The 60,948-nt window shown below is 59.4% G+C and overlaps 4 protein-coding genes across 9 annotated transcripts; 2 read left to right on the plus strand and 2 right to left on the minus strand.

Moving 5' to 3' along the window:
- Nucleotides 1-6,822: 6,822 nt before the first annotated feature.
- On the minus strand, nucleotides 6,823-16,276 carry LOC104051461 (chloride intracellular channel protein 2-like). The gene is made up of 6 exons (XM_064463544.1): nucleotides 16,048-16,276; nucleotides 10,982-11,091; nucleotides 10,417-10,542; nucleotides 9,236-9,342; nucleotides 8,630-8,811; nucleotides 6,823-8,453 (listed from the first exon to the last, which is right to left on the minus strand). Exons 1-6 carry the CDS (start codon nucleotides 16,102-16,104, stop codon nucleotides 8,292-8,294), a joined length of 744 nt encoding a protein of 247 aa, XP_064319614.1. The 5' UTR covers nucleotides 16,105-16,276; the 3' UTR covers nucleotides 6,823-8,291.
- Nucleotides 16,277-18,224: 1,948 nt separating this feature from the next.
- LOC104046973 (protein eva-1 homolog C-like) lies at nucleotides 18,225-28,191 on the plus strand. Of its 2 annotated transcripts, XM_064463546.1 has the most exons (8): nucleotides 18,225-18,660; nucleotides 21,699-21,898; nucleotides 24,688-24,811; nucleotides 25,028-25,180; nucleotides 25,347-25,490; nucleotides 25,651-25,722; nucleotides 26,077-26,166; nucleotides 26,880-28,191. In XM_064463546.1, the coding sequence occupies exons 1-8, from the start codon at nucleotides 18,339-18,341 to the stop codon at nucleotides 27,263-27,265; spliced, it is 1,491 nt and encodes a 496-aa protein (XP_064319616.1). In that variant the 5' UTR covers nucleotides 18,225-18,338; the 3' UTR covers nucleotides 27,266-28,191. The 2 variants fall into 2 exon arrangements, with proteins under 2 accessions (XP_064319616.1, XP_064319615.1); XM_064463545.1 differs by lacking the exon at nucleotides 26,077-26,166 and having other exon boundaries at nucleotides 18,227-18,660; nucleotides 26,880-28,190.
- Nucleotides 28,192-31,864: 3,673 nt separating this feature from the next.
- Nucleotides 31,865-37,451, plus strand: CCNB3 (cyclin B3). Of its 2 annotated transcripts, none has more exons than XM_064463556.1 (12): nucleotides 31,865-31,965; nucleotides 32,613-32,731; nucleotides 32,801-32,896; nucleotides 33,089-33,207; nucleotides 33,732-33,813; nucleotides 34,969-35,067; nucleotides 35,249-35,341; nucleotides 35,615-35,752; nucleotides 36,210-36,365; nucleotides 36,655-36,804; nucleotides 36,967-37,097; nucleotides 37,250-37,451. In XM_064463556.1, exons 2-12 carry the CDS (start codon nucleotides 32,639-32,641, stop codon nucleotides 37,320-37,322), a joined length of 1,230 nt encoding a protein of 409 aa, XP_064319626.1. In that variant the 5' UTR covers nucleotides 31,865-31,965; nucleotides 32,613-32,638; the 3' UTR covers nucleotides 37,323-37,451. The 2 variants fall into 2 exon arrangements, with proteins under 2 accessions (XP_064319626.1, XP_064319627.1); XM_064463557.1 differs by having other exon boundaries at nucleotides 32,813-32,896; nucleotides 37,250-37,449.
- A 220-nt stretch (nucleotides 37,452-37,671) lies between these two features.
- LOC135315421 (diacylglycerol kinase delta-like) lies at nucleotides 37,672-60,379 on the minus strand. Of its 4 annotated transcripts, none has more exons than XM_064463553.1 (30): nucleotides 60,328-60,379; nucleotides 59,087-59,331; nucleotides 49,300-49,410; nucleotides 49,104-49,184; nucleotides 48,763-48,867; nucleotides 48,427-48,559; nucleotides 48,111-48,217; nucleotides 47,558-47,683; nucleotides 47,309-47,411; nucleotides 45,200-45,362; nucleotides 45,007-45,115; nucleotides 44,699-44,838; nucleotides 44,474-44,558; nucleotides 43,887-43,978; nucleotides 43,529-43,628; nucleotides 42,975-43,215; nucleotides 42,559-42,660; nucleotides 42,361-42,460; nucleotides 41,774-41,881; nucleotides 41,112-41,208; nucleotides 40,927-41,034; nucleotides 40,672-40,785; nucleotides 40,363-40,497; nucleotides 40,102-40,268; nucleotides 39,838-39,955; nucleotides 39,643-39,729; nucleotides 39,424-39,540; nucleotides 39,223-39,334; nucleotides 38,592-38,719; nucleotides 37,672-38,134 (listed from the first exon to the last, which is right to left on the minus strand). In XM_064463553.1, the coding sequence occupies exons 2-30, from the start codon at nucleotides 59,282-59,284 to the stop codon at nucleotides 38,060-38,062; spliced, it is 3,462 nt and encodes a 1,153-aa protein (XP_064319623.1). In that variant the 5' UTR covers nucleotides 59,285-59,331; nucleotides 60,328-60,379; the 3' UTR covers nucleotides 37,672-38,059. The 4 variants fall into 4 exon arrangements, with proteins under 4 accessions (XP_064319623.1, XP_064319622.1, XP_064319624.1 ...); XM_064463552.1 differs by having other exon boundaries at nucleotides 38,592-38,722; XM_064463554.1 differs by lacking the exon at nucleotides 38,592-38,719.
- Between the last annotated feature and the right edge of the window lie 569 nt (nucleotides 60,380-60,948).

The raw sequence follows: 60,948 nt of genomic DNA on the forward strand, positions 1-60,948 counted from the left end.
GCCACCCCTGTGCAAAGATGCCTTTGCAATGGCTCTGTAGCTCCAGGTGGGTCCCCAGAATGGCACAGAGCAGCAGCGTCAGAGCTGTCCTGCTGGACAACATCCTTCAGCCCAAAAAGGCTTCATGGTTTGACAGGTCTGAGCTGCCATGTGACCCAGGCCACTGGCTCCTGCTGCATCTCGCCCCACAGCGCTGGGCCAGCAGCTCAGGAGATGGTGGTCTTGGCTGTTTGGCTTGGCTGGGAACACCACCAGGATGTGGGTGGGGACTATGGAAGCCCCAAAAGCTGGAGACTATGCATAGTGTGTTTGGGGCATGGGCATGGAGAGGGCTGCAGGGTTTATAGGCTATAGAGATGTGAGCTTGTTGGTTCAGACCTGTGTGATTCCTCCCCATGCAGGAGTTTCCTGGTCAGTAGCTCAGCAGGTCGGGACCCAAGCACTGAGTGCTGATGGGCAGTGGGGGTGCCCAGGTCACCCCAGGGCCAAGCTCTGGGGCTGGGAGGCTGCAGAGCCAAATTGTCGTTACTTCATGTGCTAGTCTGGGAGTACCCTCGTCTGGGTATGCGTGGCAAGTGTCTGCATTCAGGAGGTGCCACAGGCACAGTGCTGAAGCCAAGCAGACGGAGCCATGTGTGACCCAGCTCTGTCACCAGGTCCCCTTGCTCCACAGGATGAAACCCCCTGTGTTGGATGGAGGATCGTGACAGCTCACCCCTGCTCTTCCCAGCTGCGGGCTCACACAGGGTGTCTGAGATATGGCCGGTCCCTGTGCTCCCCATCCTCCTGATGCACATGTAGGGATTTCTGGTCTGTGGACAGGAGTGGACTAGGTGGTTCAGCCCAATGCCTTCCCGCTCCCCTTGCACTGCTCTGATCACACTGACCTGTAGCTCTCTGCCCACGAAGACCGCTCATGCGCCCAGTGATACATGGCACAGGCAGAGCTGCCCTTCAAGCTGAGTGCACATCAACTCATGTGATGCGTGTGTGAGTTTGCAGGGGGTTTCCATGCTTTCTCTCTGGGCTGTGCTTGCTGCCCATGTCCTGACAGCAAAAGTGATGAGCCTGCCTCCAGGATCTTTCATTACATGGCATGAAACCTGGCGTCCAGGGGATGGGAGCAGCTGGAAAACAGGCTAGATATGTATTTTTGTCAGGAGAAAGGTCCCAGCTGAGTGGCGTAGCTGGTTGGGATGGATGAACACTTCACCTCATGACAGTGATTTGCAGACAGAAGTAATGATCTCTTGTTAATGCACCTTCAACCACTTTATGAAAAATGAGAGCCTGTACCCGGGTGTGCAGACACTGTTGTCTCCCTGTTTTGTGGTCAGCCTCTTGGTTAAAAAACAGATGCTCAGGCTCCCAAACATCCTGTCCCATCTTCCTCAGGAAAAGCTCCATGATGTCCCATCCCACAAGAGGAGAGGGCACAAAGGACTGAGAAACAGATCTCCCACCAAGATTTCAAAGGGACTTTCCTCGTGGCACCTCTGAAGCAGGTACTGCTCAACCTGGATGAGCCCTAGTGTTGGTAGGTGTAGAAAAGGGTACCAGATGAGGCCTTCTGTCTCCTCTCCCCCACAAATAACACCCAAGGTTGATCTGCAGCTCCTGAGAGCTTAAGATCTTCTCCTGTCTGTCAAACTCTCCCTTGCTGCTCTCCAGAAGCATGGCACTATATGAACAAGGGTGCAAGCTACTGTCACAGCAAAGATGTCCTCTCTGAGGTCTCCAAAGGGACCAGTTTCATCTGGGTTTCTCTGAATTCAGCTGTGGACATCCAGGCCAGTAAGTCACTGCAGACTGAAGGGACTCAGGCTGGGCTTCACAGCAATATGAATGCGGTGCAATTCAGAGTAGCTTTGCTGGTAGTTTTGGCTTAGAGTTAAATACCCACCATATTTTTCTCTCTGGAAAAAAGGTAGCCAGGGATGGAGGCCTTGCAGCCAGTGTCTCAAAGCCTGGACCTCACAGATGCATCCTCTAGAAGGGGGAACTGCACCGCCAGCTTCTAGGATAAGGAGAGAGGCTCCTCTGGACACCAGCAAGATCAAATACTGTTCCAGCAAGGAAGCTCTGGCTGCTGCCATCTGCAGAGGATGAGCTTTGTCACTTGCTGAGCCCTGTCACTGGGGACCAGGGCACCCACTGAGGATCAGCTCAGGATGCCCTGGTGGCCAAAGGCTTTGCCACTGCCCTCATGTTGCCATGAGATGTGAAAGGAGTGGAAGATGTGGTAACTCTTGGGGAGGAAGATCATGCAAAAAGAAAGCATGGATCCACATGTTTTTTTCCAAATGTTGGCCCCATGTTCTCTTCTGATCCTCCTCCAGACCCCACCAGAGGCATGGTTCAGCCTTCTGTATCCAGCCTTCTGTAGCACTGCCTCCCCCAGCACAGCCACGACAAACAGCAGTGCTTCTGAAAACCCAGCCAAGCATTTATCAAGTATCCTCATTCAAGAGCAACAGATCAAACTGGGGGGAGAGCAGGGTCAGTCGTCTCCTGTCATCAGGATGGATGGCCAACCCAGCAGAAAAGACAACCCACCTGATGAGAGCATATTGATCACAGGCAGCTGGAGGACATAAAAGAGAACAGCCTCGCACTCCTTCACACACAGGCTCCTAGGAAATTCGTCAAGGCTTGGAGAAGGGGAGAAGATGCCTTCCCAGAGGATGGTCATCACCTTGGCGCTACTGTTCGGGGCTTGCTGCATCAGCACTTATCCTGTCTACCCTGAAGGCAATAGTGCCCAAGGTAAGGACAACTGACTTGGGTGTCCGTGCCCAAAAGCCCAGCTTGCCCCTGTGCACCACTTCATGCCTGCCACTGAATGCTGGCTCAAACCATGTGGCTTGCATCCGGTGTTTCTCGGGGGCTTGGCTGGGCAGACATGCACAGCAGCACAGCTTCCCCCTATTTCTCTCTGGGCAGAAAGAGCTTCTGGCCTGGGGAGGGTTTTCCCCAGTTCTGTTAGGAGTAGTGTATGTCCAGCAGGGTCAAACCCATTCCTAGTGTGACCAGGTTGGACAAGAGAAGACCATTCTGTACCCAAGGGACTGCTTTGGCTGTTGTGATCTGCAGACAGCAGAGTTTGGGTGACGTGTCCAGGTACATTGTCCTGGGAATCAGCCAGCCTGGGGCATACAAACAAAGCATCTCTCTAGACTAGATATTATTCTGACACCCTATGTGGACATGAGGGAATTGCAGCTCACGTGTGGAGTGAGTGGTGCGTGCTGGGTGGCCTGGCATGCTCTGGGATGGGGTGAGCCCTGGTCATGGTCACAGGGCTGGTATGAGCCTCCCTGACAGCTGCGAGACCTGGCATTGCGATGCCGGCCGACTGCACTGTGTGCTGGGGGCTTTGCTGCAGCATGGTGCCCTGCCGTGCATCACTGCGTGCAGGCCAGTGCCCCAGGGCACCACAGGCGGCAGAGGCAGCATCTGCTGGGCTTGGGGCTGATGACATGCGTTCACATCCACCCTGTGGTCCTGGTCCATACGTGCTGGTACTGACCAATGGGGTAAGCACCAGTTTAGATGCTCTGGGCTTCCTGATGCTGGAGAAAAAGGCACTTGGGCAGAGCTTGAGCCCTGAAGGAAAGCATGACCCCAGCCCCATGATCCGCTTGCGCAGCCCCTGCAAGCAGCCCTGGCAAAGCACGCTGCCTGGTGCTTCTGGGAAATGAGCAGGCACAGGGGCTCCTCTTGTCACTTCGCTGACTCATGGGGACTTCCAGAGCTTTAGCAGATTGACCTTAGCGTGTCAGGCAAAGGAAATACAAGGCCAAGTGCTTGGGATTGCTTAGCTCCCAGAGCTTGGTGAGAGCTTCCTGGGGGCTGTGCACAGGCAGGCACTGGAGGAGGGATGGGTCAAAGGGTGAGATGATGGAAAGCCCCTGACACACCAGCTGGTTTCCAGTTAAACACAATTAGACAGCAAGGGACTTGTTGCCTTAGTCGTAGCCATATGTCTAATGTTTGTTTTTGTGGTGACCTTAGACTATCCCTTTCCTCAGAGCTATACAGACAGGCCATGGGACAGACTCATGGGCAAGACTTCTGCTCACCCTCATCTGAGGTGTTACCTGGGATAATGGGGGTCTGGACTCAACCCTTTGCAGCTCCCACCAGTGCAGCAGCCTGCCTAAGTGAGGCCAGGAAGGGGTGCTGCAGAGGTACCCTCAGAGGGTCTTCTGTGGCGGGGGGAACCCTGGTAGCTAATGGGGACCTTCTCCACCTGCCTGTTGCAGCCCTGCTGAAGGCAACACCAGGCAGCGGATGTTGTTTGCCTCAGCTTTTGGCACTGTCTCCCATAGCATCCTCATAGACAAGATGACAAAGTCCAGGTTAGATGAGTGGACAAGGAGGTGGGTTGAAAACTGGCTGAGATCCGTGGCACAAAGTCCAGCTTGAGGCCGGTCACTAGTGGTGCATCCTGAGGGCCAGTACTGGGGATGGTTCTGTTTAACATCTTCATTAATGACCTGGATGGTGGGACAGAGTGCACCCTCAGCAAGTTTGCTGTTGCTGCAAAGCTGGGAGGAGTGGCTGATAACGCCAGAGGGTCATGCTGCCGTCCTCAGGGACCCGGGCAGGCTGGAGACATAGACTGAGAGGGACCTGTGCAGTTGAGCAAGAAGTGCCAAGTCCTGCTCCTGGGGAGGAACAACCCCAGGCACCAGGACATGCCAGGGCTGTCCTGGTCACTGCCAAGCTGACCATAAGCCAGCAACATGCCCTTGCAGCAAAGGCAGCCAGCAGTGTCCTGGACTGCATCAGGAGCATCACTGCAGGTTGAGGGAGGGATCCTTCCCCTCTGCTCAGCACTACTGAGGCCACACCTGCAGTGCCATGGCCAGTGCTTTGACTCCTAGCCCGGGCTGGCACACACGGCCAGGTGGGGAGACGAACCCTAGTCCCCCTCAAACAACTTGCCTGTCATTCTCAGGATCTGTAGGCCATGCTCAGGCTCTCCATCCCACTGCCTGAGGACAACAAGCGCACTTTGAATGAGCCAATTTGTCTTTGTCGGTGTTTCCTCATTCAACCCAGACCTTAGGCTGATGGATTTTAACCTGGCTGCCAGTGCAGTTGGCTTCATGGCTGATAGCAAGCCTCTAGCAGGACTCCAGCCATCCAGGAACCTGAACCAGCCTCTGTCTGCACTGGGGGAAGGAGTGAACCAGAAACCAGCTCGTAGCAAAGGTGAGTCCCAGAGCTCAAGGTGATCCAGACACAAGGATGGGGCTGGTGTGAGGGCACATGTGGAGGGAGGCAAGCACTAGGATGCTCTTGAAGAGGTGAAGGGTTGCATCCAGGACAAAGGAGTGCTGCAGATTAGGTACCCCCAGGGGAGCACGGAGAGAAGCACGTGATGGTTCTGCCCCCTCTCCTTCTGACATACCTTCCTTTGGCTTCTACCCCCCATGCTGGACCCATAGACCCTGCATGTTCATGGCATTTCATATATATTTTTCTTCCCAGGAAATAGAAGCACTCTCCAGGAGGATGTCCCCAACCACTTGGTTAGTGGGGGTGCCTCTCTGGCCTAGAGGAGGGTGGCTGAGGGAGGTGCCGCTGGGCAGGGGAATCCCATGGGCCAGCTCCCCACAAGGTCCCGGCAAACCCCATCCCTGTTGGCCAGTAAATGTGGACAGAGGCAGTCCCACTTGGGTGCTGACACTGCTTCCCTCCCTGGTTGGGCAGTGAGGGGAAGGGGTTTGGGGGCTGCTTTTGCCAGATGGGCACAGCACACGCATGATGGGGCTGCTGTGCCACAGCAGGTGGAAGACCTTGATGCAGTCCTCTGGAAGATGGTGGCAGTGGGTGAGCTCCAGAGCCAGACCAGGCCCCTCAACAATCCAGCAAGGGAGGTGAGCGCCCAGCCCCCAGTGGGTCCTGGGACCTGACCCACCACTGACCTGCAAAGAGGCCATGGAATGCAGGGACTGGGCTTGGCGTGGAGGATTCGCATGGTGTGGACTAAGGCATTCAGCTCCCAGGCTGTGCTCCTAGAACTGACTTCAAAGCCAAAGGAGAGCCTGGGAGAAGAGGTAGACAAGTCCCTTCCTTTGAACTTTTCAGATGTAGCCAAGCACTGCTGCAGCCTTTCTCATGGGCTTCTTTCCCTTTTTCTCCTGTCTTGCTTCTGGAAATACTGTGTCACCAAACGAGGGGTAGAGGAGGAGCTCTGCCTGCCTGCCAGCCCTCCCCTGCCACCCCTATCCTGGTGCCTTCCGACGGGCCCACCCACACATGACCCCACACCTCGCTGTGGGCTGGTTTGCACAGAGCTTCTGAAGGTCTCCAGTCCCTTGTGGGGAAAGGGGGAGATGGTCTGCAGCAGAGGAGGGGTGTTGTGGGGTAGGGGGAGAGTTCCATGAAGATCCAGGGTGCAGGACAGTGTTTCTCCCATACCAGCAGACCTCCAGGCAAGGCAGAGCTGCCACCGTGGCCTGGCAGGGACATTCTGGCTGCCAGCGGGAGTGAATAAACCCATCACACCGGAGCAGCATCCTGTGGTTACTCTATCCCTGCACTGTGCAGGGTCCTGCATCCTCCCACCGCTGCATACATGGCACGGGTAGATCACAGTGCACGTGCCCCAGGTAGGGAACATCTCTCCTGCAGGCAGGGCAGGAGCTGCCACGTGCATCCCAGTGATCCAGGGCAGCAGAGGCTGGGGACTATAGCTTCACTTATGCTAAATCTCAAAAGCATTTCCACTGTGGGGAAGGCCCCTCCACCCACTGCAGCACCATCCATGCCCAGTGGCTTTGGCCTGTGCACTGACAGTACACAAGCAAGGCATATTAAAATATAGTTTATTGCTGTTCCTGGTTTTTTTAAAAAAAAATACCAAACAAACCAAAAGTCATTAATAAGAAAACCAGTCCCCAAACCCAGTGCTATCAGAGGCAGGCTTGCAAGGACACACCTTTTAGTGCAAAGAGGGAAGTGGCAGTGAGGGCTGGAGGAGGGGTCTGCTGTTTCTGTGTCCCCACAGGACCCAACACACTCACTGTACAGTATTTTTTTGCCCGTGGGGCTAGCTGGGGAGAGGTGTCTGAATTCACAGGCACTGGCAGGAGCCCTTGGGGGGAGCTGGAGGCATCAGATGGGGGAAGGTGGCATGTCATGGGTATGAAGAGACGCTTTGATGCCTCTTGCATCAACAACACTGGACAAGAAGGCACAACACTGAGCCAGGGAGCACCAAACCTGTCCATGTGTCTCCTGCAGACACAGCACTTTGCAAAGCAGCTTTTGCTTGCTCTCTTAGGCTGTCCAGTACTGCAGTACCAGACAGATACCCTACCCCATGCCTCTGCCTCCCAGTCAGGCACCTGAAGTGTTGGTGGGGACTAGGGAGGGGGTGGTGGAGTGGGAGCTGCACATGGCTGCATTTCCTGCAGTATCCTGCAAGGCAGGAGCCAGGTGGGACCTTGCAGCAGCAGCATGTGGCCCTGGGTCACCTCCATCCTCAGCCCTTCACGAGTCCCCACACCCCTCCTTCCCTTCCACAGCAGGTCCTGGCACTTTTGCACCAGGCATCCTCCCCAGCATCCTCCCGCCCCCATGTCCTAACAGAGAGCTAAATACACATTACAGCTGTCTAGCAGTGAGAACAATTTGTCACTGCAATAAACTACCGGGGGCAGGGTCTTTCAGTGTCTTCTGATGGAGCCTGAATGCCTTGGTGGAAGAGAAGGCTTGCCCAAATGCAGGCTGCGGGGTGCTGTGCAGAAGGGCGACTGGGCAAATTCCAAGAGCTCCAGCCCAGGTGATGCACTAGGATCCCAGGACACCTCTTCCCGAGCATATGGGATGGCTGGGACTGTATAAGGCTGGCAGAGCAGAGCAGCTCCAGCAGCAGAGAGAGAGGCAGGGCTGGCCCAGTCATTGGGGGGAGTCCTCATCTCTTCCACCAAAGCGCTGCTGCGGAAGGCTAGCACCTGGCTTTCCCCATGACACGTGGTCACAGACCATGAGACCCATTTTCGGGCAGTAGGGATGCAGTCGCCACTGCAGCCACACAGGGACTGGTCCATACATGTGGTCAGCGCTGACGGCGCACCGGGGCTGCAGCCAGCTGGCGGAGGAGGAGGAGGGAGCGGCAGGGGACTGTCAAGCAAGGCACTATTTCTGAAAGGCAGGGGGTAGCGATGCCATAAACCCCCTCCAGTCCCTCCCTCGGCCAGGGTTTGGTTGTGTCAGGACTGCGGAGGTGGAGGGCTCTGTGAGGGGCAGTACTACCGGCGCACCCCGCAGCAGGGTTAGGTCATCTTCCTGGCGACGCTGGCGTAGGTGTGCTCTATCTCCTCATCTGCGGGACACGTGTGGCTGAACTCATCGCAGGCGTAGGCATTGTTGAGGTAGCGCCAGACACCTGTCATGTCCGCTGGGATCTCGAAGTCGCGGTACTTTTTGGCTGCGATCTAGAGAGGAGAGAAGGAGGAGGCTGAGACTTCCCAGAGCTGGGGAAGATTGGCTCTCTGGCTTGGGGGAAGGGGAAAAAGACAGGTCCCTTAGCCTCCTGTTTGCATCACCGCACCCTGTCACCCCCTCTTGGAGTGGGTGCCCCCACCTTGGCCCTGGGAGCCAGTGCTATTACCTTGATGATATGCAGTTTGGGCAGGAGGTTGCAATCAGCCAAAGTCAGGTGGTCTCCATCCAGGAATTTCCTCTTGGAGACGGTGATGTCCTCCACACTGTCCTGGTCAATCTCCTCAGGGAGAGGAGTGTTTAGGTAGACATCCAGCCGCTGAAACTCCCGCAGCAGGGCCTTCTCGAAATCTGGGTGGGCAGGGAAACTACTGCAGTTAGCCTGGTGCCCCGGGCTCCGCAGCACAGGCCAGGGCTGTATAGGGTGGCCGAGGCTCTCCCAGGCTTTGCATACAGGGACAAAGCCCTCAGGGCCACACCGGTGGTGCACAGCACTGGACGCTGGCCAGTCTGTGCTCCCAGGGGGTCCCAGCAGCATCACTCCATGCGCCCCTCCGGGACCCGCTCTCCCCAGCACCTGCACACAGGGCTGTTAGCCCGGTGGGGCACAGGACTACCTTCACCCTTCCTGCTCGCTCCTCTGCTTGCCAAGGAGGCTTTGGTGGGGAAGGCAGCAGGAACCCTAACCCGTGGCAGGATTTGCCTGCAGACAAAGGATGTCCCCTGACCCAGCATGGCAAATCACAGCCCTGCAGCCCCCACCCGCATTTCTTACTGATATTTGCTTCCTTGCGCGGATTCTTGATGTACGCAGAGAACTTGGCAAAGATGTCACTCCCCACATCAAAAGATTCCTTGTACTTGGGGCTCAAGTGCGGATACCTTTAAAGAGACACTTGTGTCAGTGCAGACAAGGATGGAGACAGAGATTCAGCTGCGTGGTCCTCAGCTCCATTATCTCCTGGGCCATGGTGCCCAGGGCTGGTACTGGAGGATGCAGGTGATGTTCAGCTAGTTGTGGGAGAATGGCGCTGCTTTAAATTACTGCAGCTGCCACGCGGGGAGCTGTGTTATCTTGGGTGTTTGCTTGGGGAAAATCACAGGGCAGAAACTCCACGCTTTGGGGACACTGGTGGCAGCAGAGCCCCGGAGCAGAGCTCTGCCTGCAGGCAGACCTGGCCCAGCCCAGAGGATGCATGTTGGCATGGTAGGGGGTCTGAGGAAGCCAGAGGCTCCCGTGACTTCCTCAGTAACGGTCTCCTGTTTGCTGATGCATCCCAGGGTGCACTGCAAGGGCAGACACTTCCGAGGAGGCAGATGACAAATGCATTTGAAGCTTCCTCTTTTGCACGTGGTGTGAGGCCTCCAGCCACACAGGGCATGGGGCAGGCTGGATTGTCAGGCTGTGGGCAGTGCCCTGCATGAGCTCAGGGGGGGCCGCACGCACCCCCCCAGCAGCCCCTGGGGCTAGCTGTGCTGCTGCTTTCAAGCAAGGACATTTGCTTTGGATCAGCTGAGCACACTGGATACAAGCAGTCAAAGGGGGTCTCCTGTGCCCCCTCTGCCTCAACACTAACTACCGCAGTCACCTGCAAAACCACCAGCTCCCGGGGGTCCTGGCGCCTGCAGGGTCCTCCCCCGCTCTCCATCTCACCCCCAGCCCTGCCTGCTCCAGGGGACCAGTGCATTTCCTTCCATCGTTTCCACCCCAGCCCATCCCAGTCCCCTCACAGCCCCACCCACCACCTTCCCCTGGGGACACAGCCCCTCAGCATCACAAGCCCCGGCCCTGCAGAGCACAGCTCAGGATGCTGGGTGAGGAGCCAGCCCCCTCCCCGAGCTGCTCTCAGGCACCTCCTAGCACCCTGCCTTGGTTTCCCAATCTGCCGAGCACTACGCAATGCTGTGGTGTGCCTGCCAGGCCCCAAAAGCGGGAAGGAGCAAGCTAGCAATTACGTGGGTGGGCCCAGGGTCTGCTCCAGGAACTCCTCAATCTTAATGAAGTCTGTTTTCAGCTCCTTGTTGAACAGCAAGAAGGGTGGGTTGGTGCCCGGTGCTAAATCTTTTAATTCTTCAGGTTTCCTGGAGTGGAGAAAATAAGTGGGCTCAGAGCCTGCAGCATGTCTGCATCCACCAGCTGCCCAGGGGTGAACAGACAAGGCTGAGGTGGGTGCATGGGAGGGGGCACAGTACCAGGAACATCCCCACCTGTACACTTTGCTGGGTTTAGGGGGCTGAGAAGTACCCCCCAGCCTCTCGGTCTGCCCTGCGGTACCTCAGACTCGTACCTGCATCCAGCAGGACAGGGGGTCCCTGTGCCGTGCACGTGTTGGCACGTGGCTGGAGCTCCGTGCTGGCCCACCCCCTGCACCCCACTGTACAATGGGCAGTGTGCGGACAGGGACTGTCACTCCTGTCCCTCTCGTGGTGGTATGCTGGCTGCGGTGTAGGTGGGAGGGAGGAAAGCCAGGGGTGTTTTGCCCCACTGTTAGCACCGGCCTGTTCTCTGGTGCCACCTCACCTGGTCATGTCCACTGTGGTGACGTTGAACTTGACCCCTTTGAGCCACAGCACCATGAACAGGCGCTGGCAGAAGGGGCAGTTTCCAATGTTTTCTCCATCCAGACCAGCCTGCCAGGAAAGCAGAGAAATGAGGATTTAACCCATTGGCTGGGCTCACCCAGCCCAGATGGGGTGCCTGGAGATGGAGAGTCACCAGAGCCGGTCTCAGGAGGAAGGCACATGGAGGGCCTGGCCTGGCACCCCAGCATTGCATGCTGCAGGGAGCCCCTCCCAGCACCGGGGGGCTCAGCTGCAGGATCCCCTCTGTGAGCTGTGGCCCGACTGCCACTGGAAAGCATCGGAGAGCATCCTCAGGATGCCCTGGGTCAGATCCTTCCCAGAAATGTGAGATAAAGCCAGAAGGAAGAGACAACTGAGGCAGGGGAGGGAGGTGGAGGGTGATTACTGATGGATGGGGAGGAAGGGAGGGCCCGCTTGGCTGGGAGGCCAGGCTGGAGAGGGCGGCGAGAAGGGAAATGTGCTCATGTTTGCCAGGAAAAGAGCAGTTTGTTTTTGTGTGCTGTTAGTGTCTGCCTCCGGTTTTATGTGCATTTAACAAACTTAGGCATGACTTCCCAGGCTGATGATGACCAAGAACCACCCATGCAGCCTCCTCAGCCTCAGGAATGAGAAGGGGCTGGAGGTGGCGGGGCTGTGCAGAATTGGATTCGTGCTGACATCCCACCCAGAATCAGTGGGGAATGGGCCATGTGTCAGCTCCTAAAGCTTTGATCATGTGCAGACAGTCCCTTTCAACCCCTCTGCATGGACACAGCCATGACCTCTCAGCAGTCGGGGGCTGCGCTGTGACCAGGATGGGGTCAAACAATAGTGGGGACACAGGAAGGTGAGGAGCTTGGACAACCTGCCTGAGTCCCACCAGGGCTCCCTCATCAGGGTCTCACCCAGCTGATGCCCATTCAGCAATCCCAAGGGAAAGCAGCAGCAGGTGGAGTGAAGGCCATTTCCTTGCTATGTAGCAGCTGAAAATATCCTTTGCAAAAAGGACTGAAACTACTTATAAGGAGTTTGGCCAAGAGAAATGGGGCAGATTTCCCCCAGTGTGTGAAAACTGGTATGGATGCTCCTCAGAGATGGAAGTCAGTCATGCTGTGGTACAAGAGGTAAAATGGCTCCCAGGAAACTTGACTTGTTTAAGAGATTTAACTAGTTCATTAGCTGTATATGAACCATGGTCCTCCAGTGCATGTGGCAGTCCTGCCACTGCAGGGAAGAGCAGCGCAGCTCACACCAGCTCCTTCACAGAGGCATGCTGTTCCCATGGAGCAGCCCGTGTCAGCATGAGAGCCCCAGTGGGATGGCTTGTACCCTGCAGCTCTGTGCTAAGCCTTGATATCAGCTGGTGAGCTGAAGTTCAGAGGCTAAGCAGGCAGGTGATGAGATTTGGGAGGATCTGGTGGTGCAGAAGTCAAGTAGCAGTGATAACATCCAGGGTGGGCAGCTGGAGGTGGCTCCAGATCTTGCACCTCACTGAGGCCCCAAGACAGGATGGATGAGGATGCTTCATTAGCAGGAGATACAGAGACCTGTGCCTGGCTCTCCCAGGCTGGAGGTAAGTGCTACAAGTCACCTGTCTGTATCTACGGGTGCCCAGAAACCTGCGGCCTCTGGAATACTCAGCTTCTCCAGGAGACATACACCAGCCTCAAACTCACCCTAAGGGAGACTGTAAACTGATCAAAACAAAACCCTGACACTCTGAGTGGTCAGCTGGAGGCGGTGGTCTGCTTTTCCTCTATGCCAACACCTTTTAGTCCTTCCAGAGGAATGAAAATTACTTTTAAGCAGTATTTCTTACGCTTAGTTGTCATGAAACGATGCTCCTGAGAAAGGAAAAAGGAACTGAGAAATATATTGATTCTCTGGGGTATAACCAGAAGTGAAGCTGAACTCACACGTGAGGCTTTTTGCGGGCTATTAATAAGAAATGCTCCTGGTGTATCAGCTTATAACAAATAAGGCTTCTTTGGTAATGGGTAAAATTGTGTATTGGGTGTTCTGTGAGGAAGCTGGAGGGGAGAGTCAGAAACCAGCAACAAGGTCTACCCATTGGCATGACAGCAGGGCACCTCTGTTCCCCTTCCCCTCTGTCATTGCTGGCACCTACAAGCCAAAACTAATGCCACCCTTTGGAGCAGCTCCAACAACAACAACAGCTCAGAAAGTGCTTTTGTGGCTGCCTAGCATGAGGACTGATCCTTTCCTCCCTGCTCTCCTGAGACGGCCCTTGCTGGTGGCAGAGGAGAGGGCAGCCAGCTGTCTCCCCTCTCCTTTGCTTTCCTCGCTCAGCATAAGGTTGGGAGTGAGGAGGCTTAAGTGCAATTTATCTTGTTGGCCCCATGGGAGCTGTTGTCTGAGCCGCAGCAGTGAGCGGCTCTGGTGGAGTTGCACAAGGGGCAAAGGTGGTGCTGGAGGGGATGGTCGGGTGGGCAGGATGTCCCTCGCTGGGGCTGCTCTGGGCTCAAACTGTGCTTGCCTGCTTCAGGCTTCTCTATGCCTGCCTTGTAGCTCCAGCCTTTGAGCAGCTCAGGCTGGTTTTCCCCCTTGTCTTCTAAAAATAGGGAGGTGGGGAATTTTGGACTAGACTGAAAGGAAAACCAGGATGGCCTCTGCAGGGGAAAAAAAATTAAGCCAGGCCCATCCTAGGATGCTCAGAGCCAAATCTTTACCTGGAGGAAGTGGAGAGAAGCTACACCAGAGCTCAGGCGCTGCTGGGTGGGGGTACCAGGCTCTGGTGTGGCTTTGCTGGCACCTTCGTGGCCGTGGGGAGAGCCTTCCAGGAGCCAGGGGAGCTCAGGGGAAAGGGGTCTGGGGAGACTCATAGCCACACGCCCTCCCGCCCCAGCAAAAGACAAGCAGCACAGTGGGGAAGTCATTGCTCTTCGCTTCCGTCTCTGGAGAAAGCCTCTTCCCCTGTTCTCCCCAGGCTGCAGGAACGACTGGGACAGGGGGTGCAGAGCCTGCAGACTCCTCCAACTGACTTTCCTCACTCTTTTCCCCTCTGGATGATGGATAAACCCAGGGTGGGCTAGCGCAGCGTCTCCAGGAAGGTGCTGGTTTTTAGACCCAATTCTCTGAGGCCTCATGAGGCTGCATGAGGCATTAAAACCCCAAAGTTACTTAGCAGTTCCTGTGGTTTCTCCCTCGGTGAAACAACACGAAACGCAGTGGGTGGAGAGAGCATTGTGCATGCTTGGGGCACTGCTAAGTACTCAACACCCACCGGGACCTGCCCACTGTTCCTACAGCCACCCTGAAAGCTGGGAAGCAGACTTAGGGTAGCTGAATGCCTTGTGGGACTAAGGGGCAGAGCCTCCTCCCAGGTAGGGAGAGCACCCCAGCTGGTGGGACGATGCTCTCACTGGGACCATGGCAGGGTGAGATGCTGCCAACCCTTTGGCGACCGCCTGCCCCAACCCAAAGGCAATGCGGGAGCTGCTTTGCACCCTCCCCGTCCTCGCCAAGATAACTTCAGTGCTTGGCAAAGTGAAAGCCTGGCAGCGGCAGTGTGCCCGTAGGTGCCTGGGGGAGGACAGGCTCGCCCCCCATGATTTATGGCTATGGCAGGTTAATCTGGCAGCTGTGTCTCAGGGTGGACCCCAGCCCAGGAGGTGTGAGGTGCCAATGGCACAGGGAGTGCCTGTCTGCAGCTGAGAGCTGCTGTGACTTTGGTAAAACTGGGTCCTTAATGGTAGGAGGAGGCACAGCATCAATTCGTCTGTTAACAGACAAGCCAGAAGGGTTTTTTCGCGCTAAATTAAGGCATAGGGGAAGTCCTGACAACGCTGCAGCTTTGTTTTCTGTTTCCCTTCCCCCTGAAAACCCCCTTGAAGGTGCTGCCACCATTGCAGTCACCTCATGTATCATTTTCCTCTTCTCCTGAGCCATCCCGGGGAAAAAGTGGTGCCAAGAACGGAATCCAAATTACTTTCACCAAGAAATACACTTGTCCGATTTGGCTAAGCCGAGCTCTGTGCCTGGCAAGCACTGCCATGGCCACAGTTTTGGCAAGGGGATGGAGGAGATCCCTCCTGCGAAGGCTCAGATAATCCTTTCCAAGACATATTTCTGACCACGACCCAAGCAAGGCGCCACACATTGCCCAACTCTGCTGGGCGCCTGTGCCATGGAAGCCAGTATCTGCAGCTGGGCACTGCGGTCCTTTTGGGCACTGAGCTGTCCTAGGAGGAGAGAAGCGAAACCCACAGGGTTGAGTGACTGCAGGGAAACTGCCCTTAAAACCTTGATGTAGTGGCATAGGGAGGCATCGCTCCTTCTGGTCACTGTCACTTGACAGTGTGTCCCGGGGCCCCACTGGCATCGCTGCTGGCACACACAGTTACCAGCTGCCAGCTTCCGCTCCTCTCTTTCTACACCCCACGTGTCCGCTGCAGATATTTTGAACTTGAGCGTTAAAATATTCCAAGGGAAGTGTTTGGAAAATTGCTTAATGGCGGGGGAGGGGGGGGGAAACCCAAACCGTTTCCAGCAAATAATCCCCCCGGTCTGCTCTCCGAAACCGCCCCATCCCGCCCACACATGGGCACCCATGCTGGCTCCTCAAGCTGTCCACACTCTGTTTCGCAACACTGGCTTGCAGAAGAAGCTGAAGTGGCGGCTCTCAGCCCTCTTGCTTGCTATTCCCAGGCTGGGGCTTGTCTCATCTGGGTTTCAAGAGGCACTTGTGTGCCTGCTCCTTCACTACATTAGCTGCCGGCAGGGAGCATACCCCCAGGGTATGCAACCTCCACAAGACCAGGGCATCTTCTAGGATACTGGGTGTGACACCCCAGCAGTCCTCAGGCCACCATGTGCCTGGTCCCCTCCTCCAGCTGCCTACCTACCCAGCCTTCATGGCGAGCAATCCCAAATTTGGTACCCATCTCCAGCCTCCTAAAAACATGAAGACACCCACAAATTTTCAGCACCTAAGCCCAGCTGGAGTCTGATGAGGATGAGCCTGAGAAGAACTGCCAAAAAGCAACCACCCCCCCTGAGACCCACCTTCACGAACAGCTCGATCTCAGGCTCCTTGGTGGCATTGTGCTGCCGACTCTCCATCCTGGCAGCGTGGGGAGGGACCGCCGGCTGCTCACTGCTGCGGTGAATTGGTTCTTTGCGGAGCACCAACAGGGGAGGCTTTCGGCGGGCTGGCGGCTAGAGCACCTCGGCTGTGCTCACACCCCGCGGAGGGGCCCTTTCCTTCCTTTTGACGTGGGGAGGAGCGATGGGGCGTGTGCCGGGACCTGTCGGCGGGGAGGGGGAAGCTGCAGGGCCTCCCAGCCGTGACTCAGCACGGGTCTATCTGGATGTGTCCACGGGTCCCCTTCCAGTCTATCGCACCCGCCCAGGCGCTGCTCCAGTGCCTCCAAGCAGTGGGCTGGCGGCCCAGGCAGCCCCAGCACTGCCGCTGTCACCTCCCAGCTGGGAGCAGGGAGGTTTTGCAGAGGAAGCGTCTCGCCTGCCACTTCTCATGCTGCTCTGGTCTGGTCTTGCCCCTTCGCTATCCTCCCACCCTTGTGCCTGGACACCAGTGCCCCAGAGTTCACCACTTCTTTATCTCTTTGGGGTGAACCGAGCTGACCTTCCCACTGCCTTCCCCCCTCCTGCTGCTGCATCACGATGGGCAACTGCCAGGAGGGATGGTACAGCTCCTCTTGCTGCCCACCACCCCAGGGGGGTCCCCTCGGGTGGGTGCTTCTGAGCACCCCCTGCTGCAAGGATTGGGGGCCGAGCAGGGCGAGGGTTCGGGGAAGCTGAGCAGGGCAGCCTGGCTGCCTCCACTGGCTCTTTGCAGCTGGTCAAGCGCTCCCAGGGTGCAGATCTTGGGCAGGAAGGATTGCAAAACAGTCGGGGAGGGAAAGCAAAGAGGCTGGAGCATGTCAGGGTGCAGTGGGGAACCCCAGAGTGCTGCTGGCAGTAGCCCAGCCAGGGCGGTGCATGTCAGGGTGATGGGAAGGGATGTTTCTAGGGATCACCCCCAGCAGGGCCCCGTTCCTGGAATTTGGGCTGTTTCACAGGAAGGATGACCGTCTTGCTTTCTTCCCCAGCATGGGAGGGATACATTCATCGTCAGATCGTCCTGGCTGCCATCCCAGCGGAGACAGCTTCCCAGCACCCACAGGCTTAACTCTTCTCTGGTGCAAGTCCTGTCTCGCACCTTGGGACCCCATAGCTGATTCCAATCTTTGCACAAAATAGGGATCCTGAATACTTGACTCAGCACCCCACCTCCCCGAGGCCCCCTGCCAGTTCGGGTAGGTTCAGGCTTTCCTAAAAATAATCAAACCCTGATAAGAAAGCATCCACCCTGAGGCAATTAGGCTGGGAAATGATTTTGCAGGCTTCTAGAGGAGCCCCCCCCCCCAAGGGAGAAGTTTCTCCTGGGTACTGCTGCACAGCCCAGAGTGGTGCTTACGCTGGCAGCTGCACGGGGGGCCTGGGGGTGTATTTTTGTTTCTGTCCCATGAAAGCTTTTGGAGCACTTGAAACTCCACCCAATAGGACAGGAAACTCTGCCTGATGTTCTCATAAGCAAGAGGGATGAATTAATGGCATTGTGAGTGCCAAGTGCACTCAGACCACTCAACAGGACCCTCAGCACAAGCCTGGTGCCCGTCTTGCTCCCCCCACCCATCTCCCACTGTGGACCCCTGGATGATGTGTGCCAGTCCCTGCTGCTGCCCCAGTCCCCCCCTTGCTGCCCCTCCCCAAGTGATGTGGAGCCTGCAGGGAGCCGTGCCGGCTCCTGGCACTGCCCTTCTCTGCTGACCTCAGCCCAGGGCAGAGCGAGCAGCTCCCGCCCGTTGTGTTTCCCTCTAAGCTGCCAGCTGAAGCAGCAGGCAGGGATTTAACTCCTCCAGGGCAGGGGGCACAGGGACAGCAGGGTGCCCTCCTCATGGATGTTGGAGTGCCTGATGTCTGGCCCTGCAGAGGCTGTGGGGGCAGCAGTGCGGCACCAAAGAGGTCCCCGCCTGTGGTGTTTGCAGGGAGGGCGTTTGCCTTTTCTGCAGGAACAGCCACCTTGGGAGGCAGCACAGGCAACCCTTCCCTTCCTCCTCAAACGGTGAATGGCCGGACATTTGCTGAGATGGAGATTACAGCACATGTGTATCCGGATTTCTGCCTCACCGCGTCCGTGAGAAAGCGGGAGGCACATTGGAAACCTCGCCAAGCCCCATCCCTCTGCTCAGGGGGAATGGAGGCGGGAGGGAAGGGGCTGCTGGTTCCTCTGCCAGTGATAGTGATGCCGAGGCACAGCACCCGCTCACCCACCATGGAGTGCCTTTGAAAACATGTCCCTCCCTCCCTGTGGGAGGTGTCCCTGTGCTGAGAGTGTCCCAGCTGTCCAGAGCAGCCCCTTGCCCTGGGCAGGAGGCACAGAGCGGGTACACAGGCGCCTGCCCAGCCCAGCACTTTGGCAGGGCAGAGAAGCAAGCCATTGTCCCCGCGCACTGCCAGCGCCAGCCGCTGCCGAGGACCAGACCAGTGGAGGCTGCCTGGTGGGACGCAGCAGAGCCAGCAGCGGTTGCACCATGGCCAGGCTGGTGGGTCCAGCAGCAGCCCTGGTCCTCCTCTGCCTGGCTGTGGGGCTGGAGGCCAGCCCGGAGCTCTCCGGTGAGTTGGGGCATGGGCAGGGCAATGAGGGATGCCAGGGACCATGGTGGTGTGAGGGGAGGCTGAAGCCACAGCTGGGTTCGCAGGGTAGGGTCAAGTGAGGCATAAAACTGTGCAGGCCAGAGGGAGTTTGCCATAAAACTTGGGGCTATTTTTATCCCCACAGCAGGGCTGGAACCTGAAAACACGCCGTGCACATCCTGCAGCCCCGGTGTGAGAGAGGGAGCGGCTCTCCCCGCCGCTGCTGCGCTCTTTTGGACAATTTGGAGGCAGAAATGCAAAAAAAACCCCCAAATCTTAAGACAGCCCTGAGCTTTCCTGAGACCCGCCCTGGCTGGGATGCTTATTCCCTCAGTGCCAGGCAGTGTGTGGAGCTGAAGGCTCCTGGAACACCCAGGGCTCCCCAGCAAGCCTTTGCTGTTCTGAGAAGATGAGAGAGATGGGCTGAAGCTCTGCCTGGTCCCCAGCCAGAGCCACCCATGAGCAGGGTGCACTGTCACAAGGCACAGCAAGGGCCAGATCCTCTCCATGGGGGCAGCTTTATAGCTGTAGCCAAGGCAGGAATTTGGGATCCCTTGTGCCCCAGTGCTTGGGACAGTCAGGATGGGTGCAGGCAGGCTGAGTGCCTGGGGGCTGCCATTTCTCTGAGGCACCTTCTAGAAACAGCCACGCACACCTCCCACTCTGCTCTGCCGGGCCCAGGTGCCACGAGAGCTCGGCGTGGCCGGGTGGGCCGCAGCAGAGAGGATGTGATTTCATCTGGGCAGAGCTAACCGCACAACCGCACCATCGGGGACTGAGTCAGCGGCACCGGCAGGCAACCGGAATTACTCGCAAAAGCTGCCTGCAGCCCCATTGCCATGGTTTCACCCAAAACTCCCCTCCACCATCTTTGCAGCTGCTTACTGCCCCAAAATTATGATAGAGAAACCTCTGCCCCAGTGATGCTGTTTGAGCCTCAGTTTTAAAAGACAAACCGCTGGTGCTGCCAGCCAGCCTGGCAGCAGAGGAGGGTGCCTGCTCCAAGGCAGGCTGGATTTGGGGAAACCCATTTCTCCCTGTTTCTGCCCTGTGTCCCCCACCCTCCCCAGGATTTGGGTCAGCCCTCTGTGCCCAGGGTATGGGCAGCCCCACCGTCAGCTGTCTCAGGGATGGGCAGGTGGATTTGGAGTTGGTGCCAGGCAGAAGTTGAGCCCCAGGTGGCTCTGGAGCCTGCACAAAGAGCCTGGTTGCTGCTGCAGCTGTGGAGCTGCTGCAGGGGATGCAGAGGAAAGAGATGGGGGCTGGCAGCCCGGGCAGGGGCCCATGCCCTTCACATCCCTCAGTGTTCAGTGACATGGAGCAACCCGAGGAGAGAGGCAGCACAGGGCTTGTCCTGTCCCCCTCTTTGTGGGCACTGCACCCCAAGGGGCTGATCCAGCTCTGTGTCCTCCAAGCAGCAACTCTGCATCTCACTGGAGCTTTGACCTGACTTAAAGAGCTTGTCTGCTACCATCCACATCCTCTGCCTCTCCTTTCCTCTTTCCTCCAGCATGCAGAGGAGCAAGGGCTCACTTGCACAAGGCTGTGGCCCTCCAACTTTGTCACCCCAGGCTTGCAAGGAGAAATGCCAGCAGCTGCCCATGTCCAAGGGAAAGATTAAGTCTGAGCAAGGCCGGCTCCCAGCTGCATCCGCTGATGTCTCCCAGGGAGGGATGCTGGCTGTGGATGCCAAAGGGTTAGCAGCAGCAGGGAAGGTGAAAGGGGCCCTTTGTGCAGCTGAGCCTGGTACCAGTTCGCAGAGGGACAGAGGGAGAAGTGCAGGGCTGGGAGCCAGTGCTCCCACCTTCTTGTATTGGTTTGGGAGTTTGACACGCTCTGTGCTGGAGGTCAGGGTACGTGTCCTGCCCTGGACCCCAGCCCTGGGCTGGGGCTGGGGTGAGAGTCCCTCCAAGGACCCCACAGCTGGGGATTGGGATCTGTGACCCACCCATCAGCCCAGGGCCCTACCTGGCAGGTACTGGGTTGCCCTGTCCCCACCTCCTAGCCTCAAAATGATGCTTCCCTTTTGCTTTTGTTTTATTCAAAGGCCTGGTGCAATCTGCTCTCTCTAGGACCCTACACATCATTTTTTGTCAGCTTATCCTGCTTCCTCAGCCTCCTTCAGCAACCAGCGCCTGCTAAGAGCACCCCTGGCAGCTTGCAGAGCTTTTAATGAAACAGCTTCCTTGCTCAGCCAGCACCCAGCACGGCCAATTCTAGCCAGAGCTGATAGCAGCATGTTAAACCCTGTTACAGGCTGGGCAGGATAGCCCCATCTTACTGTCTCTTGTAAGGAAAACAACAGGGTAAGTGGTTTGGGACACAAACTAGGCAGGATTAAAAGAGAGAAATACCCTGTTCTGGGAATTCAGGGAGAGAAGGGCCAATGCCCCCCACCCTCCCCGCCCCGGCATTGTAAAGGCCGTGGGCTGGGAATGGCTTGCACCCAGGCACTGGGCTTCTCCAGCAGAGAGACCTGGGGTCAGCTGGACTCAGATGATGGCTTGTTGGCTCACACCGATCCATATCAACCCAGCCAACTGCAGGAGCTTGCAGCAGCTGCCTCACCCTTCTCTCCTCCAGCTCATGGCTCAGCATCATATGACAAAAAGCATTCTCCTCTCCCCAACTCCAGTGATCATCTCTGGTTCATCCTTGCTCTTTCCTCCCTATGTCCATTACAAGTCAGATTTTCTCTAAACCCTTGACTACTCCTTATGGGATTCTTCCATACATGTTTTTTCTGACCTGTCGTCCTGCCTCCAGCTTTCACTTCCCATTGCTAACCAGCTTGGCTACCCCATGCTGCTTCCCAGCCTCTTGGCTTGCAATGCTGGATATAAGATTTGCTGCAAGCCCACCTTCTCTGCCACAGCCCCACTTTGGTCCTGTTTTCCCCGTAAGTGCCCCTGCCCAGGATGTCCTCACTGTCACCAGCTGTCAGGAGCCCAAGCACCACCACCCCCGTGGTCCTGGTGTCTCCTCCAGCCAGCGCTGTCCATGCTCTCCCCTTCCAGGGTATCTGCGCAAGGTGCTGAGGAACCACACCGCCCACACCTGTGACGGGGAGCAGCTCCTCATCATCTGCCCTCGCAAGACCACCATCAGCATCCTTGGCGCCTTCTACGGCCGTCGTGTACCCAGCCCCAACCTCTGCCCCAGCCCTGGCAATGCCTCCCAGGAGAGCACTGAGTGCACATCTGCCACCGCTCATGTGGTAAGGGCCGGGGGTCCCCAGGGACTGGGCTGCACACCCCTCATTCCCCAGGTCACTGGGCTGCCTGCTTGGGCTGGGTGGCTGCAGGCAGTGCAGCCTCCCCATGCCCCAAGGGAGGCTGCTGCCATCAGCATCAGAATTCACCCATGGGGTTGTTTTCCCAGGACGTTTGTGGGAGATAAAGGTGGATGGGATCTTCTGTGGTGGGTCCCAAGGTAGGGCAGCCCTGCTAGAGGAGCCTGGCAGGAGGCACTGCTGCGTCCTTAGCTGGCTTTTGGAGTAATCCCACAGGACACAGCAGGCTTGGAGAAAGCCCCAGCAGCTGGGCCTGGGTCCCAGGAGAGGGGTGGTGCAGCAGCCGGGGTGCCAGGCTTGGGAAGTGAGACAGGGGCCTATGAAGGATGCTGTGCTCAGCCCTGTGGGTGCAACCCTGGGGTCAGCACAGAGCTCAGCCCTTCCCCAGCCAGAAGAAGCACCCGTCTGTGCTGGTAGCTCCCAAGAAGCAGATTAATGAAGCAAGCCCAAAGGAGGGTCTGTTGATTGCAGTAGCCAGCTCAGGGAGAGGGGAGGAAAGCAGGGGCTGGCAGGAGGGAAGGGACCTCTCCAAAGCTGACACCTGACTGGAGGAAGCACTTACCAGGCTGCTCTAAAAGCCCCGCAGCCTGCTCCACGCTGCGGCTCTGCTCAATTCCTCTTTGTGTTTGGGGGGAAATCCCTATGTCCGGTGAGGATGTCAGCCCTCCACTAGCCCCACACATGAGATATCATGAGCAGCTTGAGGAATGGGTCAGAGAGGAGCTGGGAGGGATGTAATCCTTTGGCATCCTGCAGCTTTACCCTGGCTTCTGGGTCTCCATGCTGGCACAGCTGGCCTCAGCATCCGTGGCCTTGGAATGCCTTGGACCAGACTGGCTGTCACAGCTGGCAGCAGCCCAGTCCAAGCATCAAAGCAGTCACCTGGGAGGAAGCAAGGAGAGAAATAATGCTCATTCTGCAAAGCCTTGAGCGAGCACGTGACCTTTGCCAGCCAAACCCCTCCAGTTCTCAGCAACTTCAGCCTTGGCTGAATGCTGGAGCCCCATCTCCTGGGGGCTGCGCTCCCCCATGATCCCTTCCTCCTGCAGGAGCAGGCCTTGTAGTCACAGGGGCCTGGTCGCTGCCTTTTCCAGAGCCCTGCTCAGCCAGGCAATGCTCCTCAGCCACAGCTGCAAGTGTGCGGTCCAGTTACTCAGCTCTGCCCATAGCTGGGGAGATGCTGCACCCACCAACTGTGGGAGAATGGGTGAGATGGGCAAAGCACAGTGCTGTGCCAGACATAGTACGCCCAAACCATACCCACTTCTGCCTTCTGGTCACAGGGCTCTGACAAACCCAGGGCAGCTGGGATATGTGGTGGGAGCCAGCAGGAAGGTCTTTCAGTAGGGACAAGGTTTCATGTGCTACTTTTCTAGTCCTGTTCCAGGTCCTTGCTAGAGCTGGGGCAAAACCGCAGCAAGCAGCTGTGTGCAGCTGCCTGTGGGGAAGGGGAACATGGAGCTGGAGAAGAGGAACAGGAGCTGAGGGACCAGTTCCCTGCTCTGGGATCTTGCGAGGCTTTGCTGCCCGGTCCTGCTCCAGCCGCAGATGCCCTCCCGGCATCCCGCATGTCTCAGTCCCTGAGCCGGAGTGTGCTGGCATGGCACCAGGTCAGCCCCACAAACCACCCTGCAAAGACAGGTCAGGGTCCCTACAGCTCGTGTGTTAAGTGCAGGATGGAGGGTATGGCCCAGCACAGACGAGTGGAGACCGAAGGGCAGGTCTGTGAGCAGGATCTGTGCAGCTCAGGTTTGCAGCGAGGTGGAGCCACTCCACCCAAGGGACCGTGATCACACCGGGTCTGGGTTCCCTGCTGCCTGGAGGCTGCTCTTGGAGGAGAAGGGATGTCTGGAGAGTAGAGAGCAAGGCTTCTGCTGAGGCTCAGCTCTATTTAGGAAAAACCTGGGGGGAGAGACTATTTGCATTTCCTCCTCAAATTCCGCTTCTGACAGCCACTGAGGAGCGCGAGGAGGCTCGGTCCCGTGCTGGCTCGGCTCGGCCACCCCGCGGGGTTGGCAGCGTCGCCTCCGGGCCGCCGCGGGCAGGCAGGAACAGCGGGCAGCGGCGGCGGCCACGCCGCTCCCAGCGCGGGCGCGGCCCGGGCACCGGGCGTGAGCCCGCGTCCCCGCCTCGTGGCCGCGCGTGTGCATTGCACGGAGCCCTGCTGGCGGGGGCGCGGGGGCGCGGGCGCGAGTGCACGGGTGTCGCACGGCGCCGTGCCAGGGCGCACGCGGGCACGGGTGTTGCACGGAGCTGCGTCAGCGTGCACGCCTGCACGGGTGTTGCACTGGGCCAAGTGAATATGCACGCATGCGTGGCCGTCGTGCAGAGCCATGTCAGTGTCCACGGTGTTGCGTGGGGCAACGTGGGGCAATATGGGTCAACAGTGTCTACGTGGGGCTGTGTTAGTGTGCACGCCTGCACGAGCGTTGCACACGCGCGGCATGGTGCAGTGCCGGTGCGCATGCCGGCACAGGTACTGTCAGACCTGTGCTGGCACAAGCTCTGTGTGGGGGCAGAGGAGGAACTGCTTCAGGAACGGACACATGAAGCAGGGTGACTGCGGCAGGGGGCGGGGGGGCAGAAGCAGCCACAGGGCACCTCTGCAAGGTGAGAGGCTGTTTCCCTGAGCCGGGTGATGTCACCTCTTCTGAGGCAAGAACAGCCTCTGGTCTCCTCACCCGTCTTCACGTCTGTCCCACTTTGCTCTCCAGAAGCTGCTGGCTGAGTGCCAGGACCAGCAGTGGTGCCAGTTCTCCGTGCATAGCCAAGTCTTTGGCCCGGACCCGTGCCCTGGGACGCACAAGTACCTCATTGCTTCCTACAAGTGCCGGCCAGGTGAGGTGGACCAGGGTCTGGGTAATGCTGCATGAGCTCTTCCCCCACCTCAGCTGCTCAGAAAGGGGCAGAGAGGGGAGCTGAGCTGTTCCTATATCTCGCAGCCCTCCTCCAGTCCTGCCTTTGGCAGCTCTCAGACCCTTGGCTGGGCTAAGGGAGGAGGGGGCTGCAGGTGATTCGGGATGCGTTGGGACGTTCTGCAGTGTCACTCCCCAGGGAATCATCGGGTCAAGACCGTGTGTGAGAATGACAAGCTGAGGCTGCAGTGCCGACCAAAATCCATCCTGGCCATTTATTCTGCAAATTACGGACGATTCCTGCGGGGCAAGCCGGAGTGTGATGCCCTCAATGCTGGGGGGCCCCATATAGGTACACTAGAACGGTTTGAGCCAGAAATGGGGCCAAAAGCTGGGCAGAGAACGTGGCACAAGTATGTCATCGGGCTGTACCTGTGCCCCTTGGCCCCAGCTGGCTGGAGCCCAGCAGGTGGGGGCACGTAGGTCTGCCTGCGGATCCATGCCCCATGTCTTTGCAGAGTGCTTGGCGCCAGACGCCCTGCGGAGGGTCTCCAAGAAATGCCACCGCAAGGGCAACTGTACCGTGGCTGCTGACCGGGCCACCTTTGGGGACCCGTGCCTCCCAGGCATGAAGAAACAGCTGCGGGTCTCCTACACCTGCGGTGAGAGCCACCAGCGGGGCTGGGGGTGTGGGGGCCACTGGCTGAGCCCCTGCTGTGCCTACCCTGTGCCTTGCAGGCAGGGCTGGTGGGGCTCCCTGGGGAGGCAGGGAGCTGCTGGGGATAAGCAGGGTGGTGATGCTCCATGTACGCTCTCCTGCAGTGCCCAAGCAGCTGCTGGAGGAGGTGGGCCCTGACACCTCGGATCCCTTCCTACTCTCGGACTACATGCACGGTAACATGGGGGGAGGCTACACCAAAAGTGGTGTGGCATTGTGTCTGTGCCCAGGTGAACCATCCCTTCCATGGCCTCTCTGCATCCATGGCACCCACCACTGGCACGAGTCCTGCAGCTCCACCCCAGCATTGCTGTCCCGTGGCTGAAGCAACCCATCAGTCGGTGCCCATGTCTGAGGGGCTGGAGGGATGTGGTCTGCTGGGAGCAGGGGCCCCGTGGGCAGAGGAGCGATTGTGCAGGAAGGAAGCTTGGCATGGGGAAGGAGGCAGGCAGGGCCAGGCAGCTGGGCAGCACAAAGGGGCACTGGGGAGCACCTTGTGTCTCAGCCCACATCCCCCTTGTTCGCTGCAGGTGGCTGGTACAAAGGGCCCAGGTTCTCCAGGCTCCGGGAAGACCGGATGATTTTTACTAGCTCTCTGGCAGCTTTTGCCCACCTTTGGGGTATGTGCCCTCCCTGGCTCTCACGCAGCACCCAGGGGAGCGGGACAGGCTTGGGAGGTTGGCTCAGTTCCCATGATGACCCCTGCTCAGCCCAGGGCTTGGCTCAGAGGCAGCCAGACCCCAGACCCCTCCGGCAGGGTTGGCAGGCCCATGAGGGAAGAGGGCACCAAGTCCCGATGCTGGATTTGGGGGGCCACATAGGGCGGGAGCTTGGAGGTTAAACGAGCCCCAAGGTCCTGCAACATTGGTGGTGGTGCTGCTGCTGCAGTCCTGCCCATGGGCCTTCCTTCTCCAACAGGCTGCATTACCCACTGGGTTTCCTTCCTTCCTGCCCTGTCTGCAGGGGCACTGGTGGAGAGCACCTGTCTGCGGGCAAAAATCTCCTTAGCCAGGGGAAATTACTCATTTAAATCCCTAGCGAGATGATTCCTCCCACCGTGCTGCCTACCCCACATCCCAGTGTGGGTTTCCTATGGGGAGTGGGGCATTTCAGGACACTGGTGCATACTGATCATGCTCTGGGTGACACTCCCACAATCACTGGGGTAGACTCTGTGCTGTCCCTGCAGCCTGGGTAGTGAGGGCAACCCTGCTCCCCTCCTCTTCCTCTTCCTCTCACGTACCCAACAGAGGGGGGTTTCCAGGCACTGGTTCCCCACAGGCTGCAGAGGCAGTTTGTACCCTGGTGTCTCTCTTTGCTTTTTGCCCTGCAGGCGTCCCAGAGAAAGTTGGCCTCTACTTTCTTTGTGGGGTCTCAGGAGGTCTCATGCTCCTGCTCTGCATCATCAGCCCCAAAACGACCTTCCTCCAGGAGGTGGGGGAGGCTCTCAAAGACCCTGAGCTGGGGAGCAGCTCGGAGCTGAGCAGGGCCAAGCTGCGGGACGAGCAGGACGAAGACCTTCCCGATGACAGCTCCTCGGACTCCTCCTTCCGCCGCCTGACCCACACCTACCGGGCCACCGATAGCATCTTCAGCCCTGAACTGACAGCAGCCTTGGAGGGAGCAGTGGAGCACCGGTGCCGCAGTGGGGAGGAGATCTGGATGCCCAAGGAGTCGAGCCCGTACGCCATCCACAAGATCAAATCAGCCACCAAATAGAACTGGAAGAAAATGGCTGGAGAGCAGTGTGGGGTGGAGGCTAAGTGGGATCTGACATCTTGACATCAGAGAGACACAAGAATTCGGGCTCCTTGGGGTGAGGGGATGTCCTGAGTGGCAGCACGGCAGCCCCAGTGCATCCATCAACCCACTGCTCCACCAGCCTGGAAACCTCTCACTGGGGTAAGGTGTGGTCCCTGGGTGTGATGAGGGGCTGCGGGATGGCTCATGGGGCCCCTGGCTCCTTTGCCACAAACACACTGCTAACCCTAAGCTAACCTCCCCATTCTTGGGTCAAAAAAGCCAGCTCTAGTACTTAATCCTGCTCAGCTCTGCCGAGCTCACCCTGAGCCTTTCCTGGCTGTTTGGTCTTGTTTCTTCTTGGGTGCTGGCTTCCTCCCCTGGTGCTACAAACATCCCCCAGCACTCAGGCAACGTACCAGCAGTGTGCCGGCAGCAGAGAAATGGCCAGAACATGGGGAGTATGCAGGCAAAGCGGGTGGAAGAGCATCACCCAGCACGGCCCTACCACACTGTGTGTGTTGCAGCCCAGGTATCCCCAGGGGGGATGTACCTCAGGGCTGGGGCACCTGGCAGCTTGGCATGGTGCTGGCTTTCACTTCCCTGCAAGCATTCAGGAGCTCTGCCACCCTTCATGGCTCTGTGCTTTCCTTCACCTTCTCCCGCTGACAGGAGAGCCCTGGGGTTAACTTGCCAGGGCTTTTTCCGGTAAATAAATGCAACAGCTCGTAGACACAATGTCCCTTCCTGACTCGGCCATTAACAGTGAAAAGGGAGGAAAAAGGAAGTGGCAAAGCTCAGCCCTCCCTGTGTGGATCAGCTCCTTGCCTCCCGCCGGCGTTTCTGGTGCTGGGCCATGGGGAGCTACAAGTTGGGCCTGTTTTAGCATGGGAAAGGATAAGTTTTTAGCCTGGGGAAGGGAAATGGGGGAAAAGCAGTCTGTGTGGAATCCATGAACGATGCTTCCCTGCCCTTGCTCCTCCTCTTGAGCCTGAGGCACTCTGCCTGGTAAGAAATCCTGCAGCAAACATCACCAGATGCCATGCAGAGGGGCTTCTCGGCAGTCACACGGTGCCAGGGAGCCAGGCTGGGTCTGGGGGCTGCTCCAGCTCTGAAAGGCAACACAGGCTCTGTAGTGCTGTGGGAAGGGGCTGGATAGAAGCAGTAACCCAGCTCTTCTCACGATAGGGCCGCTCCAGACACCAGTGCTCTTGAGCTAGCACGTAGCAGGGTATATTCTTCCATCTGCCACCACACATGAAGTGCCTGGGCTGGGTACAGCAAGAGAGGGCTGTGGGGGACATCAATGCACCCTTTAACCCAGCTGCTGGCATTGGTGGTCTGCTGGGGGCTGGGGAGCCACTGGCTCCATCTCTGCAGCCAGAGCTCCACTGCGCTCCACAGCAGATGCTGTCCTGGTGCAGAGCCGAGTGCCATGCCAAAGCAGCAGCCTTGCGCTCCTGCTCCAATGAGGGGGGGCAAGGACCAGCGTCCTGTCTGATTTGGGAGTTTGCTGAGGAACGCCAGAGCCGAAGGAGAGTTTGGGGGCTGTCACCTCAAACCGGCCCCCAGAATCCTTAGATGGTAGGCAGGACTGAGACCACAGACTTGCCTCCATGCTTGGACAGCTGGAACAGCTGCTGCTGCAGACCCACAGTGTTCACCTTGCAGGCTTCACTTCTTGCTCCCCCATCTTTCCTCCGGTACCCCCTGACAGCTGGGTGGGGTTTCAGCATGGGTGGTGCAAGCCCCAGCCCCTGCAGTGTGGCCAGGCTTCCCAAGAGCCTCCCGAGGAATGCCAGCACAGCAGTGCTGTGGGGACTGGAAAAGCCGGCTTCCCCGTCAAGCCTGGGCAGGACAGACAGACAGACATGTCCCAAAGCAGGCAGCTCGCCCAAGCACCCGCAGAGCCGCAGGCAGACTTGGATGGGGGTTTTTGGCTGGGGATCTTATCCCACAGGCTGATGCATGATGTTTCCATCAGCTGTGCGATGCGTCCCAGCTCTGTCTGGTGAGTATGAATCCAACTCGTATTTTTGGCTGGAGTGGGCGCTGCCCCAACATGTATAAGGAGAGGCAGGCACCTGGATCCCACAAAGATCCCAGGCAGATGGCGAGCAAACCTCAAGGAGCTCCCCTGGGCACCCCCTCAGCCATGACGCACCCCAAAGCCATTCTGCTGCTCCTGGCTGTGAATGGCCCCGGGTCTTTCTGTCTGTATGTAGAGCTGCCTGTATGCGGGACGAGACACCCTGCCTGCCAGCAAGGAGAAAAAACTGATCCTGACCACATGGCCTCTGGGCAGTAGGTTTAAGTCCCCTTGGAAGCTGGCAATGGGATGTTTCCCTAGCAAGGGGTTCATCGGCTCCACTGGCAACGTGGCATGTAGGTGTGGGATTATCCCAAAGGATTTCCTTGGGTTAAATTTAGGAATCCAGAAGGTTTTGCTGGAAATCTGCCAGCTGGGGGAAGCTCTCCTCTGCTGCAGTGCTGAACTCTGCTGACCTAACCTCGACCTTCCTTTAGACCTGAAGCTTGGCACACTGCTAAAAGCCCCCAAGAGCTGGAGAGAGGAAGGGACCTCTGCACATGTGCCACCCGCCATCCCTGTCCCCAAGGGAATGGGGATCAGGCCAGAGCATCCCCAAAGCCTCTGGGACCACAGGAACAGCTCAGCTGGTGTGTGGGCAGGTGGGTCCTGCCCAGCAAGAACCACCCTGCACAAGCAGGGAAGCTCCTGTCCTCGGAGCCACCTTTTGCTCCCACTAGCCCAGCTCACTGTCCCCAGGTTGAGCTTAGGCAATGGGCATGGGGCAGGTGCCTCCCACCCAGGGCTGCAAGCAGGGGTTGCCTCTGCCCCCCAGCAGCTGCTGCCACCCCTGCTCTGCCAGGTACTTTTCATGGCCAGCTGTGACATGGATGTTACTCAACACCTCCATCCTCCTTCCAGAAAACAAGATGCTGGGGAGGCAGGAGTGGCTGGCTGGGGGCTCCTCATGGGGGAGGTCAGCCTCTCCCTCTTTGTGATCTCAGGAGGGGATGAGAAGCGGACAGACCCTCTGAGAGCAAGTGAGCTGGTGGAAGAGCCCAAGATGGGCCCTCCTGGGTCACCCAAGTCCAGCAAGCAGGAGCACAGGGCAGGGGAGGCAAGAGGGACAGACCCTTTCCCCCAGCCATGTTGCAAGGATTTTTGGGGCAAGGGGCTTTCTCCCTGGCCAGCATATTAAACAGCACCAGCTCAAGTCCCATTTGAGGCTCTGTCTGTAGAAACAGACTGCAGTCCTCAGAGCTTGACCAACAGGGATGAAGAGGTAGCTGCTGGTGCCACCCCTGCCTGGCTGGGTATGATGGATGCACTGGACCCCTGAACAAAACTCACAGTGGTTTGTTTTGGGCTCCAAAGAAGATAAAGGCCTAAGCCATAAATGCACCAAGAATGTCACCAGTTCCAATCTATTCTCTGAAAATCCACAAGGGAGCAGAGTGACACAGTGAGCATCCATGAGTATGAGCTTGGAACACCAATCATGCGACTAACACATGAAAAGCAGGTGGCTTTTCCAAGACTCATTTATCAAGGAACAAAGTTGTGAGTACAAGAAGTCTCATGCATACCTTTCCCAGCACATGTAATTTGACTGCAAGCCAACCACTTTATTCAATAAATATGACAGCCGAAGTAAGCATTCTTTGAGCTCTCCTGGCTAAGCAGCCTGCCTGCAGGGCAGTGATCTCCCCTTGAGCTGGGATGCCCTCCAGATTGCTCCTCAAGGCGGAGAGACCTCTCATCAACAGCAGATCTTCGGTAAGCGAACCGACACCGCACATAACCTTGCGGTACCGTAACTCCAGTTTGCACCTTGGTTGGCTCAGTGGTTTTGCATCATTGTTGAAATGATCGTGCGGCACAGTAACAGAGTGAATCTTTCCACCGGACTTCATTAAATCACACTTTCATGACATCGTGTTAAAACCACTTTTGCGGATCATTTTGAGTGTCTTTAAGTGCTCTAAATCACCCATTCGTGACAGCAAGTCAGAGGAGCTGCGTAGCCAGCCCGGGGTACACCCTGCCCCCGAACCAGAGATCCCCGACCCCGTGAGAGAGGGCAGCCCCGGCGCCCGGGGGAGAGGCAAAGGGGTGGCCCACAGCCCTGGCAGCGGGTGGAGGAAGCGGGCAGCAGGCCGGGACCGAGTCCCCTCCGGGGGGCGCTAGGCCCAGGGGCCTGCGGAGGCCGCTCCATCGCCGCCGTGAAGGGTGGGAGAGCCGGGGCTGCTCCCCGGGAGCTCCGGGCCCCACGAGGGCACGGTAGACGGTGGCGGAGGAGCGGCCGCTTCTCCAGCGGCACCAGGCCCGGCCCGCCGGCTGCCATGACACCCTCCCCACCGGCCCCGCGAGAAGATTTAAACAGCAACCCGTCCCACCAATCACCGCCCGCCTCGGCCGGCCGGCCCGCCACGCCCCCGCCGCAAATCCGCCCTTCCATTGGCCGCCGGGGCTGAATTTTAAATCCTGCCGCCCTGCCCCTTAGCAACAAGCATCCCTACCCGCTTGCCGATTGGCCGCCATCTGGTACCGCCCCGCGCTCTGATTGGACGATGCTCGGCCAGTGCTGGCCGGCCGCTACCGAACTGCTACTTTCAAAAGAGCCGGGGCCGGCCGCGGGGTGGCGGCGCAGGTGAGTGGGGGTTGTGCGGGTTTGGGGGCTTCCCTCTCCTTGGGGGCTGAGAGGGGGTATTGGGGGGGGGGGGGGGGGGGGGGGGGAGAGGCTGGCACCCAGCGGAACGGAAGGGTAGGGTTGAGCCGGGGTGGGGGGGTGTCCCCGCTCAGCAACCCCTACTCCCCCGTAGGACCGTTCCCCAGTGCTTCGGGGAGAGGCGGGAGTGGAAACCGCTGTCCTGGGGGCTTCTGCTCCCCCAGGGTGCAGAGGTACCCCCGAGCCCACTTCCCTATCTGGTGCCTAGGGTGGGGGGTAAGGGAGTGGGAGCTTTTACATCCTTTCTGGGATGCAGGGAGCTGGGAACTGCCCTTCCCCCCCCCCCCCCCCCGCTCCCAGCAGGGCACTTTAGCTGGGGGTCGTGGGGCTCCGTGTCCACCCCTCCCCTGGGAGGAGCACACCAGCCCTTCCCTGCACTCCTAGCCAGACCTGCACCATCCCTGGGGTTGCCTCAGGGCGCCATGTGTCTGCTTAGGGAGGGGGTTGGGTCCTGTCCCTGCTGCACTACACTTTCACGGGGGGCAAGTACTCCATGGTTCTGCCTCTAGCCCTTGAGGGTGCCCCTCGGGGCAGGCAGCTGCCCACATCAAGCCCTGCTCTGCTCCCAGCTTGCTTGTAGAGGCCAAAGGAGAGGATGCCGTTGCCACGCAATGCCAAGGTGCTGAGCACCAAGCAGCCCCGAGCAGGCAAGGTGGGCCCTGCTGCAGAGAATGCCAACCCTGAGAAGGTGAGTTGCAAGCCAGGCGAGGGGTGTGGGGGGGTTCTGTGGGGCAGCTGGCCCCCCATCTTCTAACAGCCTCTACTGCAGGAGGAAAGCTCTCAGGCCAAGAGGTCTCCATCCTCACCCCAGGGCGGGCCCAAGAAGAGATCAGCATTCGGGGACATCACCAATGTGAGTTCTTCTGTGGGGGTGGGGCTTTTGGTAACCCTTGTGACCCCTCCATGGGAGCGGGGCTCTGTATCCCCTCCAGCACCCAGCGCGGGGGGTGTCCTGTGCCCCATCAGCAGGAGGAGAGGTGTCCCTGTGGGGCACAGCTCACTTTCCTCTGTGCACCTCTGTATACCCTTATTCTCACCCAAACAGGCTCACAAGAACCAGGTGGTGGCAGGGAAGAAGGAGGCCGTGAAAGTGGCACCAAACAAGGCACAGAGGGCCCATGCTGCCCTGGGGGTGGCCAAAAACAATGAGATCAACCTGAAAAAGTGAGTAGCCAGGGGAGATGGGGACAGGGACCGGGGGGGGGGGGCACTGCAGGACCAGCACCTGCAAACTTGTCCCATGGACAAGAAGAAGAAGAGGTAAGGTCTTCCTTTGGGGGATAGAGACTGAGCCCAATGGGGAGGGCAGACAGTAGCTAAACAGCCTCAAGTTGTCCCAGGGGAGGTTTAGATTGGATAGTAGGAAAAATGCCTTCACCAAAAGGGTTTCAAGCATTGAAACAGGCTGCCCAGGGAGGGGGTTGAGTAACCAGCCCTGGAGGTATTTAAAAGACGTGTAGATGTGACACTTAAGGATGTGGTTTAGTGGTGGACTTGGCAGTGTTAGGTTTATGATAGGACTTGATCTTAAAGGTCTTTTCCAACCTAAATGATTCTAAGGGTCTCTATGGGGATATTTTAGGGGTGCTTTAGCCTTTCCCTTAAGCAGCAAGGGGCTCTGGAGAATGCCTTTTAGCCGGGAGATGTGGCCTCCTCCCAGCGATGACTTATGTTCTTGTCCTGTCCAGGTCAATGAAGAAAACTCCACCAACAGAGACTCCTGCAGAGCCCAGAAAGGATCCTGTGCCAGAGGAGCTGGTGCCTGCACAGGTACTGAAGCCCTCCAAGGAGAGGGCAAAGACCCTGGACTGCAGCCTGACCCCCAGCCTCATCCTGGAGAGGATCCTTAAGCTGGATCGATGGGTTGAGGTCAATTGTACAAAGTTTAACAAGGCCAAGTGCTGAGTCCTGCACTTTGGTCACAAAAACACCAGGCAACGCTACAGGCTTGGGGAAGAGCAGCTGGAAAGCTGCCCGGCGGAGAAGGCCCCGGGGTGCTGGCTGACAGCCGGCTGGGCATGAGCCAGCAGTGCCCAGGTGGCCAAGGAGGCCACCAGTCCCCGGGCTTGTGTCAGCACTGGTGTGGCCAGCAGGGGCCGGGCAGGGATGGGGCCCCTGTGCTCGGCCCTGGGGAGGCCCCACCTCGAATGCTGGGCTCAGGTTTGGGCCCCTCAGGACAAGAAGGCCATTGAGGTGCTGGAGCATGTCCAGAGAAGGGCAACGGAGCTGGGGAAGGGTCTGGAGAGCAGGTCTTATGAGGAGTGGCTGAAGGAACTGGGATTGCTTAGCCTGGAAAAGAGACTGAGGGGAGACCTTATCGCTCTCTACAGCTACCTGAAAGGGGCCGTAGTGAGGTGGGGTTGGTCTCTTCTCCCAAGTTGCTAGTGATAGAAGGAGATGAAATGGCCTCAAGCTGTGCCAAGGGAGGTTTAGTTTGGTTAATGGGAAAAATTTATTTACTGAGAGAGTGGTCAGACATTGGAACAGGCTGTCCAGAGAGGTGATGGAGTCACCATCCCTGGGGGTGTACAAAAAAATGTGTAGACGTGGCACTTCAGGACATGGTTTAGGAGACAAGGTAGTATTGGGCTGACAGTTGTACTTGATGATCCTAGCGGTGTTTTCCAGCCTTTATCATTCTATGATTCTATGATCCTGATGGTGCCGCTCTATGGCTTCTGCTGGTGGTACCAGGGTACCAGGCAGTGCTTTGGAGCTTGGAGATACTTGAGCCAGTCTGGGAAGCTGAGGAGGGGGATAAAGCCTCCCACATTCTTCCTTCAAAATATCTCCTGTGGGAATGAGCGGGGTGGGGGCTGCAGGGTGATGGGGATGCAGAGGTGCAGCAGCCTTGCCCTGAAGGGATGACTGGCACCTGTAGAGCGTGGGGCCTTCCCCTTACCCCTGCCTCCTCCATCCCACCAGGTACCAGCAGTGGAGGACATAGACAAGGAGCAGCTGGGTGACCCCTATGCCAATGCAGAGTATGCCAAGGAGATCTTTGAATACATGCGGGAAAGAGAGGTGGGTGATGCCTGGCCAGGGGGTGGCAGCCTGTCCTGGGAAGGGGTGACCATGTGGGCAGGGTCACACACTGCCCAGCCCGGAGGCTCTGAGCACCTGGTGGGGGCCTGCATGGGGTGGGAAGGGCCTTGTTTGTGGGTGGTGGCTTCTGGTGAGTCCCTGACAGCTGGTACCTTGGCAGGAGAAATTCATACTACCTGACTACATGGAGAAGCAGCCAGACATCAGTGGGGACATGCGTGCTGTCCTGGTGGACTGGATGGTGGAGGTGCAGGTACATGGGCATGGGGAGAGATGGCCTTCTGCAGAGCAGCCCCAGCACGCCTTTGGTGTGTGGGACCTCAGTATGCCAGCAGTTACTCCTGCGAGTGTCCCCAGTGCAGAGCTGATCTTCCCCCTCCCCAGGCTGGGGATAAGCCTGTATCATTCTCTCTGAGCTTGGGCCCATGGGTACCTCTGGCCCCTGTGAGGGGAACCTGGTGGGGGCCAGGTGGGCCTGGCTTTTGCCTGACACTCCCTTCTGTCCCCCTGCCCAACATCCTTGCAGGAGAACTTTGAGCTCAACCATGAGACACTGTACCTGGCTGTGAAGCTGGTGGACCACTACCTGGTAGAGGTGGTGAGCATGAGGGACAAGCTGCAGCTCATTGGCTCTACTGCCATCCTCATCGCCTCCAAATTTGAGGTAACTCCTTGTGTGCTGTCTTGGGGTGCTGGGGCAGAGGGTTCCTCTCTGGTCCCCATGAGTTATTGGAGAAGGCCAGGTCCCCACAGTGCCAGGCTACTGCCCTCAATGCTGCTGGGGTGGCATGTCCATCCTCGTGTCATCGCTTCCTATCCCAAGGGCTCTGAATGCAGTCCTAGTGGGCTGGATCAGTCTCCTGGTGTCAGTGGAGACCTGGCTTGTCTCTGCTCTGCAGAGACCACCAGGGCAGCTGAGTTCACCTTGTACAAGCAAGGCTTGGAGTTAGAGCCAAGGGCTGGAGCAGTGTAGACAACTCACAGGCCCCATTGGATATTGTAACAGTCCTTTCAGGGTCTGGCAGGGCATGAGCCCTTACAGTGGCTGCAGACAGGTAGGCTTTCCTGAGCATTGCGAAGACAAGCCCCCATTAGAGTGCTGAGCAGTTGTGCCCCTGCAGGAGCGGTGCCCACCATGCGTAGATGACTTTCTCTACATCTGCGACGATGCCTACAAGCGGGAAGAGCTCATTGCTATGGAGATAAGCATCCTCAGCACCCTCAAGTTCGACATCAACATCCCTATCCCCTACCGCTTCCTGCGACGCTTTGCCAAGGTGGGTGCAGCAGGAGGGTGGCCTGGTGTCAAGGTGCCTCCAGGCACCCCTTTTGTTGTCTCCCTGGGGTGGCAGTGCATCCCCAGGGCTAAGCATGGCCAGCTGACAGCAAGGAGGGTTTGGCCACACCTCTGCAACAGGGTTGAGGGGTGAGGATGCTGGTCTGTGGCACGCGGGAGGTGTGGGATGTATCCCGTGCTCCAGGGGCAGCACTCTAGAGCCCCAAAAGGCTGTGGAGGGAGAAGTGTTGCTCCAAAGGCTGAGCCTTTCCCTGCCTTCCTGGCTGTAGTGTGCCCATGCCACCATGGAGACGCTGACACTGGCCCGTTTCCTCTGTGAGATGACACTGCAGGAGTACGATTATGCCCGGGAGAGCCCCTCTAAGCTGGCTGCCAGCTGCCTGCTGCTGGCACTCACCATGAAGAACCTCGGTGGCTGGGTAAGTGCCTGCCAAGGCACCACAGGGGTGCAGGAGTGAATGGACTGGTGTGCGGGGGTAATGCTGTGGGGCTCTACTCAGATTTGGGGGGGGCTGGAGAGGGAAGACGATGGCTATATTGTTGCTGAGAGGACCCAGCTCAGCCCCACTGTCCCTTTGCAGACCCCCACACTGGAATACTACAGCGGGTACCGCTCCCAGGACCTGCATCCCCTGGTGAAGAGGTTGAATTTCTTGCTCACATACCAGCCCCATGACAAGCTGAAGGCTGTGCGCACCAAGTACTCACACAGGTGAGCATCACAGGGCTCTGCCTCTTGCCTCCTCCCTCTGCAGAAGGTGGCAGCACCAGCATGCACCCTTGAGTGCTGCAGAGAGCTGTGTGGCCCTGGTGGATGGGTGCCAGGGTTGTGGCTGAGATCTAAGCCAATGTGATTGTTTCCAGGGTCTTCTTTGAGGTTGCCAAAGTCACCCCTATGGACATGCTCAAGCTGGAGGAGCAACTGAAGAGCTGCTAGCCCTGTCTCTGTAAATAGCCTGTAAATAGCTGGGTGCTTTCTGGCACTGGAGCACCATGTACATAAATAATAGCAATTTTAACTGGAGGAGGGGAGGGAGGGGGGAAAAAAAAGTCAGGTGGAGCTGTCAATAAACTATTGTGTTTGTCCTATGTGCTACTGGCTGCTGGGACAGGTGGGGGAGGGTAGTAGAGATATTGCTGAACCCCTGAGTTGTGGCTCCCCTTGCTCTGTGTGGGGTGGGTTTTATGATGGGGAGCAGGAAGGGCTGAGAGGACAAAGCTGAGGGGTGAAGGGCTAGGTCCTCATCACCCTCCCTGTACCCCTCTCCTTCCCCTAAGTAATGACACTACACAAGCAGCAGCAATGAGTATCTTTTCTCCAAATATTTACACAGCTTAAATATCCATGTGGGGAAGGGGGATCTTTGCTTTGGCCCCAGCTTGGGTGCACATATAGCAGCCCAAGCTCCTGTAGTGACACTGCTAAGGGGCTGGACTGGGGGGTCATGCCATGTTGCCTATGGTGCTAGACCTTGGCTTTAGTGTTTCCAGCCCCACAGGCTCAGGGAGAAGCAGTGGCTCCAGGGACACCGGGGGACAAACGGACAAAGCAAGGCAAGCAGGGGCGCTCCACACACATGGGGCATGGCAGGGACCTGGAGCCCCCCCAGCCAGACACCTGGATGCTACGCGCAGCACCCAGCATGTGGGCTGGGCTGCTGCCCTGCTGCTGGCCTAGGGTGGGTTGCTGAGCTCCTTAATGGCCTGGAGGATTCTCTTCATGTGGCCCACTTTGGTGATCCCCAGGTCCTGCAGAAAGGAGAGACGGGAGCTGATGCGCTCGTAGCGGGCCAGCCCTCAGCATTTGCTGGCAGGGAAGCCACAGGGCAGAGGACAAAGCTGCAACACCCAGCTCCCCATGCTCTCCCAGCCAGAGCGTTGTCCTTGCTAGAAGCCCTCTGTCCTCTTGCAAGCATGTCCCCATTCCTGGATGCAGGGGAGAGTATAGTGCTGTTGATCCTGTTTTGGGCAGGCATACAGAGCCTTGCAAGCCACTGGGCCAGGGCCACCCCCCCTCCCCTGCTTCCAGCCCCTGCATGCAAGCTAAGCAAGTGGCGCAAGCTCAGCCCTGTGGGGCTGGAGCCAGGTGCGGGGTCAGCACCTGCCTTCCCCCACCACCACAAGGGATGGGAAGAGGAGGTATGGAGGATACTGAGTTCCCCAGGATTGGGGGTTCCCTCAGGAGGGCACAAGTGGGGGGTTGTACCTTCAGGTCTCTCCTTTCCAGCAGGATCAACTCAGAGCCCTGGATGTCATGCCGGACAAAAATGTCTCTGTATTCCCCTAAACCAAGTGCTTCCAGCCAAGCTGCCACCTCCTCGGAGCCCCACTTGTCTGCTAGCAGGAAGGAAAACCACAGAGGTGGACTGGGCCCCCGTGGAGACAGCCAGACATGGCAGGACAGGCAGCAGGCAGCCAAGGGAAGCGGTGGTGGCAGGCTGCAGCCAGCATCCCCTCCTCCCATCCCCAGCTCTGCCAGAGTCAGAGACCACAGCAGGCTCAGGCATAGAGCAGTTTCTCAGCTTACCGAGCATCCAAGCCTCTCCCCCTTGACATGACCTCCCCAGCCCTGGGGCAGGGATGTACCGAAAGGGCTGAGCTGTACCATAGCCCCCTTCTTGCAGAGGTGGTGCAGTTACAGGGCTAGGGGACTCTGCATGTCCATCAGCAGAAAAACTAAGCTCTAAGGGGGTGTTGATGACAAAGGTGACAATCCCCAGGCAGCCAGCATGTGCCCTGGGTCCCTCCACAGTCATGCCCAGGACAGGTCAGCACATGGGGGTCCCTACCAGTGTGGGCTGTACCTGTCTCCCTCCCTGGTGTACCACCTGCTTTACCTGGGAGCACACTGTTGGTCTTCTGCTTTTGCACCTTGTCCTTGTCCTTCCTGGGCTTGGGGATATTGAGGCGAAGCTTAAAGCTGCCCTTGTTGGCACTGCTGGTGCTTTCCTGCAAGAAGCCAGGCTGAGTGGGGTGCTACAGCACCCCTGGGTCCACCTGGTGAGCTATGCCCCACCCCCAGGTCCCTGGGCACCCACCTCCTCAGCAGGGTGGGCAATGGGCCCCAGCCAGTGGATGTCTAGCAGCCTCTGCAGCTCCTGGCCCAGCATACTCAGGGGGCCATGCAGTGCTTCCTCCTCCTGTGGCGAGTCCAGCTGTGGGGGACAGGGACCATCCCCAGGCCTGCTGCCACCTCAGAGGTGCCAGCTGAGGGCACCCAGGGGGGCTCAGGGTGCTCTTCAGCCCCTGCCACTCACCACCTTCCCTTCCAGAAATGCTCTGGTCTCAGCATACAGCTCCTTGATGCTCAGCACCACCTCCACAGCTGCGTTCCTGCTGAGAAACTGGGGGATGCATGGAGGGGTGACCCCTTGAGCAGCAGGGCCCTGGGGTGGCCAAAGGAAGGTTGCCTTGCACACACGCCGCCCACCCCCCGCACAGTCCTAGCTTACCTCTGAGGTGCCAGTGGCTTTGCTGGAGAGGGCTTCACCCAGCGCCAGGGAGCTGGTGTTGACAGCATGTGCCAGCTCCTGCTCCACAGCTTTGTGAGCCTTGGCTGCCTCGTGGATCCTGCAGGCGAGAGGGGCTGGAGTTGCCAGGGCTCCCCCACAGCTGGACAGGCAGCACAGGACTAGGAGACCCCTGTAGCTCTGGGTGGCCACAGCAAAGCTCCCCCCAACCCTGCATTGTCCACATCCCCCATCCCACAGCCTGACCTGGCGATGAGGGTCTCTGCAACCCGCGAGACGTGCTGCAAGAGGCTGCTCTCCTCCTCCGTCAGGTACTCCATGGACTGCTGGGAGCTGAGCCGCGGCCGGGCAGCTGCTCGGTAGCTCTCCCCCTTCTGCTTGTCCTCCCAGGACTTGAGGGTGTTTTCAAATGCCTGTGGCAGATGGAGATTGCCTCCCCTCAGCCTGTCACTCCTCCCTGTGCCCCAGCATGGCCCTGCTGCACCAGCTGTACAACCCCGAGCTCACCCGGTCCCTTGTCAGCATTTGGGCTCGGTTTTTGTGCTGGATCTTGATGATGCCGGGTGGCTGGATCCAGGCTTCTCCATCTACCTGCACAGGGACACCCTCGTCTCCCCGGATGGTGATCTTCACCATCCGGCACTGTGGGGCAGACAGCCTGGGGTTAGCACTGCGGTTGGCACTGTGTCACTGGCTTCAGCTCCTGTACCAGGGCTGAAAAGCATCCCAGCTAGGAGCTCAGCTGAGCTGCACCTCCCCAGGCTCCACTGGTGTCCAAAAACCTTTCTGGCACCATGCAGGGTCCCTTGCCCATACCTGCGCAATGCGATGGTGCTGGAGGTTGATGACCCGTGACACAGCCATCTGGATGCTGCCAAAGACAGCCACCACCTCCAGCTTCTTGTCATCAAAGGATGGAGCCCCAAAGTTCTGTAGAGGACCAGTACAAGTGAGACCTCCAAATCAGGCTCATTTTGGGACCCAGCTTTTCCCCCTATGTGTGCCCAGTGCAAGGACACCCTAGACCCCTGCCCAGGGGCTACCTCCCCACCCCACGGCGCTGGCACTCACATTGTCCTCCTTGGTGCCTCCCCAGAAGTTGATGCCCCCGGCGTAGCTGGGGATGTTGAGGACAGCAATGCCCTGCAGGCTGGGCAGCGAGATGGGGACCCCATCACACTGCAAGAGAGGGCTGAGCCTGGGGGGCTGCGCTGCTGCCCCCCCCCACCCCATCCCTGTTTCCCCTGGCCCTGTACCTCCAGCTGCACCCGCTGCTCTAAGTTCTTGTAGGTACGCTGCAGGAGCTCCTTCGTGCCCAGCACCCCATACCACATCATGTTCTTGGTGCGGCTGCTGCAAGGCAAAGCGAGCCAGGTGAGAGGGGCTGTGGGCTCACCTCTGCCTGCCCCAGGCTCTGCGCGTTCCCTGGGGAACTGGGCTGAACAAGCCAGCCCAGACACCGGCCCTGCAGCTGCTCAGTTTCCCTACTCCCAGAAGAGGGGGGCTGCCTGCTGCCTCCCAGGAGATGCAGGCTGCAGCATGTGGCACCCAGATGTGCACCCTTCCATGGTGGCATGGCAGTGTCTCCTCCATCCAGGTGCAGGGTGGGTAAATCCCACCAAACCTTCCTGTGCCCCTTCACGTGCCTGGGGTGGCATCAGCAGCTGGAGCCTCACAGCAGCCCTCCCCCTTCCCAGGGTGTTTGCAATCTGCCACCCACCCAGGGGTCCTCACCCCAACACACTCAGTGCAGGTGGAAAACTTGCCACAGGAACGGGTCCCCAGCCAAGTACGGCAGCCCTGAGTCAACCCCATGGCTCCTGGCATCCTGACAGTCCCTCCTGCTGTGGGCACTGGGGAGCTGGGGCGGGGGGGGGGTACACGTTTTTTCCCAGGGAATCTGGGGGTTTCAGCCAACCTGCACTTCTTGGGGTGTTCATCCCGTTTGTTGTTGAACTCCAGGGAGATCTTCGCATCCAGGCCAATGCCAAAGTAGTTATTCATGACGCATTTCTCCGAGAAGTGGCTGAAAGCAGCAGACAAGGCGGGTGGAGCTGGGAGGCAGCTGCACACAGGCAACCACTGGGCTGGCACTGGAGGACGGGGTATAAAACCTGCCGGAGCTGCAGTGTGAGCTCCCAGAGGAGCTGGCACTGGGAAGCCTGACCCAAGCCAGCAGAAATGGCTGCAGCACCCTCCGTCCCCATGGTGGGACACCCGTGGCACACACAGGACCTGCCTGTACTGGGCAGGGGGTGAGCCTCAGGCTCCCAGCATGAGCGCGGTGCTGGCCAAGGGGCTGGCAGCAAGAAACCCTGCACCGGGCACATGCAGGCTTCCCCAGCTTGAGCACCACCAGGCCAGGGAGGGCTGGGCAGCAGGGATGCCACACTGGCAGGAAAGTGCCATCTCCAAGAGGCAGCATGGTCCTAACTCTGCTTCCACTCTGCGATGGGCAGTGAGGGTGGGCCAGGGGCCCCAGCGTAGGCAGGACTCCAGACTCACATGGCACTGGGATCTTCAGGGAACTGCAAGCTGCCGAAGGTGTCTGGCCGGTCCAGGATGACAGAGGAAGATGCAGAGGTCACTGTCTCCCGCCGGGAGCCTGGCCAGGGGAGGAAAGAGGCAGCAGTTGAACTGTCTTTTACGCTAAGCCCACCCTCATGCCCCCCCAAAAAGGCACATGCTCCACTGGCATCTTACTGAGCCTCTCCTCCTCCTTGTTGAGCTCTTCTGAGCTGTCCTTCTTGCTGGGGCCTGTGCTGCCCTGGTAGGCTTGGGTTTGCTTGTTCTGCTCATCCACAGCTGGATGCAAAGAAGGGCATGACAGCAAGTCCTGGGCAGCCCCATGGCCCTGTGACCCCTCCACAGGTCAGTCTTGAGGCTTGTGCCAGACAGGGCCCAGGGTGCCACCTCTGCCCTATGTTGGGGACCTTCCTCAGCCACACCAAGCATCAGAGAAGAGCTGATGCCCTTGGACTGAGCAGCACTGCTGTTCACCCCAAGGATTTAGATGGGGAAACCAAGGCACGGGTCCAGCAACAAGCTGTGGTGGCTCTGCAGCCCGTGCCAGGCTGCTGCAGCGTCACGTGAGCTGCCAGCCCCCACCACCCCCTCACCTTTCTCTGCCTGCTCAATGATTTGCCGCAGGGCTTTCTTCAGGCTGTTCGCCCGCAGCATGAGCTGCTCCTTGGATTTGAAGATGCGAGGCATGGGGCTGGGGTTGAAGCTGCCACCTTTCTCCTGGTCCTTAGTGTCGGCAGAGGTGGCCTGTGCCATTCCCTCAGGGACCACAACGGCCTGAGCCTCCTCATTCAGCTCCCGCACCAGTGAGTCCAGTTTCTCATTCAGCATGGCACACTGCGGGACACCCACCACTCTGAGCACCCTGGCACAAGCCACCGCTCATTGCCAGTGCTGGGTGCTTCCCTGGCCTCCCCATGTTTGCCTGGGCAGCTGCAGCACCTGGGCATCCTGAGCACAAGGGCACCCCATCTTTGCCTAGGCACCCCATATACCTGGGTACCCCATGCTTGCCAGGACATCCCGAGTGCCTGGGCACCCCAAGCACAGCAAGGGCACAGGCCACTTGAGCAGACTCTGCCAGCCCCTCCACTGCCTCGGGACTGTACCACCCAGCACACCCCAGCTCTCCGGCTCCCCTGCAAGCCACCTTCCGCGCCATCATCTCGGCTTCCTGCTTGTTCTCTGTTGCCCTCTTGTAAGCCCGACCAACTTCAGCCACAAAGTCATTAACGGTGCCACAGAGGAACCTGCCAAAGGAAGCAGCAAGCAGGTGGAGAGGGGCACGGCATGACCAGCCAGGCACAGATGCCAGCCTGTGAGGGGCTGTTGGGATAATGCCCCCCTGCACCAGAGGGACAGTGCTGGGGTTATCTGTCAGGCACCAGCACAGCTGATGGCTGGTACTGGCCAGACACGGGACAGCCTGGCCTGGGGGGCAGTGGGCTCAGCACCCCTGGGCACATGCTCCCTGCCCAGCAGAGGGGCTCTGGCACCCCCCTCCTTACTTTGCAGATGAGATCACCACCGAGTGCTTGTCCGACTCCAGGATCTTGGCCAGGTGGAAGGCAACAGAGTCAGCATAGTGGGAGATCTGGGCCTGGCAGGGGACAGAGGACAGCTGGAGCCATGACACCCTGCTGGGTTCCCTGCTCCAGGACGGAGCCTTGCCCAGCCAGCCCTGGACTGGGGATGAACATCCCTCTTCAGCCTGCTCTCCCAGCCCAAAGGGCAGCTGTGCCCATGCCACCAGGCAGACGGGATGCTCAGCCACAGCAGGAAGGAAACTCAGGCAAGGGGTTGAGGGGGAGCACACAGAAGAGCCTAAAATAGCCTGCCGGTAGCAGGCCAGCTCCACCTCATCCTGCTGCCTGCTCCCAAGTGCATGTGCCAGCTGAGACCTGCCAGACTCATTTCATTGCACACAGCTGGCTGCCAGCCCCCTCACAGCCCCAGTCCCCAGGGACACCCAGCATGACATCTCCCTGTGCAATCCCACCCTGCATGCCCCTGAATAAGCTGGTGGGGTGAGCAGGGACCTGCCCCCAAGCCTGCCCTCCCCCAGCTCAAGCCCTCAGTCCCCAACAGTGCCCACCTGGATGTTAGAGTCCCCATTCTCCTCCTCCTCCTTCAGGGATGGGGGAGACTGCTTGGGGGCCTCGTAGGTCAGCACACTCCACCTGCCAAGCAGAGACCACAGCTGCCTGCCACCTCCTGGCACCCCGGCACAGGGACACGTGGGCAGGGAACAAGGGCAGGCTGCCTGAGAGTCGCCGAGGCAGGGCAGGGAGCAGAGGTGCTTGCCCTGCACCTTGCTCACCGGTCCAGCATCTTGGTGGTGGCCCTTTCCAGCTTCTCCAGGATCTGCAGCAGCTGGGTGTCATCATCGCACAGGCTGCCCCAGCCCAACACCCGCGCTAGGTCATTGCCAGTCCCCAGAGGCAGGACACCCAGCTGGCACTGTGGGAGAAGGACAGGTGAGGGGGCCTCAGAGCAGCCCTCGAGGGCACTCACGACACCCCCAACCCCACCATGCCCATCACTTGCAGCGCCCCGGTGCAAACGGTGGGGTGCTGGCACTGGGGATGGTGCCAGCCCGCACCAACGATGCCAAGCACTCCCACTCACTTGCTTGTGGAGACCAAGGGCATCGATCTCAGAGAGCACCCAGCCCACACTGCCATCCCCACCACACACCAGGATCCGGAAGGTGGAGAACTTCTGGAAGAGGCGCAGCCTGTGGCGGGAACAGGAGAGAGGGGCTGGGGGCTGTGCTGGGTACCCGCTGGGCCCACCTCGGGGTGTCCAGGCCAGTGCTTACCCCAGGTGTGGGCCCCCATTCATGAGGTCGAAGACCTGGGCTGGGTTGAGGAACTGCTTGAACTTGCGCAGAAACTTGACCCCCTGGTTGTCCCCACTCTTGGAGTTGACAAAGGCCAGGAGAGGGCTGGAGCAGGTCGAGGGGCAGGTGGCCTTCCAGAAACCTGTGGTGAGCCCAAGCGTGTGAGCCCCCGGCCCCAGCTCCCACCCCCCCAAGAACACTGATGGAGATGCCTTAGGAGAGCAGAGGCTGCATGGACACGCTGACTGCTGTGCCCGACCCGCAGGGTACTGGGGCCAGGCAGGAGGGACAGTGATCGGGGTGCCTGGGGGATGGTGAGGGGTGTGAGGAAGAGTAAGAGATGGCAATGGGGATGGGAATAGGCAAGGCTAGCACTAGGGCAGATCCAAGTTAGGCTCCTGCTCCATCACTGTCCCTGCAGGCACAAAGTGTGTCACTGAGCTGACTTGTGTCCCCAGCCTGCCACTCCAAAAGGGGCAGTGGTGGTGGCACGCAGGAGAGTCAGTTCCTTGCCATGCCAACAGCCCAGCTGGGACTGACCCAGCAAAACCACATGCAAACTGGGCACACTCCCCACTGGGTGCTCTCAGGGGTGGCACTGGCAGCCAGCATGACCACAAAGGACCAGCTGCAGCTCCGGGGGGCTGTACTGTCACCCTCAGCTCTGCCACCTGCTCCTACCAGGACTCTGGCGGGGTGGGTGCGAATGACGCAGAAGCCTCGGGAGGCTTGGCAGCCAGCGCTGTGCTTTTAAAGAAATTAGATGGGGAATAAAATGTACCCGAGGCAGAGAAGGATCGATATCTGGCCCGGAGCCTGCACCCGCCTCAGGTACATCTTGGCCATCCTGGGCCATGGGCTGGTGCCCGCTGGCTTCTTCCCTTGGCAGACCTGGTGATGCTGCAGCAGGGAAAGCATCAGCCCTTACTGCCGCTGGCACCGGCCCCCCGGCCATTGCACCCAGAGCCCCACAGGGTGTGAGCAGGCTCCCCGGTGCCTCCAATGCATGAGGAGCAGCATCCCCGCAGCCCACAGCTACCCGGCCCAGGCATTGCTCGATCTCCGCTCCCAAACCGGCTGAGTGGAGTAGATCAGCAAAGCAAAACACCAGGGGCTGCTGAGTCAGAGTGTGGGCTGCTGCGGAAGAGCCCGCTGCCAGAGGCACCCGTACGCCGGTGGGGGGACAGCACAGGAGGAGAGGGGCTGAGGCCTCACCAGGCTGCTTCCCACAGTAGCAGAGCCCAGTAGGGCTCGACAGCAGCCACAGCTGCTGGCCCCGCAGCTGCGCCAGCCTTGGTTGACTGGGCTGCTGTGAGAGGGACAGGGCAGAGACACTATCAGGGAGGCAGCCACGAGCAGCCACGGCTCTGAAGCTGGAGAAGCTGCATGACGGTTACCCTGACAGCATCCCAATGAGTAACAAGAAGCAGATGAGCCACCAGCTGAGCTGAGCAGTGAAAATCATTAAAGAACAAGGAAAGAAATATCCGGAGGAGAAGAACAGATTTTGCTTGGTGGAGGCCAGCTGGGCCCCTCCAGAGAGGGTGAGAGAGATGGCGGGGAAGACCCTTGGGCTGCGCATTGCTTCTCCCTGCAGCGCCCCGCAGCCACCCACGCCAAGGGGAACCAGTGCTCTGTGCTACCAAACAACCAGTCGAGGTTCAGACACTAAGAAATAACCAAAGCAAGGCCCTCATCCTGTCCTGCAAGTTGCTGAACCTTTGGGGTGCACGGGGGGGGCACTCCACATCAGGGGCTCAGGGCTTGCACTGCTGACCCCAGCGTGGAGGGACCATGACCAGGGCCACTGCGAGAGGTAGCCTGGCAGGAGCAACTGAAGCCACACATGGAGAAGAAGTGCCACCCCAAAGCATGGCACCACCGCAGCCCTGGGGCAGAGCGCAAGGCAAGAAGCAGCCTTAAACCAAGGGTGCAGCAGGGACAGGCATTGACTCTGGAGCCTACTGATGGTGGTGTTCCTGGTGCCCCACAGGAAAGCAGGCACAGTGCCACAAGCCAAGCCTGCAGAGGAGCTCAGAGCCCTGTCCCCCCCACCTGCAGCCCAGCCCTGTCCCCTCCATGGCTCACCATCCGAATCAATGCTGTTCAAGGCAGTTGGCGGGATGATGGACACTTTGTACTGGCCCAGGGGGCACCTCTTGCCAAAGAGCTCCTTGCAGGCACTGTGAACCTGGGGACACAGGGACATGTGCATAAACAAGACCAGGGGATGGAGCACCAACGCCCCCAGCCTCAGTTTCCCCAGCGATGCACCCAGGAGGGGCAGTGCTGTCTGTGCCGTGGGGCAGGGGGGGACAGGAACAAGCACATCCTTACGATGGCCTTGCACCAGAGACATCGCCAGTCCTGCAGCCTTCGGACGCTGCCACAGGTCCGGTCACAGACAGCACAGCGCGCACTAACAGGCAGGTTCCCCTCCAGCCACTGGTGGGGCATGGCCACCTGCAGAGAGGGACAGTTGCCAATGGCACATCACCGCTGCCACCCCCACGCACTTGAGAGACAGTGACATAGGCCATCCCCTTCCCCAGGCACCACAGAAGAGGTGGGCATGGGATGATGCCCCACAGCAGGGCAAGGCAGCCCTGGGACCCCTCCCATGCTCTTTTGTCAGTGCATGGGACAGGGCAGGGATGTCCCCAGCAAACGTTTGGGGTGGCCCCACTTGGAGACCAATAAGGGATCCTGAGGCCAGATGGCAGAGGAGGTGTCCCCAGGCCATCTCCCCACAGAGCCGAGCCCAGAGGTCACACAGTGCAGGGAACAGCTGGGTGCCAGGGTGCCCCCCGCTCCTGATTTGGGCACAGCAAGGCCAGCTCTGATGGTGGCTCTGTCCTGTAGGGTCCCCCGTGGGGACTCCTCTGCTTACCCCATCCTCATCCTCGATGATTTCGGTCCCGATGGAGGCCAGAGTTGTCCACTTGCAATTGTTGGTGGCTCTGACAGCACAGCGCTTGTGTGCCTTGAACTTGCAGACTGCACACGGAGGGTAGCAGGTGAGGAGCAGGGACAGTCCCCAAGGGATGCACAGTCCTGGTCCCCAGCATCTCTGCAGCTGCTGACAATGCTGTGCCAGCAGCCGGTGGGCATTCCCATGCAACCCTCCGGCTCCAGGCCAGCCTCGGAGAGGGTCCCCACCCCAGTCCCAGCCCCAGCTCACCCCCCAGCAGAACCCTGGCACTGACCTTCGCAGGAAAGGCCATGGGAGGTAACCCCCGGGAGGGCTTCGCGGCACACGTTGCAGAAGGTGGGGCGGGCATGGGAGCAGGCGTACCAGTTGTGCATGCCCGAGAAGTGCTCCATGTTGAACTGTGTGGCCTGCTGGGGGCACAGCCCTGCCCCATTAGTCCCCTGGGACCCCCAGCTTGCAGTCCCTCCTTCCTAGCCCCCTCCTGGCTCCTGTCCTCCCCACGGGGCTGCGCCAAGGGCAGCAGCTCCGGTCCAGCAGCCAAAGGCACCCCAGGCTCCTGAGGGGTACCCACTCACAGAGGAGCACCCGCGCAGCCCCCTGCCCACATCACCTCATGGACCTCCCACTTCTGGACAGATTTTAGGGCACTGATCCAGTCCTCCATCTCCTTCCGGTTCTCTGCACACAGGATGAGCTTCCGGAATGGCGTGATCACCTGCAACAGCCATTGTCCCTGTGTCCCCTTGTACGGCCTACCCAGAGCCAACCAGCCCCCAAAAGAGCAGCCCCCAGCAAACCGTGGCACACCACCACTGGTGCCAGTGATGCCAGTGATGCAAGGCCATGCTGTGGGGTGCCCCAAAGCTCTGAGGGGAGGAGAGGGGTCTCTGGTGCCTCCCCATGAGATGCTGAGGTGGAGGGGCACGGCAGGTAGCCCTGCACCTCCCTCACCGTGAAACTGTTGTTGATGTTCTTGGTGCTGGTCTCGGCCACACTGGCATCGGACAGGTCCACCTCATCAAAGATCAGGGACTGTGGGGGAGAAACCGAAGCCCCAGTCCACCAGGCAGGGATTTTGGGCTCCTCCCTGGGCTTGCAAGCTCAAGCCCCGCAGCTGAGCATGCTGGAAGTGGCCCCGCAAGCCTACCTTGGCATCCTTAGCATAATAGAGCGTCCTCCCCCGCAGCTTGAAGTATCGCCTCTTCCACCTCTGGAAGGAGCTTGTCTGCTTCAGCAACAGCCCCTCCTTCACGCTCTTCTGCAGAGACCACAGGGTCATGAGCTCCCGCAGCCCTCAGGACCCCCGAAGCCACCCCCCCTCCAGTGACACCAGTCCGTGGGTCCCCAGCACCTAAGCAGTGCCCAAGAGCACAGATGGGACATTCTGGGGTTCACACTGTGCTGGATGTAGCAGGGTAAATGATGTCCATCATCTGCCATACCCTGGGCATTGGGCACTTTATGTGATTCAGGGGGATGCTGCCGGGTACAGCAGTGCCAGTGGTTGGAAGTCTCCAGCAGCACAGAGCCACTGCTGCTGGTCACCTCCTCCCCATTCCCAGAGCAGCACCCAAGAGAGCCTCAACCTGCTGCAGCTCCCTGGAAGCCAAGGGCAGAGCTGGGGCCAGAAGAGCTCCCCTGGAGGTGACACCATTGCCCCAGAGCCACCAGGACCGCATCTTGGAGGTGGCATTACCCAGGCACCACAGGCCCAGCCTCTTTGCTAGGTTGGGGAGCAGACAGCTGCGATGCGGCCAGCCCTGCCTGGGACCTGCAGCCCCCAGAGGGGAAAACCTGGCGCCAAGGGCAGCCCACGGCAGGCAGAGCATCCCCTTGCAGTGCAGTGCATTCCTGCAGGCTGGCCGCCCGCCCTCTGCCCTCCCCGATCCACAGCACCTGCCAATATTTACCCTCCTCACAGTGGTGTTTACAAGGCTCAATTAATTAGTGTTTGCAACCCAGCTACGAGCCTGTGCCGAGCAGGGTGGCAGAGATGCTCTTTTACTGCCTAATCTTTGATTGTATCTTCTTCAAACACCACCGACAGCCCCATTCAGCTGCTCCTCTGCAATTAGCCGCAACAGCGGTTGTATCAGATCCCGGCACACCACGACAAAGCACATTTAACGGCAAATTAGCACTGGGTACAGAGGGCATCAGGCATCGTGAGACAACTGCTGCCCCAGGGCTCTGCACACCCGTGCCCAGCCCATGTGTTGCAAGAGATGGCACCCAGGTGCCCACCAGCCTGTAAACACACGGGCCCCCCACTGCCCCACAGCTCCAAATGAGACGGCCAGCAACCTCCAAGGTCACAAAGAAGCCAAAACCCCACCTGGGGTGCTCCCCCGGCCTCAGCTCCCCCAAATGCCTTACCCTGCCTGAGGCCCCCAGGACACACACCAGGATGTCCCGGCTCTCTTCCACCTTTCAGCCCCAAGTTCAAAGAGGGAGGTTTTAAGCCTTTATCGCTCCCTATCAACACTTTGCCCTGCTGGGACTGGCACAGGGTTTGGCTGTGGTCGGTCCCCATGCCGCCTGTGAGAGTCGGTGAAGGTTCAAACAGCCCTGGTATCCCCAACACCAGCACCCAGGGACTCACCACATCCCCTCCCTGGCCTCTCAGCCGCAAGAGCACACAGAGGAGATGGTGAGCCCAGAGCTGCCCTAAGCCCAGGCTGCAAGACAGCCAGCAAGGGGAATGTGGCCTTTCAGTGGCGTCTAGCTGCAACCCCCAAATGCACATATAAACCATGCACCCTAGCAGTCCCTGCCCCACATCAGGAGGGAACAGGGCAGGGTCCTGCCACAGCCAGGTGGGATCTAGACATAAACACCACTTCCACTGCATCTGTTTGCATGCAGCAGACGCACGCACAGGCTATGGATTTGCTGCAATCATTACTTTTGCTGCAAAGGACAGGCAGCATGTGATGGCAAGGAACAGCGTTGGGGAGTCCATGATGGTGAGGAGCAGGAGAACGTGATGATGATGAGAAGGAACACGAGACAGGTCCGTGATGGTGGCTCAGAGCTATCACAGCAGGGACTGGAGCCAGCGCTGCTGTGGGGTGCGGGTGCTCAGCTCTGCCTGGCTCCAGGGCCACATGGGTGGCAGGATACAGCCAGGAAGGCTGCCCAGGGGTATGGCAACCCCTCCTGTGAGGGGGCTGGAGCTGAACTGCCCCCAGCCACACTGCTGTGGCCACTCCAGCAATTTCTAATATCAGCCACTGGCAACAAGGCATAACCCAGGCCCAGGATGTCACAGTCCCAGCCATTCTGGGGACAGCAACATGGCTACCAGCACTGTGCCAGCCCCAGGCTAGGGCAGAGCCCCCACCATTGCCACTATCACACCCATAAGAGTTTTATGACACTTGCAGTGCTGTGGCTGGGGGGGGAAAGCATGTTTCCACCCAGTGCAGACTAACTAATCACCAGCATCCCAGCATGGGGCGGCAAAGCCGGTGCAGAGAAGCTTGGGGGCACCTCTCCCCAAGTCCACCCTTGGGTGCTTCCCAAAACAGTCCCAGCGTGTCCCAGGCATGGCAGCAAAGCCCAAGCCCTCTGCCCCGCCATGCACAGCATCTTGCCACAAAACCCCTGTTTTGTGCAGCTGCCTGTCCAGGCTCTGACACCCCCAGCGTTGCCATGATGGGGCACAGATTCAATTGGTACCAGTGTTGCCTGTGTGGGGCCAGGCAGCCAGCCCCCTCCCTGGGAAAAATGAGGCAGGTCCCCTCTCCAAAACAAAGCATGGAGCCCAGCTGTGCCATACTGCCTGGGCAGTCACACAGGTCGCTCTGCCCAGGGTGCTGTTTTGGGGTCTCACTGGGGCAAGCCACCCCCACATACCCGACTTTTTGCACATGGGTCTCAGCCAGGAGCATCTGGCTCCACCCTGTGCTGGGAGCCGCTCCCCAGTGGCTCAGCAGCTTTGGACCCCTGCTTTTGGCACTAGGGACAGGAGGAGACCTGGGAGGCACCTGATGGCCAAGGCCTCCAGCAGCCCTGACCACGCAGTGGGAAGCCACAGTGCAGCAGGCAGCGTTAAGCGAGCCTATCGTTTCCCCTTTGCAAACAGGAAAGGGGTGGGGAGGACAAAGGCCAGCACTCGGGGCAAGTGGCAGGCGGAATGTGCCAGGGTGGCATCGCCCCTGCCATGCTGGCTCCCCCACAGACGAACCCAGGGCTCCAGCATCACCACAATAATACAGTCCCCTACAGCACATGGCTATTAGGTACCCCAATATAGCTCCCAGGAGTAGAAGCCGCACACCCACAGCACAGGGTAGGGGCTGCCTCTTCTTCCTGGAAAGCTTTTGGGGACACTGACAGCCCCCAGCCACTGGGGTGGGAGCTCTGCACTGGCCACTGCACAGCCCTGAGTGCAGAGTGCCACCCACACCCTGAACCAAGCCCTAGCCCTCCACTCACCCCAACCACAGCTTTTCTGGCTGGCAAGCCCTAGCCAGTGCTGCAGGGAGCCACAGCCAAGCCAACACTGGCTCCATCCCAGCAACAGACGTGGTGAGATGGCATGCTGATGCCCAGAGCAATGGGCAAACTTCCCAGCCAGCAGCCAGAGAACTGCTCCCCTGTGCAGGGCTCTGCCCCAGCCCTGCCCTACCCCATCTCAGGGACTGTTCCTGCTCTCTCCAGCCCGGGGAGCTCAGCACCACCTGTGCTTGGCAGCGAGGGGGGGCCGGAGATGCAGGATGGGGAGGTGAAGGCAAGAACGGAACCGCTGTGGAGAAACTGCCACCTCCGGCTCAGCCACAGCTGGCAGAGGGCAAGCAGCACCAGGGTCTTGGAGGGGACACAGCTAAAAACAGCCCTGGGAGGATGGCCAGCCACCAGCAATGTATCCCACCAGGACCTAACTGGTCCCCAAGGGCCATCATGCTGTGGGCTGGCTGTGTGCTCAGCATAGTCAAGGGAACTTGAAGTGCAGCCCGGGGGAGCTTGCCTCCCCCGGGACTGCATCCCAGCAGGGCTTCTTCCAGGCCAGGGTGTACCCCAAAATGCCAGCTTCTCCCTCAGCCTTAAGGCAGAGCCCTGGGGTGCTGCTTTGAGCCCCCACCCCACTCTCCCAGCTTTGCCACTGCTAACCCCAGGAAAAGCCTGTAGTGCAGCCAGGTTTGACCACAGCTGGGGCAGGAGGGCTTTCCTGTTGGGATCAGATTGGACAGCAAAGGAGCTGCTGGAGAAGAGCCAGAAAGGCTGTTACTCAGGAATGCTGGCACACACGGCTGGTGGGCACCACACTGCCTGCCCACCCAGCTTGCAGCCCTACACCACTCCTAATGGGATCTGCTTGGCCCCGTGGCAACACAACACCTTGCCCAGGGAGGAGTAGAGGGGACCAAACACCCACCAATGCACCAACCTGCATTGCACCAGCATCATCCCGGGCAGCCACCCTCTTCCAAATGCAGCAGTCCACCAGGCATGTGCCAGGGTCCAGTCAGGTCAGAGCTCATCCCCCTCCTGAGCCAGCCAGTACCAGGATAGTGGGGGAGAGCTGGCAACCCTGCAAACAGCCCATCCGCGGGGCCACCAGCATCTGCTGGGCACCCTGTGCGCTGGAGACGGTTGGAAACCTTATCAGGCTTTGAGATATGGCAGAGCTCTTCCGGGACCAGTCAGCTGGGGAGCTTGGTGCCTGGGGGGTGCCACAGCCCCAGAGGCTCGACTGCATCCACAGTCCCCAAGGATGTAGCCTGCTGCCATTGCAGGACACCAAATTCCCCTTCCCAGTGCTGGGAGGATCCCTGAAGGGAGATTCCAGCACTGGTCTTGACGTGCCGTTACATGGTGCCACGAGGCACCACTAAGGCCATCAAAAGGGGACAGAGGATTAACAAGGAGGAGGGGAATGAGGGAAGGAGCCCCCAGAAGAAGGGCAATCCCCCTTACACCTCATACTCCAGCAGTCATGTCCTTCAGCTACTTTTTAGAAATGAGCTTGTGCTTCCCTATCTACATCCACATCAGTCCCTGAGCATCCTGTAGACAGGCATCCTGCACCAGCCCGCCATGTGCCAGTCCCCCCCGCCCTTCATGCCCTTGTACCGGTGGGCACTGCTGCAGCTCTCCCACTCTGCCCAGCCGCTGACGGGCGAGAGCAGCGCTTGCATAATGGAAAATGTGAGCGGGGAGAGGGCAGCGCCTCTGAGAAACCTCACAAACATCCGGCTGGCGACACTGGGGCTATCTTTACACCCCAGGCACCGGCTCAGCAAGGCCTGATCAACAACAGCAAGCCCAGCCCCCCCGCCTTGCTGCAGCATCCTCAGCAGGGACAGTCCCAGGCCGCGGCACTGTGCCTCGCAGTATGGTCCCGCTGCGGGGGGTGACCCAGTGGCCAACTGGTCCCCTCACCAGCCCCCAGCAGGACACATGCCACCAGGCTGGGAGAAATGCAGGGCACAGCTAGGGTGGAGATGGGCTTCGGTGTCAGCTGGCCGTGGCGTGCCTGGGGCTGGCAGGGAGCTCTGGGGTTGAGCCCAGGAGAAGTCACCTGGAGCTGCCCAGGATCATGGAGATACTCAACCCATGGGTTCTGAATATTTCCTCAGATGGAGATTTCACAGCCTCTCTGGGCAGCCAATGCCAGTGTTTGATCAATCTCACGGTAGAAAAAGTGTTGTCTTGTGTTCAGATGGAATTTCTTATTTTTTCATTTTTGACCACTGTCCCACTGGCAAACACCACTGAAAAGAGCCCATCTCCCTCTTTGCTGCACCCTCCCCTTCAAATATCTAACTACATTGCAGGCGAACTCCTGGCCCCAGCTTCTCCTCCAGTCTGAACAGCCCCAGCTCTCCCAGACTCTCCTGGTACAAAAGATGCTCCAGTCCCTTACCAGTGTCAAGCCAGGAGGACACACTGCCCAGGAGCCATGTGCCACCCTCCCGCTGCAGGAAGGAGGTTTCCAGGCCTGGCCCCAGGGGCCCTACCTTGCTTTCCTTGTCTTTTGGCCAGGATCTGGCCCTCAGCGGGCAGCCCTTCCCACAGCCTGGCTCTGCAGCACCACCCTACCAAGCCTCCCACAGCTGCTCTAACACTCCTACATCCACAGACACCACTCACCCCATCCATGGGACACCCTGAGCCTGCTGGGTGCCCAGTGCCTCCAGCAAGGACCAGGAGCACTCATCCTTTGGGGTGCCAATAAGCCTACTGACCTCCTCCGGCACCCCGGGAGGATGCTGGCAGGTCCCCCAATCCCAGTGAGTGGCTGTGATGTACCCCAGCATCACAAATTCGCAAACATGATCCCCCTTTCTAAATGGTAGACAAGTCATGCCCCTGCCTGCCTTGCCTGTGCACACTGTGTCCACCCCATGGGCAATGCTCCTATCCCAGGCATGCACACCCCCATGCCCTGCTTGGTGCCTGCAGCCCCCCCCCGGCTCTGGTGCAAGCACCCCAGAAGCAGTCACTCGCTGCAGCTCCTTGCAGCCAGAGCCGAACCAAGCAGAGCTGCCGATTTCTCCCTGCCTCTGTGCTGCTGCCAGGAGAGCCTGTGCCGAGGCAGCACCAGGAGCTGAGTGCCCAGCCCACACAGGCAGGATGTGCCCCCCTTGTTTGCCAGCACCTCAAATGTCTTGATGCACCCCAGAGCTGGCACTCCTTCCCTCCCCATTGCCCCTTCCCTCCATGCCCAGCCCTAAGGGGACCAGTGCTGGGGTATCACAGTATCTCCCTCCCACTCTGCCCTGCATTCCCAAAACCTAGGTCAGGCAGCCAGCAGCCCCCAGCTGTGGTGAGGAGGAGGAGGAGGAGGCGGCAGCAAGACCCCATCTGTCCTGGGGCCATTCAGCCCAGCGAGGGCACCTGCGCCTGGCAGCTGTCATTGTCACCAAGCACAATGGACCCACCACCTCCGCGCAGAAGCGGCACAAAGCGCCCCGTGGGGAGCCCTGGCAATTACAGCCCAGAGAAAGCCAAGCTGGGGGTGTGGAATGGGGAGATGTGATTGATGGGGAGGTTTGAGGAGGGGATGGGGGAATGAGCATTTGGCGGGGGACAGCACTCAGGAAGAATTCAGCAGATCCCAAAATGATCCTTACATCCTCCTGTCCCCATGGGACTGAACAACACCCTGGCATGGGGGAAGCTCCCATCACCAGGTACCAGGGTCCCCTCAGTCAGTGTGGGTGCACAGTAGGGTAGGGGTCCCGACCTTCCCAGCTCCCCAACATGGCAGGCTCCTATAGACCCCACTTGAGCACCCCAACCACTGACAGCCAAAAAATAGGCCAGCCTGCCCACCCACCCCCCCACTAACCTGGACATCTCTTGGGAGTTGCAGCCCTGGCACTAGACTCTCCTTCAATCGTTAACTATGTGCTAATTGGGTACCTGCCCCAGTTTGGGTGCAGGCAATGGCTCCCCCCCATCCCAAACCCACATGGGTGCACAAGGGTGTTGAAGTGGCTCAGAAAGGCGCCTGCCATGTCACAGATGCCCCCCATCCCTCCACCTGCAGCTGTGGCCATGGCCAGAGGGACAGGCGGCACATGTGCCACAGCACAGCCATGAGCCAGGAACAGCCCGACCTGAGTAGCAGCAGCAATCATCCCAAAACCCGCATCTCCACAGGGAAGAAAGGAGCCCATCCGGCAAGGAGCCAGAGTGGCAAGCACAGTCCTGCCCATCTGGACCAAAACAAAGGAATCCTCAGGGAAAACCCTGAACCTTAACACTGAAAACACTTAGATTTTTGGGGGATGCACACACGGCTTGCTCTCAGCCCCCTCCAGCACCAGCCCTGTCTGTCTGTCACCCCTCCCTCCCAGCTCCGCGGCCGTTAACCCAGCCGCGTCCTTTCTGCCTGCCCATCCATCACACCGCCCGCGTCCCCCGGCACGCTGCGCGGCATCACCTCCTGCATGGCTAATTGCCGACGCTGGGCAGGATGCGGGCAGCAGCCGCGGCAGGCAGGGAGCCGGCAGCTCAGCCTTTTCCCACACATAGCCTGTCAGCCAGTGAGGCCAGACCTTCTGATGGCACAGAGGGGCTTTGACGCCTGGGCTGGGAGCTCTGGGCATGCTTTTGTGTCTTTGCTGCTGCTGCAGGACACAGGCACAGCCTGGCCATCTCTTGGGTTTCCTCGTGTTGACGACTCCCTTCGATGTCCCCCGTGCTCGACAACATGGCAAACCCCTCTGTCACGGCAAACGCCGGTGGCTCCTGCCGCCCCTCTGGGAGGGTGCTAAGGACTCACACACAGTGCTAAACTTCCCCAGCCCACCAGCCTGGCTTCCCACTGTGCCCCCCGCACAGTACCCTGCCCCCACAGCACCACCCACAGCACCCACCTGGCAGCCAGGTCAGAGCGGGCAGAGGAGGTGCCAGCCTGTTCCAAAGAAGGGGAAACTGAGGTGTGTTCCCTGAACAGCCAGAGGGACTCGGCAAGAGCCCCCCAAGCACCGCCTGCCCTGGAAAAGTCTCTTGCCAAGTGGGAAAACCCCACGGTGCCAGGCTGGGAGCATGCCACTTCCACATCTCTGGACAAATGCCCTATGCCCCCGTCGTGCCAGTGTGCTGGGCTTGGCACAACAGTCAGGCCTGGACCAGCAGGAGGGGAGCTCGCCCCGGTCCCGAGCAGCCCTCAGCTGTCACCAGACCCAGCACACCACCCCATTCCCACTGCCTCACTCCATGCCCGCGGCACCCAACACCAGAGCCCGGGGGCACCCCTCTGGTCCACAACTGCATCCCCCTGTGGTGTTTTCTCAGCTGTCCCCCTCCCTGGGGTGGCAGAGCCACCAAATCCCTGCTGAGGGGCGGCTGGGGCCAGAAGCTGGCTGCAGGGGGATTTCTGGCACAGCCCTGGGGCGAGGTCCCCCATGGCGTGGCAGCCCCCCTCATGCCCGCCAGCACTGCAGGCACCACCTTGACTCATGCTGTCACCTCCTTCCCACAGCCAGGAGGTGGATGCCACGGGCTCACTCACCTGGCAAATCGCCCAGAGCATCTTCCCTGTGTCATGCATGGTTCCCCCCTCCCCAAAATGGCTCCGCCAAAACTCCTTCCTCTCCCCGCTTCCTACTTGACCATTCAGCCCAGGTTATTTCTTGCTGCACTTCAGGCAGGAGGTGCCCGGCCATTTCACCATCCCCCCACAAGGGACCCATGGCCACCCACTCCTGTTTGGCAAGGAAGCACTGCACCCCATTTTTTGTAGGTCCTACCAAAATAGCTTCCTCTGAGCAAGCTGCGCGCACACACACAAGCTGCCCTTATACCAACAGCCAGGAGGCAAAAGGGTGTCATGTCCAACCTCAGAGGTGTCCCCATCCACCTAGCAAACCACCACAGGGGACTGGATCTACGGAAGGCTGCAAGAGAGCGGCCCACAGGAGAGCTGGCACAGCCAAATTAATCTGGGGCGCCGGGAAAGATGCCGGCTCCATTTTGCCACCCACCAGGCCCCACACATGCATTGCCTGCAGCGAGGTGCAGGATCCCAAGAGCCGACAGCACCACAATGACCCTAAATCTCACACCTCGAGCGTCCACGGGGCAGAGCCTTCCCAAAAAAGCCCCCTTTCCCCAGCGGTAGGTGAGGGGAACTCAGGGGACACAATCATGGGATGAAGGCAATTGGGGGGTGCCTGGGTATGGGAGAGACCCTGTCTCCTAACAGTGGGGTAAAACCCATGCTCTGTAGCCCCATGGGACCAATGCTGACCCTGCCACCATGGGGCGTGCAACTTTGCATGTGCCCTTCCAAGAGGCACAGGGACCCAGACCCCTCCTGGCACTGCCCCGGGCACTGGCTGGGTTGGGTCTGCGAACAGCTAGTGCCTGGCACTGATTTACACCCCAGAGCAGGCGAAACCCCCCTCCCGCCTCCGTTCTCGCCAGAGACCGCGTGCACCAGCCAGCCCCTCACCCCAGGCCCCTGAACCCCTGACCTTGCTCCTCATCTGCCCAGAGGTGGACACCTTCCGGATGAGCTTGTGGGAACTGTCCTCCTGTTCGCCCTCACTGTCAGATGACTCCTCACCACCCGCCTCAGGTGAGATGGGTGCCAGCTTGTCCGAGTCCAGGGATGACACGGATTCCCGGGTCTTCCTCAGGAACAGGTCCCCAGGCACCAGCTTCTCAGCCATCTTCCCACCCAGCTTGGCTCAGGGCTCCACCACCTCCTGTGACAGCCCTGGAAGGACAAGGACACGCAGGAGTGGAGGAAGAGCCCTGAAAGGGAGTGCATGGCCCCTCACCCTCTGTGGCTTTGCCAGCCAGGAGGTGCAGTCCTGGAAATCAGGGGAGATGGCGCTTCCTCGCCCAGGAACACCACTCAGGGTGGCTTCCTTGCAGGCAAAGTTTTTCTTCCTGGCCTTTTTTCGGTGTCCCAACTTTTCCTCACCCTGCCTGGCATTTGAACACGGTCCCTTGCTCCTCGGTGCGAGACCGTGACCACCCCATGCCCTGGCATCAGGGTACACATCCCTTGCCGCAGCCTGCGCCAGCCCCCCCCTCTGGTGCCCATCGCCAGGGTGCCGGGCTGCCCTCAGTGGCCGGGGTGGGGGGGGAAGAGAGGGTGTCTCCATGAGAAGCAGCAGCTGCCTCCCGCCATCCGCCTTGCTCCGGCAGCCGGAAAGGGCTGGGAGCATCTCGCGGCCCCGCGCCGGTAGGTCGCCAGTCCCAAGCAGGTGGCTCCGGGTGGTGTGGGATGGAGGGGGGCGGCGCGGGGCTCCCCGCATGCGGGGGAAGCCATCTCCCCACGGCATCCCTGCCCATCCCGGGGGCTGCGGGGGCACCTACCTGGGCGAGCGAGCCTGGCCGGCTGCAGGGCTGCCGTGCCCGGGCCAGGGGACACCCCACGGCGCCGTACCCAGCCCCACGCGGCTCCCGCGGGCCGACTCCACCGCCCCCCTCGCGGCTACCGGCAAACGTGGTGCCGTCTCCCCGCGCAGCAACAAGCGTTTCGGGCTGGGGCGGAGGGGTGGGGGAGCGAGAGCACCGCAGCGCTGCCGTCCCGTGTACCCCCCCGCGGGTCGGCCACCCACTCGCTGCGGGCCTCGCACCCCCCCCCTTCCAACCTCAGGGCTGCCGGGTGCCGGGTCTCCGCCGAGCATCCCGCAGCACGGCCGTGAGGGGGGAGGCAGAGCAGCCCCCCGCCCCCCCCCTCCCCCCCCCCCCGCGCACACACCTTGCACACCCCGAGCCGCCGCCGCCGCTTGTGCAAGGTCGCTCTTCCTCCGGCCCCCGCCCGCCGCCCCGCAGCCCCCCCGGCCCCGCAGCGCGATCCCGCCGGGATGTGCCTCTGCAGGCAGCCCCGGCCCTGCCCCTGCGCCGCAAGCCCTGGCCTGCTCCGGCGCGGCGGGCGCTGCTGCGCACCGCGCGCGGCGGCACGGGCGGCCCACGCACGGCCCCGAGCACGCGGGCACGGGCGGGCACCCGCACCGGTGCCGTGCACATACGTGTGCGTCGCCCACGCGGGCACGGGCGGGCGCATGCACGGGCGTGAGAAAGCACATGCACTGCTGCCGTGAACATACATGTGCACCGCCCACGCGGGCACGGGCGGGCACACCCCCGGCATGGGCGTGCACATGCACTGCTGCCATGCACACACGTGTGCACCACCCACACGGGCAAGGGCATGCATACGCATAGCATGGGCGATCAGGCACGCTGCGGCCGTGCACATATGTGTGCACACGCCCATGCGTGCCTCAGCATGCTCACTTCAGGCGTGGGCAAGCACATGCACCACCTCCATGCAACTATATGTGCATATGGCCACACATGCGTGCGCATGCACAGGCAC

The sequence above is a fragment of the Phalacrocorax carbo genome, chromosome 11, assembly GCF_963921805.1.
Source record: "Phalacrocorax carbo chromosome 11, bPhaCar2.1, whole genome shotgun sequence".
Taxonomy (NCBI): domain Eukaryota; kingdom Metazoa; phylum Chordata; class Aves; order Suliformes; family Phalacrocoracidae; genus Phalacrocorax; species Phalacrocorax carbo.

Bases quoted from the DNA above. Each gene is read 5' to 3' on its own strand.
- LOC104051461 (XM_064463544.1), bottom strand. From the start codon at position 16,104: ATGGAGAGTCGGCAGCACAATGCCACCAAGGAGCCTGAGATCGAGCTG. The intron at 9,343-10,416 runs GTAATTGCTAGC...GTCTCTTTAAAG, and splicing joins CAGACCCTGGGCCCACCCAC to GTATCCGCACTTGAGCCCCA. The intron at 8,454-8,629 runs GTAATAGCACTG...TCTCCTCTCTAG, and splicing joins CCAAACTGCATATCATCAAG to ATCGCAGCCAAAAAGTACCG.
- LOC104046973 (XM_064463546.1), top strand. From the start codon at position 18,339: ATGTCCCTCCCTCCCTGTGGGAGGTGTCCCTGTGCTGAGAGTGTCCCA. The intron at 18,661-21,698 runs GTGAGTTGGGGC...CTCCCCTTCCAG, and splicing joins GGCCAGCCCGGAGCTCTCCG to GGTATCTGCGCAAGGTGCTG. The intron at 26,167-26,879 runs GTATGTGCCCTC...TTTGCCCTGCAG, and splicing joins AGCTTTTGCCCACCTTTGGG to GCGTCCCAGAGAAAGTTGGC.
- CCNB3 (XM_064463556.1), top strand. From the start codon at position 32,639: ATGCCGTTGCCACGCAATGCCAAGGTGCTGAGCACCAAGCAGCCCCGA. The intron at 35,068-35,248 runs GTGGGTGATGCC...GTACCTTGGCAG, and splicing joins AATACATGCGGGAAAGAGAG to GAGAAATTCATACTACCTGA. The intron at 36,366-36,654 runs GTGGGTGCAGCA...TCCTGGCTGTAG, and splicing joins TCCTGCGACGCTTTGCCAAG to TGTGCCCATGCCACCATGGA.
- LOC135315421 (XM_064463552.1), bottom strand. From the start codon at position 59,284: ATGGCTGAGAAGCTGGTGCCTGGGGACCTGTTCCTGAGGAAGACCCGG. The intron at 41,882-42,360 runs GTGAGTCTGGAG...TGCTGCTTTCAG, and splicing joins CCTGAAGATCCCAGTGCCAT to CCACTTCTCGGAGAAATGCG. The intron at 40,269-40,362 runs GTGAGCTCGGGG...CATCTGCCACAG, and splicing joins AAATGCTGACAAGGGACCGG to GCATTTGAAAACACCCTCAA.